The following is a 62364-nucleotide window of genomic DNA, read 5'->3' as shown; positions in this document are numbered from 1 at the left end:
ATATATATATATACATACATACGTATATATATATATATATATATATATATATATATATATATATATATATATATATATATATATATATATAAGCGGGTTAGAAAATGTATGTATGTATATATAAATATATATAAATATATATATATATTCCATATATATATAAAAACATTTAAAATCAATAAGTATGTTACAAGTGGTTCAGTACATGTATCAGAACAGTAAGGCAGTGGTGAGGTGTGCTGTAGTTGTGACAGAGGACTTTAATAGGCTTCAGATTATGATATAATATTTAATCATTAGTTTCACATTTCAATTGATGATTTCTACATTTAATGAATATATATATATATATATATATATATATATATATATATATATATATGTATGTATGTATGTACAGACTATATATATATATATATATATATATATATATATATATATATATATATATATATATATATATATAGTCTGTACATTAGTAGTAGGATATTGAGGCTGGAACCGCCAGAAAAGAGGCGAAGAGGAAGATCAAAGTGGATATTTATGAATGGAGTGAAAGAGGACATGAAGGTAGCTGGTGTGAGAGAAGATGCAGAAGATAGGGGTAGATGGAGACAGATGATTCACTGTGGCAGCTCCTGAAAGGGAAAAACTGAAAGAAGAACAAGAAGATATGACTGTTGATTTACCAACTTATTTTTTAATCAACACTATATAATAATGAAATAAAATAAATACATAAATACATTTGCCATTGGAATGTTAAATGAATAATTTTTTGTAAATTATTGAAACCTGTTTTCTTCCTGAAATCTGTTTTCTTCCACAACTCAACACATTTGATCCTCAGACCCGAAATCCTCCAATAAATAGTTAAAAAAATTGTTAATTTAAATAGGACTGTAAAATTTAAATACATTTAAAATCAACTGTAATTATCTCAGTATTTATATAACAATTTCATAATTGTTGTGTTACAGTCTATTGTGGCTTGTCAAATAGACACCTATCAGCATGTCTATAGCATTGTTAGTTGTGCCCATTGATTTTGATAAGGCTGACAGATAACATCAATTCATGACTTATTGCAACAAGGTAATAAAAAAAAAAAAATAATTATATAGGCTTTTACCATAACATTAAACTTTATGTTAAATAGATTTTTACACTTTTCTATTTGAGAAATACTTAAAACATTTATAAATGTGTTTATTTATTCATTCATTCGTTTGTTTCTTCATTTCATGAAGGTATTTCCTATTTATTTAAATGATCACAGTATTCATTTCCCTATTTCTTTATTTAATCTCTAATATTTTTGGAATAGAATAAAAGAACATTTTAAAAATAAAAAACCTGATAGACCATATATTGGAAATCACATTTTTTGAACATAACATTGGGGTATTTGATTTGAAGTTATACTGAGTTCTCTTTATCACAAAAATAGTGAGAATTTTTATTTGGTTTCCAGAAAGACTAAATGTATAACTCCTCCAAGTTTGAAAGTTTTTCTTAAGTCATGGAATATATTTTATATTGCTGGACTTAAATATCTCATCAAAACATTCAGAAAAAGTTGAAAATAATTCTCTCTGAATTGTAATTGTAATTGTAATGAATGCAATCTGGTGACAAGTACAGCCAACCAGATGCGACTATTTAAAGAAAAGCATTGCAAATAGCATTTAGTTTCAAAATCTCTTTTATAATTTCAGTATTTCACAATAATTCAAAGAAAATGAGAACTAACATAATCTTGATAAGACATCTGGGAAAGTCATTTTGACCAAAAACAAATTGCTGAGAAACATTTCTATAACCCCAACCTCTCGCCACCAGCACCGAAAAACAGGACGTAAAACTGTTTTCAAAACACTTTATTGGATTGTTCTCTTTTGAAGCCAGCTTCCTTAACCATATAGCAAAACCATTATATGCACATAATTTGTGCCATCTTTCACCAATTAAAATGTTTAGGTTAAATAAAACATAAGTCCAAAAGCAGCTGTAATATGCTGAATTGCATCTGGTATCCGGGTTGTTATAAAACCTTTCTCTCAGGGACATCCATTCAGTCACCATTTATATAATAAAAACAAAAAAATAAAATCTTTAACAGAATCCATATTCAAAACTTCATTCTGTGAACATTAAGGATCTATTCAACATATCACACATTGCACCAAAACCCAGTGAGAGAAGGTTTATTAAACAGGCTTCAAACTAATAAATCACATTAAACTGATCTTTATGTCATCTGTATGAGCTAATCCTGCAGGCACATTAATCCAGATGACATAAAAATAAATGTTGAATTTTTCAATGCAAACTAACACTGAAAAGACAGACATAAAATAAACTATGAAATACATTACCTTGATAATAAAATCTTTTTTTCCCTTTCTTCTTATTGCATAGACATGTGATCTTCATCGCTAATCAGTGCACACACCTGAGTTTGTTTTAAATATGTACCATGCTTTAACATTCACAGCTGTCCCTCAGTTCTCCTTAAAATAAATGTTCCCACAGTAAATACAACAATCTCCCCTTAACCAAGTGCATAAACCTAACTGATCTGATTCTAAATTAAACAAAATGCCAAAAAGAAAACAACACAACAATAAATCAACAGGCAATAAAAAAAATTATATGATTTTTTGATAACATGTCGATGATCTCATCACATGGGCAATTTTGGTGAAGATGATTGGTTTCTACCGAGGGCAAGACTCATCTGGAAGACAGAGATGAAAGGAAATTAAAGTTAATGTCTAATGGATATTGAATTTTTCGAATACAATTAGATTTAAAGTTCGAATCTCATTCCTTAACAATAACAATTGTGGCTTTGCAATGGACACAAATTCTACTGGTTCTATATATTTTTACTCTTCTTCTTTATAATGAGCTTGCCCACATTGCTCACCTGTTATTTACATAAAGGTAAAGTTGTTACCTTATTTATTTAAAAGATAAAATCTCATCATTCAACATTTTCTCCGTCAGAAACAAACAAACTCATAAAGGTATTATAAAACCTTTAAGAAGGTAATGAAACAGATGGCCATAAAACTCTGATGATAATTATCATGCTAGAGGAAGACTCACTTGATAACATGAGATAAGTAACAAAATCAAGTATACAGGAGCAACAAACGAAAATGAGATTAAAAAAGATGCTGAGAGCTCAGGTGCTATAGAATTTCTCTTAACGCTTTAGCAAACATATAGCTACAATGCTAATGACTGTGCTAAAGCAAAACTCAAGGATATATTTCATTCTACTTTAAAATGTAAATAAAATGAAAGTTATATAATATAAGGTTGATAAATAGTAATAACGACTGATTAAACTTAATAGCATTTATTTCATGGCTTTAGTAAAGACAGCTACAATGCTAAATAGCATGTCAAAGGTGGTCTCAGATGGTAATATGAGATGTTTTTATTCACTTCTAAATTATCTTGCTGAATATGTTAAAACTCTTAAGGGGAAGCCATATTGTAGGGAGAATAAGCATAAGAAATAAATCAAAGACATGGTGGGACCTTAAATAGCCAAAACAATCCCCCTAGAGCTTTAGCAAACAGATAGCCCTATGCTAACTATGTCCAATGAAGACTAACTTGGTAATGTGGGAAGACATTTTTATACTTTAAATGCTCTTACTGAATATTTTGAAACTCTCAAAAGGCATAACGCAAATAGCATTAAAAATAAAAAAATAAAATCTTGAGACCTTCGAGAGGTGCAGCATTTGCAAACCGATCGATGCAATGCTAACATGCAAGCTAAAGAAAACTTACTTGATAGCTTCAGGGGACATTTCTATCTTGTTTTAATACTCTTACTGATTAAATTAAAACTGTAAACAGTCGACCTACATAGGGGAAAATAAGCAGGATTAAAAAGAAAAATATTTTTAGGACTTTCTTTTTTCAGACAAATCTGTTGGCAATGCTTATTAGCATGCTAACAACTCACTAGAGTTTAACTTCTACCATTTTAATTGCTTTTATTGATTTAAAAAATTATAATAAAGGCGAATAAATGCCAATAGGAGAAAACAGCATTGACTCAAGTTATATAAAAAGGTTTGACACCGGAAGACACTGTAGCCATCATTTCAAGACATAATATGTACTTGGAAGTAGGAATTTTGGAATTCCAAGCTGGAAAAAATCAACACCCTCTGGTATTGGTACTCCAACTTGGAAAGTTGGAGGTTCCCTAACAAACCCAAGTTTAAATAAAAATATGCCTGTTGTTTGAATAAACTTTGCACATGTCGTATGAAACTGTTAATTTTCACTTATGATGGATTGTATCTTGTATCTTAAAGCAGTCTCACACATACTTTGATATAGTCCCTTTTAGAGAACATATTTCTACAGTGTCTGAAGGCCTCAAAAACACTAATATAATATATTGGTAACTGGTGCTATTTCCTGAAGCAAATTGTAGTAATTCAAAAAGAGTAGTTATTTTTTTTATTTAGCAGTATGGTTCATTGATGTGTAAATGGTACATGAATTGTATTTATGGAGCACCTTTCTAGTCATACTAACCACTCAAAGTGTTTTACACTAGAGCCACATCAACCAAATCAGCACACAACTGTGCACACATTCAGACACTGAAATGCAAATCAATAGGCAAGATGGGGTTTTAAATGCTTAGCTCAGTGGCGCATGGACATGTGACAGGAAGAAGCTGGAACCAAACCCACCACTTTCACATTGTAAGAATAATCAGCATATTTATTATAGGTCTACAGTAGAAATAAATGTACTATGGTGAGTATAGTTGTAAAACACACCTGGTTGTTGTTTTTTGTAAATGGGAGTCATAATTTCTTACAACATCTGGAGCTTTGCCAAAACAAACCACTTGAAAAATCTTGAATAAAATGTCAACTTTTTAAACCATATTAAATTAAACCATACAGAGGATTTTTCAGGACAGTGCAGACATCTGTAAGACATACTGAAAACATTTATTACACTTTATGTCTTCTGAGACGGGGGTGACACTGACCCACTCTTAGGCGAGGTCCTTTCGCAGTCCCTGTGCTCTTCATGCTCTTGAAGACAACTGCTCCTCCCTCACCTTCACCATCATCCTTGTGCACCTCCACACCGTGCAACTTTTCTTTCTTCTCAAGGTCATAAGGGAGGGGGCTTAACGTCAGCATGAAGGTCTCTGAAGGGTATTCACACACCTGCTCAAGCTGGTCTTCATCAAAACACACCTTCACCTGGAAAAAGTTAAGACAGATGGTTTTCTTTCATCATAGTTAATAAAAATATGTTATATCTTGTAAGAACATAGGTTGACTCTTTTTCTATAATGTAAGCACGTTGAGCGTTGTGTGACACAGCTCGAAGAAGAAGCGCAGCTGGGTGCCATAGTGTTCGTGAAGCTAATAACAGCTAGCGCGTCAGCTTTACTGAACGTTTTATGTTGCTCTAAACATCAACAACATCAAGTATTTAAAATAACCAAACAATGTCTAGCCTGGCGGGAGGGTGAGTAAAACATGGTGGCCCACCAGGCTTTTAATATGGTGGGAGAAACCTTGGCCTTGTGGGGAAATAGACTGTATCTTGTCCTTGATCAGAATTTAGATGGTTTTCTAAATTTGATTTGTTAGGGGTAACAGAATGAGGGCTTGCTCCGGGCGGCATTAGTTTGCACAATTATTTCAATACGTATTCATTGGAAAGTATTCAAGACCCAATAGCCAGATCAGGGCCATGTCACAACATCTGAATCAGATTTAAGTGGTAACTGACTCCAAAACCAACATTTTTGTCCTTTTATCCATTGAGGTGAAGACTTGTTGGTGTACTTTGGATCATTTTTCCGCTGCATAACCCAAGTGTCTATTGTTACAAATTCAAGGTAAGACATCCTCACTTTAAGATTATCAGCTATTCAAGAGAATTTAGTTTCATCAACTGCAACAAGTTAATTATATCCGGCGGGAAAGCAGTCCCAGTTCTTCATGCTATCACCTCTATGTTAAGCTCTGATGTCCTTTTTGTGAAAGGCTGTTAGTTTCACATTTGATATAATGGGACAGACACCTTACAAAAGGCTCCACTTTTGTCTCGCCAGTCTACAGAATATTTTAACTTTAAGTGTTGAACGCCATCAAGATGTTTTTTGACCAATTAAGACAAACCTTGATGTCTTTTTTTCACAGCAGTGGTTTTTCACCTTGAAACTCTTTGATAAGTGTCATATTGCCCAGTCTCTCTCATCATAAACACTACAGCTTCACAACTGAATTGCAACTATCACCCCAATATCAAAGCAGGCTGTATTGCAATCGCAAAGGATTGTTTGTGCTCGTTGCAATTATATTTCAATTGTCAGGCATCATGCTCTGCATATCAGAAATATATTTGGTGTGTTGGATGGACTCTTAGGGCCCTCAATGCTAGTGTCGGATGTATATTATTAGTGCCTGAGATGTTATTAATGTTCATGGAGATTGATAGGCGCATTGTGTAATAGTACAGAAATAGAATTGTAATGAAAATGTGGGTTAACTTTAGTCAATAATGTTATTGCTATATATTCAATACTAGTTTCACAAATAAATATTTTCCTGATATGATGCAGCTCTAAAGAACATTAATGGTTTGCTGGAGTTCCAAAGGCTTAGAAATGGCTCTGAGACTCTTTCCAGACTGATATATGTCAATGACTTTGTTTGTCATCTGCTATCGCATGTTTTCAGATAAGGGTATGGTGCAATTCTTTTTGAGATCTTGTAGCTTACTTCATGCTGTCATATAGGTTCTGTTTAAATAATTTCTTGATTATACAGGTCTGGCAGTAATCAGACCAGAGTGAAATTAAAATCAGATTTCCAAAAATAGCATCAACAATAATGACAGTGCATTCATGATTTAATAAGAGGGATAAAATATGTCTACAGGGTTTGGATAACTTTTTCCTTCAATATATGAAATAATCATTTAAAAACTGTATTTAAGTGTGGCAAAAAACAAACAAACAGAAGAAATGAAAAAGGAGGCAAATACTTTTTCACGGAAATGTCGGTAGTGAGCTTTGTCTTGAAATTATAAAACAACATACAAACATGACCTGTTATGAAAAAATGTCTCTAACCGAAAGCAAACAGTTTCAAACACAGCCTATTTCCTCTTAGATATGCTAACTTCAACTTGCAAAGACAGGGTGTAGGTGCTGGAAAATGTTTCAGTCTGTCTCTGAGAGGCGTTTGCAAACGCTATGACTGTAATGTCAACTGGCAGCGTGAGGCTTAGAACAGCAGCCATACTTTGAACCCTTCATGCCATCACTGAAATGGAGATTGGATCTTGCATATTAGGAAGCACAAGCAGAAATGGACTGCTAAGTTGTGGTTTTCTTAAAAAAGGAGAATAAGGCCCTGCGACGTTTGTTTACTAAGCAGCTGGTGTGGTGTAAGCAAGCAGCACGAGTCCTAGAGGAAGCAGAGGTACATCCAAAGACTTGTACTGACAGAAACTCAGCCCTGAAGCCAAGATGGGTTAGTAAGTATACTTTGAAGTGCAGACAACGTGTGCATTTAGCTGCTTCACCTTGAACTGTGGCCATCTGAAGGGCAAAGAACAGATGTGCTCAAATAAGGCTGGCAGGTGCTCAGTGACCTTGTGGTTCCTCTTATGCATATCTGTAGGTTTAGTAACTCATAGCACATCCACAAAGAATTGTAAGGCACCCTTTTCATAAAACCTCTTTTAGTTAAACAGCCTTTTCACTTTACCTGAGGATTTGAAACTAATTCCATACAGTCAGACAACCCTGTCCCTTTGTCTCATTGTCGGTCTGTTTTAAGTGATTTTAAGATGTTATGTATGATATTTGATCTTGCTATGCTGTTTTATTGTCTTATTTTGTTAAAGGAGCGTCTGGGGATGTGCATTTCAAATTAGCGAAGGATATGAATGCTTGTCACCATGCAAATAACCAATAAAGAAGCAATTATATTAAGGCACAGAAGGTTTAATCCTGCATCCCTGACCCTGATTAACCCAGGCTAACGCAGCAGGAGAGTAGAGCCAAAGAGTTTGGCGAAGGCTATAAAAAAAGAAGAAGAGGGAAGCTCATGTAGTTAAATTCAAAAGTTCAGCAATGCAAGGCTGAAACTAAACACAGAGAATAGCTTTGAGGTCACCTCCTGCTTCCTTTTTACAAAACATAGGTGCGATTTTTTTAAAGGTATAAAAGGTAGAATAGAGTCAAAAATATATGAGGGGAAAAAATTTTTTACCATAAAGTTTGGTTGCAGTAACCTAAATTTAGTTATATGTCATAGTATCTAGACGTACAAATCTCAAAGAAAGAATGAGTCAATTTAAGCCCAAGCACTTTAACCTCCTACTGTGATATGATAGTGTAATGGGGGGGAGGGGAGGAAGCCTGACGTCAAACCGTCTGAACGGCATCAACGTGAGAGCAACAGGTGGTCAGAAAATCACTCCGTGGTCATCTCTTACTGCAGCTAAGACAGTCAGAATTACATGACTGGTAACATAAAGCTCTGTCTAAAACAGAGCTGGGAAAGGGTATTTGTCATTTCTTCTGTTTCTTCTATTTCGCCACATTTGTATGTTTCTGATTATAAAAAGAAAACCTGTGTTAAACAAAAGGAAGCTTTTGAATTATTATTTGATTTATTAAAAAAAACAAAAACGCTATTCAAACAGACCTTGGCCAATGTGAAAAAGTCATCACCCATAAATCTTATAACTGGTTGTGCCAGCCATTGCAGCAACAATTACCATCAAATGTTTCAACTGACAATGAGTCTTTAATGTCACCATAGAGGATAGTTGGACTACAGTTTTTTGCAGAATTGTTTTAATTCAGCCATATTGGAGTGTTTTTTAAATGATCTGCTAAATAGAATGACACAGCATTATAATTAGATTTTGAATTCAGACTTTGACTAGGCGACTCCGAAACCTTCATTTTGCTTTTTTTTTTTTAAATCTTGCAGTAAATTTGGTGTGTTGGCCATTCCTGGCATGGTTCAACACTGCTCCATATTTTCTCAATCTGTGGATAATGGTTGTCACTGTCCTTTGGTGGAGTGCCAACGCCTTGGAAATTAAATGCATATCTGCGCATGAAGTGCTGCTTTATGAGAACCTTTCGCCAACTTCAAGTAATTTGGACTGCACATCACTTCCATTTAGTCAATCTTTTATTAGAGGAAGCTCAAACATCTGAAAGAGGAAGTGTGTAAAAATGCACAGCGTGACAGGGAGTTTCTGTGAGACCAAAGAAACAAAACTTTTTTTTTTCTCACTATTGCTGTCTACAAACTGCCTCTGGTCTTTACTTTTCCTCAATGCTGTCTGAGTCCCCTGAACTTCGTCAAATCTTACCCTCCAAATCATGCACATCCAGCTAAATCTACTTGCTATCTGCCATGCTCAGCGGACTGTCAACGTGTTAAAAGACAGTCTAACAACCCAAAGGCCAGGCTAGGACAGAGCCAAGAACACACAAAGACTGATTTGTGCGAGAGGCAGCATAAGGCTGACTCAACAGTTAGAGGAGAACTGGTGCAAGCGAAGAAGGAAGCAGACTGAGAGGGACATTTCAAGCAGCCTAACAAAGCTGAAATACAAAAACAGCAACTTGAGTCATCTAAAGACGCCTGCGAAAGTCCAAAAAGAACAAAATTCACTTCACCGGATGCTGAAAAAACTTTACTCTTTATCTCTCTCTTCAACTTTCCTACTGAAGAACTGAAGAAGTCACGAAATTCAAAAGAAGAAAGGCTGTTTAGTGAACTTTGTACAGGGAATTATTGGTGTGGGTTGAAGGTGCTGAGGCAGAAAAACTGTGAATAGCAATGTAGTCTTGCATGCATTCACACAACAAATCGTCAGATTCAAGCAGGTAGACTGAATGAAGCAAACTGAAGAAGAAATTCTGCCTCTCATTGTAGTTTCCTATGCAACTTTTCTGCGTCCACTGAAGCCTATAACCTCACTACTACCCATGTCTTTCTTAATAAGCTTCAGCATGATCTTGTCTCATGGTAGTTTGTTGTGTTTCTTTCTGAACATATAAAACACAAAAAGCAATAAAAGCTAAAAGTCAGGGGGAATTAGAGCACAGGTGCAAATGGAAAAAGGAGATCACTCCCGGGTTTTATGGCTCAGAATCAAGATGTCGTGCTTGATAAGGCTTTAACTAGCTAAGCTCCTTCTCCGTGATCGCACTTCTCAATCATAGGGGATGTTCTCCTAGTGAAAGGGGATTCTGCTTGACGAGAAGCGGAGAAGTCAGAAAGTGATAAACCTGATTTTCGCAAGACCTTAAATTCAAATGGATACACAGATTGTGTTATATATATATACTACATTATACTTTTGCATAGCTGGGAGCGAATGCTTTCCTCCGATTTTGACGTGTTTGCGCAGTGAAAGTTACCCCATTCCATATAAGTGCAAAAACCAAATCAACTTACCCTCTTTTGCGTCACTTTACTCTTGACCAGACAGGACCTCTCCAGATTCTGATATCCACCAATCACTTCAATTTCGTCCACTGATGGATACTTCTTCTTTGCAGGCTCGTCCACATCGGGGGTCGTCGGTTGCTGCGATGGGGTTTTTGGTGACCCTGCTGCTGCTGATCGTGCTGCGGATCCAGTAGCTCCTCCGCCGACAGTTTTTTTTGGAGTGATTGTGATGGTGGCGCCTCTCTTTACTTGGCCCCCAGAAGCACTTCTGATGGAGAAGAGCTTGGGAGACGGGCTGGGAGATGGGGAGATGCTGGGAGAGTTGGCAGGAGATGGTGAGCATGGGGAGGAGGCTGGAGTCGGGGCACAGTTTGTAGGTTTCAAAGAGTTGTCTGGTGATTGGTTCCTTAGAAACGAGGGGGTGATGGTGATAGTTTGCTTCAGCTGAGATGTTGGGGAACAAAAACGCTGTGGAGATTCTTTGGTTCTTTGGTTACTTTCAGGTGTTTCTTCAGCTTCCGCTTCTTTTACCTGCAGCTTTGTCTCTCTTTTGGGACTTTTGGGCAATTTTGTTTCTTTTTCCTTTCCAGAGGTATTTGCAGATGACTTTAGCACTTCCTGCTCTTTCAGCTGAAACTGCTCAATCTGTTGCTGTATCGTCTGAACCCCACGGATGTCGTCACCTGTCAGCGATTTGCTGTCCCCCTGGTGAGAGCTTGAAATAAATGGCTTCACTTTAACAAGGTGCACAGAAGATGGGATGTCTACTGTCCTATCCCTCAGATACAAGCCTGATCTTGAACCAACGGTGTCCAGGTTGTAGATCCGGCTCATGGCTGCCAGGGAGTTGGGATGAGGCGGTGAAGGAGAGAGAGAACCTATAGAGTCTGTAGACGTTGTGTACTTCTCCAACTCCTCCTCAGAGAACTCTCTGTCTTCCTCCTCCTCTTCTTCTTCTTCTTCTGTGCTCTCGTATTGGCCCCTGTGGTGCTCCAGGTGCAGCTCTACATGTTTCAGGGGGTCCGTTTCATCCTCGGAGATCTGGGAGCCTTCAGAGTGAACATCAGGGACGCCAGCCGAACACTCGTCTGCCACTTCCTCTCTGCTCTTGTCTTGTGAGCTGGGGACAGAAACAGGAAGCTGAGGGCTGGTTTTCAACATGCCGACTTCCCGTCTGACGTCACAGACACCCGTGGATGTCTGCTCTGCTGCGTCGCCCTCTTCGCTCTCCGGTACGTCCGGCCTCGCCTGCGTACAAGCCGCATCATCCCACTCTTTCATGATTTCACTTCCCCTCACCTCATACCTGTCCTCAGCTGCTGGAGCCTCACAGATGTCTGCAGCTTCACATCTTTCTCCCACCCGGGCCTCTCTTTGTCTTTGTTTATCCAGCTCTCTCTCTCTCATTTTCTCTCTGAGAGACTCAATCCGACTCAGAGGTTTTCCAATCGTCCAGCTATCCCTCCTTTCCACCCTATGGTCTCCTTCCCAGTCTTGTCCGTCACCGCTCCGACACTCGCTAACCTTTCTCTCCGACATCTCCTCGGCAACATAAAACACAGCCCTAGGAATTTGAACCTCAAGGCAACCTGGTGGGATCCCGGTGGATTCAATCCTCTTTGGAGATCTGGGAATCTCTCTCTCTGAACCAGTATGGCCTCCTGTCTGAGGTTCCTCGTCGCACCCTTCGTGTGCAGCGGTGTGAGGTATTTCTTCCCTCTCGCTTACGTAGATAGTTGTATCCCCCCTCTTGTCTGTTTTGCTTCTAAGATCCTCAGTTTGCTGGGATACATTGGAGTACAAGAGGTAAGGACCTTGTGGTCCTGAGCCGCTCCACTCTGGCCCTCTATGGGGGATCTGATCTTGGCCTGTAGAAAACAGACTGGAGCATTCTTTGAAAGCCGAATCATGTTTGCACTGATTCACAAAAGTCTCACTGGGAATGGGTGACACTTCCACTGTAGCACCAGGGTAATTAGTTTCAATTTGCACTCTTCTGTCCAGTCTGTCATCTCTCCGAACGTCACTAACTCCACCTGCCTCTGAATCTTTTTCAACACTTCTGTCCTTTGTCAGTATCCTAGCATCTTTATCAGCTCTTGCTCTAACATCCTGTCTGATTGGTACTCTTCTTGCAAACGATATGCCCTCTGTGTTTTTTACTGAAGCTACTGTGAACCCCTTGTCTGCATCTGCAACCCCTACTTTCTCTGCGGCTCTCTTATTGACAGGCTCTACTTTCTTCAGCTCACTCCTGTGTTTTTTCCAAATTTCTGCGTCCTTCGTCCTCTGCATCACTCCTCCCTTTTCATCCTCACTTTTTACATCTTTGTGCTTTCCAAAGCGCTCTTTCACGCTTGGTCTGAGTTTTGCTACCCCTGCTACATCTACCCAGGAATCAGTGTTTTTCTCTGGATATATGCTCTCTTGACCCCTTGCATCTCCTAATCCGTTCTCTACCACTCCGACGACTCGATCCGAGAAGCTGAAGGAGCGTTTTGGGGTGCTTCTCAGAAGCATGTTCTTTCCATTTGCCTTTCTCTCCTCAGACTGTCGATCTTCTTGATCTCCAGAGTATTTTCTTCTTCCTGGTTGGAGGAAATTATCTGAACTTTTGGACCGAGATGGAGGCATTGGATGCTCTCCGAACTTACTCAGCAGCTTGCTGACCCTCCCTCCCCTCTCAACAAAAACATTATCATCCCAGCTGTCTCCTCCACTGTCTTTATTAATAACTGTTGCCTGACCCCAGGGCTTATCCTTGTCGTTTTCTCTCAGCCAGGACATTTCTGATTTCATATCTCTGGTTAAATCCAAGTTGCTCTTCACTTCTCCTTCCTCTCTAGACTTTCCTCCTCCGCCTGTTTGCTCCTCGGAGCTGACAGACGGCTTGATGATCAAAACTTCAGAAGCTCGTATCTCTGTGACACTCCCTCCTCCTGCCAGGATCTCTCTGAGGTCCATCTTCATCCCTCTCTTCAGCTGATGGTCTTCTTCAGGGGTCTCCCTTTCCACCTCCCTCCATCTTGCCCTTCTTTCGTCGCTGCCCTTTCGGTCCTGTTCGATGATGATGATGTTGTCAGCTCGGATGGTTCGAAGACAGGGAAGAACGGGGGGAAACTGACCAGACGTCTGAGGGATATCTTTTTCCTCAGCCTCTTTTTTCACTTTAAAGAGTTCCTGCTCCTTCACTCCATCCCTAACTGACTCTTTCCCCTGTTTTATGTCCTTTTCACATCCTTCTTGGTTGTTCTCCTTTTCTTTTCCTAGACTCTTATCCCTGCTCTTCTCCTTTTCCCACCCTTCAGTCAAATCCCTAAACCTTTCTATTTTCAGCTCGATATCTCTTCCTCTGCTCGTCTCCACTTCTTGAGACCTGAGGCAGAGCTTTTCCTTCTCCTTAACCTCCACCTCATTTGCTGCCTCTGGATCTTTGCCTTTCCTCCACACACTCTGTGTGCGAATAAATGGGTTCTCGTGGACTGGAACGATGGTTTCCACTGACACCTGACTCCCCGGTTTGGGCTCTGCATCCAGCCACATCCCAGGATCTGGACTGAGTGACGTCTCACTTCCCTGATTGACCGTAATCGAGCTGTCAGTGTCACTAAGGCCATCAGAAGATGTTCTGGCGTCCACCTGGTGCAGGCAGATGTCTCTGTCTCTCTCCCTGTCACCCAAGCTCTCCTGCTTGGCCTTTCTCCGCTGAATGATCCCCCGCTTCCAGGCAGGCATGCTGGCCAGCTTCTCCTCCTCCTCCTTTTCTCTCCTCTCTCGCTGCTCCTCCTCTCTCCTCTTTCTCTCCAGAAGAAGTTGCTTCCATTCTGGCAGAGAAGAAACAGACATAACAAAAAAGATTTCGGACCCTTTGGTCAAAGTGGGCGAAACTTCTGTCCTGCGAGACTTCAGGAATTACCTGTAACAAAAAAAAGAAAAAGAAAAAAACAAAAAACAAATCGGATAAAATCTATTTTTGTCACACGAGCATTTCTAATAAAGCTAAAACATCGTAATGCGACTAGAAAATGTCCATGTAACCTGAATAAATTGATTAAGCCTTTAGATAGGTTTCATTTCTACTTTAGCAAGGAAAAAACTTACCAAACCCAAGTTTGCGCAAAGATTTATGGGATCCAACATTAGTCTAAGTCTGTGCGTAATGCGCTCCGTCTCGTCTCAGCGGGTAATCTCTCTCCAAAAGCGAAAAGATGAAATATAGAATCAACCCTTTTAAAAGTCCCGTTTAAAATGCACGCAGCCTTGCGAAGTCACCCCGAAAGCTGACTTTGCATCAAGGCGGAAAAAAATGGACGCTCTTTCCGTCTCCAGCTCCAGAACTGCAGAGCGCTAATCCGATAATTGCAGTCAATTCCGTCAGGAGAGTTTAGTGGCACACACCATATTGTGGGAACTAAGAAAAGGAGTTTAAAGACCAGAGCCGTCTGCCCGACTCCTGCCCCCCTCCCTCTGCCCATCTTTCCGCCCTGGAGGGCCGATTGGAGAAGAGGAGGAGGAAGAGGAAGAGGAGGAGGGAGAGCTGTAAAACAGACTACCAGATTTGCCAAAGCTGCGGGAAGATCGGCTTCACTGGCAGAGACGGCCCAAAGCTGTGTGAGGCTCTATGAGCAAAATTTAATTTGGGACCCTGTTTTAATTTACTTGTTTTATTTCAGGCGCTGTCCAGGTATTTCTTCTGTGCCCGAGAAAGATTCACAGTTACAGTTCTACAAAAAGTTGCAAAACAATAAACACAGTAGTGCCTAAACGTGCTAAAATTGAAGAGCACAAGTAGAAGTAAGTACATTTTAGCAACTTTCACAGAATAAAATTCACAAAATGCTTAACAATAAAACAACAATAATAACAACTCATAATAAAAACATATAAAAAAATATAAAGAGAGATAAAACAGCATGCATGCAACATCATTGCATAAAACTACGTAGTTAAAATCTGAACAAATGGGTCTTCAACTGCTTACCAGAATGAAGAGTCAAGACAACACAAAGATGGAGGCAATGCATTCCACAGCATGAGGAAGAAAGCAAACATAAAAATAACCTCAAATAAAATAATGTTAACAACATTATTGTTTGAAAATTGTTTGATTGTTGCATGTCAGGGCTGTCCAAAGTGTACCCGGCGGCCAACAATCATTTTGTGTGATTTGGCAGGTGATGCAATTGGCGACTTTATACATTTTTCAGGGTAAATTTTTAATGACAAAAAATTAAATCGTCTTAAAATTAAAAATATTAGGCACAATTCAAATTATTAATCTTTTATTAACCGTATTGTCGGTTTTCATTTTGATTTCATTGTAAAATTGGAACACAGATGTTGAATAACTTTTGCTCAACAGCAAACTCGCTGCAACACATCGTTTTCCCAGAAAGTGTGACCCATATCCTGTTTCTGTTGCTGAACAGATTATAGAGACAACAACAGAATAGACTGAAAGAATGTTGTAGACAAAATAAAATTGCAAATAGTGTCTTTCTTTAGCTAAGGCAATTTTGTCTTTTTTGTTTTTTTGTTTTACCGAGGCACCTGATTAATTAATATTTTATCTGGCTTGTAAAGCACTTTGGCATACCATTTTTAACGTGATAAGTAAATTTGGCCATGGCATGTTTTGGATCTTAAACGCATGACGTCTTTCTGCATGGAGTTTGCATGTTCTCCCTGTGCGTGCGTCAGAATCAGAATCAGAATCAAGTTTATTGCCAAGTAGATTTGCACTTACAAGGAATTTGACTTGGTGTTGATGGTGCAGACAAAACAAAATAGATATATATATACAGAATATCGGTTCTCTCCAGGTACTCCAACCTCCTCCCACAGTCCAAAAACATGACTTTTAGGTTATTTTGTTTCTCCAAATTGAACTTAGGTGTGAGTGTGTATGGACTTGGTTGTTTGTCCCTCATGTCTCCGTGTGGAAATAAGATAAGACATTTCTTTATTGTCCCACAATAGGGAAATTCAGGTACACAATTGTTCAGTTACACACAATTAATAGCAATGAAAACACAAGCTAATCTAATCTAAAGTTAGTTCTACGGCAACAGAGAATGACTTTATCAGAAACGCAACAAATAAACGTAAACATAAACATCAGAGTAAATATTATTATTGATAATACGACATACTCAGCTAAAAAAGATGAAATGTTCAAGTCAAACATTGGAAAATCTACAATCTACTTACAGAATTTGAGATAATATGCAATATGCATGATAGTATAGCAGCATCTCGATGTAGCTAAGGCGTGTGCAAGTGTACCTTAGTATCTGGGAGAGGGTGTAAACGATTCATGATCAAGTCAGGACCCGTGCGACCATAAGTATGTTTGTAAACAGTTATTAAGTCAGCTCTGAGCAGCAGAGATTATAAAGTCTACCAGCAGGTGGGAGGAACAATCTGTGGAAGCGCTCCTTATAGCATCCTGAATGCAACAGTCTGTCACTGAAAGAGTTCTCCAGCTCTTCAACTGCTCCATGCATGGGTGAGAGACATTGTCCATCAGTGATGTTACTTTTCTTACAGTGCTTTTGTCACCAACCACCTGCACTAAGTCCAGGGGGCATCCCAGGACAGGATAGGCTGCTGCTCCAACAGACTACACCATAGAAGATGGCTGATGCCACCACAGAGTCAAAGAAGGTCTTCAGAAGCCATGTGATCTACTGGCGACATGTCCAGGGTGTACCCCGCCTCTCACCCAACGACTGCTGGAGATAGCCACGATAGATAAGTGTGTATAGACAATAGATAATTGGTTGGATGGATCTTTTGATGCACAAATTAATTTTGTTTAAATCAGAGATCTGTGTACAAATTGTTAACTTGGAAGCCAATACATGTAGAGAATGCTGTAGGTATACAGCCATTGCTTGTCTTAATGTTGTTAACTTATCCCTGCCATTAATATTATTGAAGGAGATGCCATGATCCACAGGTGTTTGGATTTCTTTTATGTCACTGTTTTCATAATTTCCCTGTTGTTTATGTTCTCTAGGTGTTGCTTTATTAGTAAATTTCTTACATTTAGTTTATGACTTTATTCATGTGTTCTGTTCTTTATGTATTTGGATTTTCCCAGTTCCATCTTTTATCCTTTCCCCTTGGTTAGAAGTGTCTGTATCTAAGTTCCCTTTCCTCAGTCTCCCTCCACTTCTTCTGCCCCACCTGCTTCACATTATCTTGTAATTAACCTGCTTCCTATGTCATTCTCCACTTGCCCCTCAGTATATCTGCCCATTGTTGTCATCGTTCATTGCTGGCATCTTCTGTGATGCTGCCTTCTTCTGTTTTGATTTTGCCATTACCGTCTGCTCCTCTGTCCGTGCTCCATGTCTTGTTCTCCTCATGCAACTGTAAGTTTTCATTTTATTTTCATTAGTAAAGAACTTCACCTCAATCTCTGCATTTGGGTTCTTCACAACTGAAAACATGCCAGGAACAGGCTATGGTTGAAAAAAAAAAACCAAGACGCATTACTATCGTTTTCAGCAGGAGTCAACTAGCAAGTTGAAATGAACACGTGACAAGTGTTTGTGTGTTTATAAAATTCACGTCTTTAATAAACCCATTTAGTTCAACATTTGAAATAAGCACAATGTTTTTTTCCTGAGGAATTTCACATGCATTAGCAATTTTACCTGAATACAGTGTTAGTTGCCATCTGGTGGACACTTTTGACTCTGTTACCTTCATAACTTATTTATAAAGACATTATAATATAAAGGTTTCTATAAAAGATTAGCAAAAATTCTTTAAAAAAAAACTAAAATCAGCTATGATTAGAAGAAAAAAAACATCATAGGTTAATATATCTAATCAAACTGGTGTCCAAAATACTGCATATTATGAATGTGGCTGTCTAAATTAAACAATTACCGTACTGGAAGCTGCAAGTAGACTAAATGTTTGAGAAACACTCATCCCCCTGTTAAATAAAGTAACACTAACTTGCCTGAATTATCCAGAGATGACGTTTTAAGCCAGTTTACATAAAAATATAATTGTAGTGTCAGGGATGCAACCAGACTTTTTCTTCCTGCTTTATCTAATAGTAATAAACTGAAAATAGTCCCAGTGTGAAGTCTCATTAAGACACCATTTTTCAAGAATAACTCATGCAATGGTTTTAAAAACATAACATGTTGTAAACACAAAGATGCCAGTACAGCCGTGGTTACATCCAGCTTTGAAACATGTAAATATAAAGTTAGCTTCGGATCACAGGGGCAAAGCCACATTATCCCACCTTCTCCTTGTGGTTGCTGCCGTTCTGCTCGACACTGCCTCGCCGCGGCTCGGATAAGAACCACACCTTGCCTTTAAGCTGAGCACAGAGGTAGGCTAAATCCTGTTTGTCCAGGGAGTGTGCCAGGGCCACATAGGCAGACAGCGTCCCGGCCAGCAGGAGTCTGTCCAGGGATAAGGCCGGCAGCAACCACAGGATGACGACCAGCTCCAGGAACACGGGGTGGCGGAGGTGGGACAGGAGGCGCTGAGCGGGCAGTGGCTTCTGAGAAAAAGGGTCCCCCAAACCGAGGCACTCATAATACACCTAAGAGGAGGAAGGCAAGGATTGTTAGTGTTGTAATTTGTTTTAAAAGATCAAATTTAGAACATTTATTTCTGAACAACTGGTCTCGAGTTTCATTTGATTTTTTTTATATTTCCAGGTGAAGAAAGTTAACAAAACCATTTCTGTCTTTGTTGTTTGTGCTTTTGTTTATTGCTGGTGTGGTTTTTCTTAGGGTTCTCTTTTTTTTATTTTGCAGACAGAATTTAATTTTAAAAGTCATTTCTGCATGGGAAGGGTTATGAAAAATAAATTCCCTAGAACTTATTCTCAGAACCGTTTTAACATTTCTTTCCAGGCTTGTCTGGTCTGAGGCCAAAGTTAATATTTTAAGCAGGGCTATTTGATCACATACTTTGAAGCTAGAAATATTGACACTGTGGATCTAAAGTGGTAACAATCTGGAGACCTCAGTGAAAATGTTGAGTTGCTGGGTTTTTGTCCAAGATGTAGTTCATAATTCTTTTCCAAACTATGCTAAACTTCCCCATCCAAACTTAAAATCAATAAAAACAAACACCTTAACTATTCTAATAATGGAAAAACAACATTAAACACCAAATTTTGTTTTGTTTTATGATTATGAAGAGCTCAAAATGAAATGAATGCAGTTAACAATTGGGTTAAAAAAGGCTTTAACACTGCAAAGTCTCAAAAATGTGTGGGACCCTTTTTCTTTTCATCAATTCTTGTATTTCTGATTTCAGCTTAGTTAAAGAATCTTAGATTTCCTCATAATTAAAAACAAAAATATATTCCCGCTTAATTTTCCTACCTGTTTGATACCCAGTAGTTCTGGGTAATCAAAAATCATGAGGATGCTGCAGATGATGGCCCAACAGAGGAAGTGCAGCGCAAAGCAGAGGAGAGGGAACCAGATACTCCAGGGTGCATGGCGCACTGACCACAGGCAGGGGGCGCCAGTCACTGGCTGCCAGTAACTCGTCAGGAGCTGATATGGATAAAAAAAAAATAACAACGGAAGCATGAAAAAATATAAATTTGACCGCCAAAGGATTACTGGATTTAAAAGGAGCTTGAATAAATCCCCCCCCCAAACAGTTTAGAAAAAGACAAGACAAACTGTAATTGCTGTAATTGCTTAGTTACAGTTAAATTACTTAAATTGGTTAGAAAGTAAACATATGAAAAGCTGACAAAAGGGCAAGTCGTTCTGTTTCCAAATATGACAAAGACTCACAAAAAGAGATATGAAAATATCAAATAACTGTACAGAGAATAAAAATGATCAAAAGGAGCAAAAAGAGAAAGAAAAATAAAACACCAAAAGAGACAAATATTTACAAAAAAGGTAAATAAGCGCCAAGAAAGGCCAATCAGGAGAACAGCTTAAATAAAAAATATATGAAAACAACACTAAGAGAGGGGCCTTAAAATCAAGCATCACAATTTTAAGTCATCTGAAACAATAACAGCAAATTACATGCTTTTATTTAAAAGATTACAAATATTATTAAAAAAATACATATTTTTCTTAAATCTTTGCATCGCTACAAACATGATTTGTCTCATCTGATATATGCCCATTCATACATGAATAACCCAACAAAAGCTGGGAGTCAACTAGTTTTTAGATATTAATGAAATAACAGGAACATTTTTATCTGCTTTTAAAAAAGATTGTTGTTATGGTTATGAGTCATCCATGACTGCGTCACATGACCTGTGGTTTTCTGGGGAAAATGGATTAGGTTTTACCAACTTGGGGGAATGTGGCTGTACCTGAAGGGCGAGTGCAGTAGTGAAGCAGTACGCAGTCCTGTTCAGGGCTCCCAGCACCGACTGCAGGGCCTGTTTGACCGGGGACCAGGCCAGCAGGCTGTGTTGCACAGTGAAGAGCGCCAACAAGCACAGATCCACAACGAGAGACCACAGCACAGAACTGTCCTTTAAGGCCACAGACCACGGGATGGAGTCTTAGTAGGTACAAAAGAGCAAGAAGTCAAGAGACGGCCATTATAAAAAAAAAAATCACTATTTTAAATCTGATTGAACTGACGGTTAGCGACAATACAACAACTCCAATATTTAATCGAGGAACAGAAAATCACAAGAATGAATCATAATATTCAAAACAACAGACAATACAAGTGGCCTATCAGCCAGTATGATTATTATTATTATGCAAAGAATCTTACAAGAGGAAAAAGAGATGGCAAGTGCAAACTTTATTTGGATAAAATACTTTTAACATTAATGCAAATGGGTTTTGTGCATTGACAGATAACTAGTTGAGGAAGTGTAATTATTTTACTTGTTTAATAATGTTCCATAATGCTAGGGACCTGTGTGTTTAGTCTCAGTTATCAATAATTAGTTCTTTAAGTTTGTTTAGAAACAAATGCTATCTGAGAAACTGGATTGTAAAATTGAAACTGTTTCATGATAAATATCAAATCTGTTCAATAGAAAAATAAATATTTAGATATATAGTTGTCCATACTTCCCAATTCTAATTACAATACTGTGAAAATGGATTTTGCCCCTCCCAGAGTTGTTCTGTTTTTGCTTCTTTTTTTTTTTTTTTTTTTAAATCACAAAAAATGTAAAAACAAAGTCTGTTGTGTCTGTGTGTCAGGTATCCGTGTACATCGTAAGCCGGTGTACCGGGAAATTTCCCCATGGTAACAATAAAACATTCTTTACTCCCTTGATTCTCTTCATGTTTCAGCTCATCACAGAAATCTTAATGTCAGACAAAGGCATTCAGGGTTCCAGCAAACCATAATAAGAGCCTTTATGTGCAGAAGGGGGAAAAAAAAACACGGATCAGTGGTAAAACCAGAAGCGTTCTGCCTACCAAAATTACTGGAAGAGCTCAGCGACAACTCATCCAGGAGGTCACAGAGAACCCAGAACAACATTTAAGTCACTGCAGGCCTGACTTGCCTCAACACTAACAAACAGTCTGGGCAAAAATGGCATCAGTGGGAGAGTTCCAATGCAAAAAATAAAAGCTGATAAAAATTAAGCTACAAACCCGGATCTTGGAAAAATCTTGGAAGACGCCACAAAGACTTTTGGGAAAACGTTTTGAGACGCATTACTGTGTGAAACTAACACTAAATTTCAGAATAGTGGTAAAAGTGTGATAGTCTGGGGTACTCATTTTTACTTACTAGAAAAAAAAAAGGAGGAGCATCATTCTGCTTGCAATAAAGTGGCAGAAAACCAAGAAAAAAAACCCCAAACAAAAACACTTTTAGAATATGTGGGAACCCTGATTTAACCCTACATTTCTTGTAAATGTAGGGTTACATTGTTTACATTTCAATTGTTTACATAAATCGCTGCTGCATCTGGATACCGTGAATAGCACACTGTCTATTTCCCCTGCATTGTTTACATTGTTTTACATTGCTTACATTTCAATTGTTTACATAAACCGCTGCTGCATCTTTATCCTGAAAATTAGTGCAATTTACTGTGATTTTTCAAGCTGTATGCAAACGAAATTTTGTTCTGTACACACCTTGTGCATACAAAATGACAAATAAAGCTGTCTAAAGTCTAAGTCTCTCTAAAGTCTAAATCTTTAATTTTACAATTCAGTTTTACTAAACAGTATAGCAGCAATACCATTCAAAAATGTAAACACTTCATTTTCATACAAACGGAAAAGGTTAGGCATAAACATAATTCTTTTAATAAATATGTTTCTGTGTTTTAGTATGTGTTTTGCTTTTCCTGGAGCAAGGACCTGGATGGGATTCAAACACAGCTCTTAAAGGTGATGAGTTGAGAAAAGAAAAAAAAAGGTGAAAATTACATCGTTTAAAATATGTTGTTGGTACGAAAATGACTAGTGAGTTCTGAGACTATCAAAACACCCCCACCGGAAGCTGCTACAGAATTATAATTAAAAATAAAAATAAAAATGAAAAACATTGTCGCCCAACGTGGGGCTCGAACCCACGACCCTGAGATTAAGAGTCTCATGCTCTACCGACTGAGCTAGCCGGGCACTGATAGCGCCAGAAAGGCTGTCCCAACTAAGGTTGAATACCGGCGCTATGTATCGGTTTTTTACAATTTTATATAGTTTGTTGCTTTGGTATAGTCTAAAAACACCCGAATATCCATCACGACTGTACATATACACCCATAAAAACAGGAGACAGCACTTTCCGGCTGTCAGCTTACTTATACAAGCGTTTACCTTGACAAAGCGTCGTCTCCCCTGTGATGTTATGATAGATGGGTCGAAACGACACGAACCGAATGAAGTCCGCGCCGGAAATGAAGACAAACAGCAGGTTTAACAGAGAGGCCGTGCAGAGAGCCCAGTTACGGGCTGTGACTGACGCCATTTCAATCAGCGCTGCTCTTCATTTCATGTTCACAGTTCCGGGAGAAAACTTGTTGTCAGTGCGGATTATTACCACGCGATGGCGCTGTTGCAAGCATGAGCCCGGAGTATTTTTAACCCACATGTCAAATTTGTTTTAATTTCAGAACAAAACGGTGTAAACTTTACCAGGGGTGTTGAAAAGAAAATAACATATTATTGATAATGGACAGTAGCAGCTATTACAAATTAATTTTTGCTCTATTAAGCCTTCGGCATAAAAGGTATCCAAAAGTTAGACCTAAAAAAATATAAGTATTATTATAAATTCAGACCAGAGAAAAAAACAACAACTAAAACTTTGATGTGTGGACTTCTGTAAAGGGCTGTAAATGTACTTTTTATTTTATTTTATTTGTTCACACACTTTTCGGGGTTAGTAATTTACATGGACAATGTCAACAGTAGGTTTGCAGAGTGCACATATAAACTTTTAAGGTGTTCACAACTTTTTCTCCTCACTTAACATTGCCACATAATTTATTTTTATACAACTTTTAGCTAGGAAATCAAGTGCTAAAGACTGTAATACAGTCATATTCAATCAGTTAGAATATGCATTTCTAAGAGGCTTGTTTTTCAGATTAAAAGTACCTTGTAAAAAAACCCCAACAACTTTTATGTCACTTTTGAACATACTTTTCATTAAGCCCCCATTTCTGCATGAAAATGTTGCTTTTTTATTGGTCTAATGCAATATTCTAATCTTATATGCTGTGTTTTTATTAGCTGGAGGTAGGAAAAATAATCATAATGGTCTTTAAAACATCGTCAGTCTGTGTTAATCTATATAACGTGTTTCTATTAGTGAATTGAGTTTCTGAAATAAATTAATTTTTCAATATTATTCTCATTTATAATATGACTATATTCTAAAAAGAAGACATAAGAATCTTTGGGGGCTTATCAAAATACAACTAAGATCACATAGTATCCCTGGAAAAGAAGTGAAGAGATCCATAAAATAAACAAATCTTTTATTACAGTAGCAGTCTTGCAGAGACAAAAAAACAACAACAACATAATAAAGTTGAGTTAAATTTCAAAAGAACAAAAGAAAAGATGTAAATGTAAATTTAATTATATGCAGATTTGGGGGTCTTAACAAATAATGTGACTTTAATTTTTTTAATCTTGTTTCACTTAATAAACCTAGCAGTTACTGCAGACGGAAATACAGGTCTTTCTTGTAATCAGGAACTTGTGTTTCGGTGGGACTACTTGTATAAATAAAGGTTTAGTAACTGACATTAGTCATTGTGGCTAAATCAGATAGTTTTACATGTTAGAACGAAACTCCTATGATAAATAATGTGCACTGCTGTTTTTAAAAACAAATTAGAATAGTTTTAAAGGTGCTATTCACAAAAATGTAAAACAAATAAGTTTCAAATGAAGGCTAAGTGGTTGTTAACTTACCTGCAAAGGTCTAACCTCTGCTTTCAAGACTAAGGCTGAGGCTGAATCTTTAGAATTACGGTAACAATTTGGGACACTTTGTATTGTATTTAAAAATAGATAAATAAATGAAAAATAAAATAAATAAATATTAAAAATGGACACCACGAAATCCAGAAATGTTTAAAAAACGTATGATTACTCAACCAAAATAACTTCTTGGTGTTAAACTAAAAATCATCATAATCAACAACTTGTAAGTTACTAAATTCAGCCACTGTTGCACAGTAGTTGTATGATGAATAATTAGGCCTGGGCAACGATTAAAATATTTAATCGCGATTAATCGCCCTGATTAATCGCGATTAATCGCGATTAATCGCATTGTATTTACAAACTCCAAGAATGAATTCAAAAGTAGTGTAAAGAGCACTTTTATTTTAATGTTCTGCTGCCATATGAACAAAAGTGTTGTAACATTTGTAGCACTTATTTTATACTGGATATTTTCAACCCATCTATTGAATTTAGTGCACTAGCTGATCTTTTCCTCATAAGAGAACAGCAAGCACTGCAGCCAAAATATGGCCTTTTTTGACCTGCTGTATATTAGCCAGTCCCTAAGCTTGATGTATCATGAAACTGTTGACCTTTTGGGTTTTGTGGTTTTTATTTTATTATTACAATTAAATAATAATAATAATAATAATAATAATAATAATAATAATAATGTTATGTTCAGTGTTTTTTCGCTAATCCACCTCTTATATATTTCAATCCTTATGTAATTTTGTCTGTTGTGTGCACCTGCCTGTTGCTTTAATCCTATAAATTTCCCCGTCGTGGGATAAAAATAAGATAGCTAATGTTATCTTATCTTAAATAACACTTTTTAATATATGTACTGGGTTCTTTCAAGGTCTTAATTACATGTTATGTGTGGGCTCCAGTAACATCCATCCATGCATCCATCCATCCACTGATCTACCTGGATGTTCCCTGGAGGACTGAAACGCCTCAGTCAGAGACGTCTGTCGGGGCAGTGAGAGAAGTTTCGTCTCCTCTCTCCGTTTCTGGGGCTCGACGTTTTCATGTTTTTTCACGTGCTTAGATAAATTTGTTGTGTTTCCACTGAAATGAACCGGCTTTTTACAAAACATACAGCTTGATTTCATTTACGGTATTAAAATAAAGCCAAACGGTGCTACTTCCCCTGTTCATGTTTTTTCGCTGCTGTGGTCTCTTTCAGCTGTTTGTTTGTTAAGTTTGTGTAAGAGCTGAGTGGGCGGGCCAGGCTGAGCCTGTGTGCTGATTGGCTGGCGCCGCTGAGCCATGTACGAGAGGGGAGGGGGAGCGGGAGAGCGCGCCTGCTGACTGACACTGACTGAAAGCATGTGAGCAACATGCGTTAATGCGCGATAAAATAAATATCGCCGTTAATAGTCTAATGAATTAACGCGAAATTAACGCGTTAACTTGCCCAGCCCTATGAATAATAAAAGATTTTTTGGAGAGTTATTAAAATATCTGAAGAATAATCAAAACGTTTTAAGTTTCCAGAAGTTTTAATTAAAATACAAAGCAAGGTCTGAAATTTTTACATCATGACAATGGAACAAGTTATTAGTAATATTACAGGTAAGTGATTTTGGTATAAAAGCAAGATAAATTGGCTTCATTTAGACGTATTGTGATATAAATGAGATTCCTAGGATGAAAACTCAAAATGCAGGGGTGGATATTTTTATGTTTGACAAACAATATAGTGTTGAACTGGCTTCAACTCAATTCTTTTTAAAACACAATAATAGAAGATCAAGCCCAAGACCAGGAATAATTGGTCTCCAGACCGTCTCGAGCCCTCCGTCCCTCATTAAGGGGGGGTAGTTCGCTGATATGGCTATGGATAAGTTCTATTTGTGTTAATGGAGTCATCAAAAGGTATGAGTTTAAGTTTGTCCTTCTGTTTCCAGTCAGGAATCAATGATAAGGACAGCTGGAAAATGAGGAAACTAAAGATTTATTTGCATAGCACATTGTGTAAAATGTCACAGTGATAAACCTATCTGCTTTAAATAAGGTCAACCTCTCCACTGTAACACTCGACATGATAATACTTGTTACATGATGCCACTCGAATTGACTCTGCAGATCCCTGAAACAGTTGGGAAAGGGAAATAATTAAAGGGTGAAAAAAGTGTCAAAGTTTGAATTCAGGTTGTTAAATGAAGCCGGAGCTCACCTCTGTCGGTAGTATCGGCATCATGCAGGCGCCACAAAGGGGAGACCGGACCCTGAAACCATGAGAAAGTCTCAGTGAAACTGAAAATCACTTTGTTCAGGGGTTTTTGCCTTTCTCATGACAGCCTGAAGGCCCGGCCTATTGTTGTGGTAATTTCACCTGTGATAGTCGGTGACACAGTAAACCCTGCAGTCTGAGTCCACAGCGAAGGGCTGACCCTGCAGCTCCTGGCGGCAGACCACACAGCGAAAACAGGTTGGGTGGTACGATTTTCCCCGAGCCTGCAGTACCTGATTGAGTAGAGTTTGTTCTTTTGCTCAGATTCGAAGTTCAAAGAGATGCACTCATGCGAAGTAAATAATGAAATGCTTGCCAAATCTGGGATTGGACTCCCACAGCTGTGACACACTTCTTCAGACGGATGAACTCCAGCGAACTGCAATAAAAAAAAAAACATTAAAATCTGGATAAAACGCACAACTACGCAATACAGTAAAAGCAACAACCAAACTGATACTTACCAAAAAATCATCTTCACAGTAGATGTGACCCGACACTGTGAAAAATGGCTGTCCTTTGAGCTGTTTGTCTGACATGAATAATATAATAAAATAGGTTAATATGCAGCAAGTTAGTCAGAATCAGTTTTAATCACCAAGTGATTAAATTCACACATTCCTTCAGGTCACATTCCTTCATGCAAGGAATGTGACCTCGGTTCCACTTTGCTTTCAATGAAGACATCTTAATTAAAATATACAATAAAGATAAACAACATAACATTTCTCATAATATACATTATCACTGAAAACTTCATAACAATAAACCTAACAATAACACATTTTAGCAACCAGCGAACACCAGCCTAATAGCTTCATCTACTTCATTTCCCAGTGATGTGCTTTTGGTAAGAAACCATGGTCATTAAAACTAAAAATGTGTCTCTGCATGTAGTCCATTTATAGTTTGTTTATCTAGACCTATTCTGAGCATTACATTCCTCCAGGTTCAGGGGACTGTTTGTAATCTTCATCTCATTACACACACAAGTTTATCACAGTTGGGCTCCAGAAATGTGAACTTCCATGAAGTGTTTACACATAACACTATGTTTACAGACAATTTAGTGCTGGAGTTTAAAACATATACAATACTGTATAAATAAATTAAGTCATCCCTCATGTCTTTATATTTTTCTTCCAGGCCAGACTATCTTGTAATCTTGATCTGTAGTTCTTCGGGATTTCTATAATTTAGGGAATTATAGAAGTTTTTGACAGGGGCGACATACACCCAGGGCGCTATTTTGTCAGGGGGCGGCACAGGGTTAATAAAAGAACAAGCTCTTCCAGGTGAAACCAAATGAATTTTATTTAGCCTAATTGTATGTCCGATCAACTGGGATTGTGTTTTCCTCTCCACTGTACACAATGCAAGCACACAATGTTTTAACAATCAAAATTAATAAATAAAAACGTGCCCAGGACAATGCTATGACACCCTACACTGTAGTAGCTGGTGTTACGCCCTCTGGTTGAACTTCAGTGAAATACAGGTGGCCTTCCCCCAGATGTCTCTGACATCTTTCTGGGGAAAGTTTCCTTCACTCATCCTTCCATCCCGAAAGTAGTCAATACATTATATATTCAGAAAAAGGAGGTTAAGAAATCGATCTATGTGAGAGCTGCAGGCCTGTAAAAACTCAAATTAGGCTACGTTCACACTGCAGGTCTTAATGCTCAATTCCGATTTTTTTTGTGAAATCGTATTTTTTTTGCGTGGTCTTTCACATTTCCAAATATATGCGACTTGATCTCCTTTGTGAACTGAATGTGTTCAATCTAAGTATCCCACATGCGCACTCGAGGACGCAATGACATCACACGTAGCAAGCGTCTTCAATGTTTGCGGAAGTAAACTTGGATATAATGCTGGCGCGCATTTTGCGGTCATTAATTTATTTTCTAACCGGAGCTTTCCCTCCATTGACTGCCCTCATCATTGTAGTCCGTTATGGGTGTCGTCTTTCTTTCCGCTTCTGCATAGCAGGACGCAGAATAGTGACGTTTGTCGAGTATCGGTGACGTACAGGTCGGATAAATGTGACGTGGCCGTACAGACACAGGTCGCATTTGAAAAGATCAGATACGTATCGGATTCAGGACCACATATCCAAGCGACCTGGGTCGCATTTGAAAAAATCCGATCTGTGTCGTTCAGACTGTCATAAAAAGATCAGATCCAGGTCGCATATGGGCAGAAAAATCGGAATTGGGTCACTTCAGGCTGCAGTGTGAACGTAGCCTTAATCTCTCCACTTCACACTGAAGGGCAGGGATTTGTCAGAGTTTTGTTCCTGCTCTCACCCCCTCTGTCCCTCAAGTTCCTGGGATATCGCCTTATCTATTGGTTGTCCCACATGCCAATCATTCTCATGCGTTCCTTGTTACAGTAGTTTCCGTTTGCTAGCTGTGCATGCGCACTTCTAGTGTTTATGTATCCGGTTAGCTTAATGGTTAGCTTCAGTGTTAGCCATTCATTGTAGCTCCACTGCTCACGCCAAGGTAGAAGTCCTGGTGGATAAAATTATGGTGAACTGACCAGTCCTACTGCAGCCAAGCAACCCCAAACCATAGCACTTCTAGCTTCAAAGTTAGCGTGAAGTTCTTTTCCTGGACTGCTGTATTTGGTTTACACCAAACATGTCCTCCTTCTGGCTGTCCAAAAAATATTTTAAACTCATCTATTCCAAGAATATTAGTTCAAGTTCTCTCTATTGAACCTCAGCTTGGCATTCATGTTTTTCATAGGGATTAAATGTGCCTTTCTTTCACATTTCCCATCAAAGTTAAACTTGTGTCACCTCCTTATGCAATTGCATATCAGTAGCACTAGAAGCCCACTGTGGATCCTGGTTTGGACGCTTCTTCTGGCATCTTGCTTGCAGGGTAAACTTGCTTATATGGCCAAACCTGAGCATGTTGGCAGTTCCTTTGAATGTCCTTGACTTGTGGAGTATTTGCCGTAGAGCAGAAATACGTTCACTCTTGCCACAACATTCAGGAGCAGACCAGCCAAAATGTCTGCAGTTTAACAGGGCAAACCTCCTTCCTTATCACATGCTCCTGACATGACACTTCTTTGTGTGACTTGGTCCATTTTAATTGGAAACTTTAAAGTATATTTTACAGAAAGCATTGCAACAGCTTTGCTTAGTTTAAATGTTAAATGTTAAACACCTTTAATCTCTTGGTATTAAAACGGACACTAAACTTCCCTGTGTCCAAATATGTTAGAAAACACACAAGCTTTCACCCGGTGCCCTAATATTTGTGACTACAGCTAAAACTCAGACGACCATTTACATTTTTCAGTTTTATTTTATTTCAATCTTTGGCAGAAGCACATTCTTAGAGTTTTACAATTGGTTCCCAAGGTACATCTTTAAAAAGTCTCCAATAAGGGGATTACCAGAGATCTGTTAGCTGAAATTTTTGTATGACGCCGATCACCTAAACCACCTCTCTGTACTTTTTCTCCGTTTCTTTCTGCCATGATCCAAGTTGGTTGTTTGTTTATTTTTACCTTGTGGGTTTAGTTAAGGGTTTTCTGTTAGTTCTTTTTTGTATAATTTTTAGTATTATTGTCCATTAGATTTCTTCCTGTGTTCCTTTTTTCTGCCCTGTCATTATTTTCTTACTTTCCCTCAGCTCCCCTGCCTTCATTGCTCTCACCTGTCACTCAGTTTATTGCTTTCACCTGAGCTCCTGCTTTTTCTCTTGTTTCATCCTCTCAATATAAGCTGCCCGGTCATTTTCTCCATTTGTCAGATCCTGTGTTAAGCAACCCCTGTCATATTCTCTGTTCCTTTCTCCTTGTAATTTCTTTATTTTTTTGCAATAAATTTGTTAGTATCATGATATCTCTGGACTCCTGTTTACTTCTAGGACCTGACACAACTTCTCAGAACATGACACTTTCTTGTTTCTTAAAGACACAGATACTGCACATCTGCTGCAGAGTGTTTTGTTTGTCCTGAAACTCCTTTTTATCCCTTTCTTGTCCACTATCCCTGTTTTTTAGCACCACTGTGATCTGGTATGAGGGCTAGCTGAAAAATCTGCCCAGTAAAAAACACTTTAAAGGACAGAATAACATAAAGCCTTGATGCTTAGAAGGGAAATATAAGGAAATTAGGCATTTTTGGAACAATATTATGTTTTTCATGTGTTCTATTGACTCTTCCTTAGTTAAGGCTACTCATAGTTACCATAACATTTGTAAACCAAGACACTCACTACAAGTGCTGCAGGTGAAGCATTTGTTGTGGAATAACTGTCCCATCGCCTTGCAGGCTCCTCCAACGGCGTACACTGCTTCACCGCATCTAGCACAGCTTCCTAAATGCACATGATATACAACCAAAGTTAAGATAAATAACAACATACAGAACAATACAGTTAAGGCCTCTAAAAAAGTGCTAACAGGCAGCCACGTCCATCCTTACCAAAGCAACGGCCGGGACTGTGTCTGGGCTCCATGTCTCCTCCGGTTTGTCCCCAGTTGTCTGGTTCCCACTCTGACAAGAGCTCAGAGAGTCTAAATTTACAGACAGCTGAAAGGAGAGCTGACCTCTGGGTTTACTGCTGTTGCTTCTTAGAGGGCAACCAGTCTGCAGACGCTCTGACTCCTCGACGGTGGCTGCTTTGCGCTTAAAAACGGACAGGGCCAACTGGTATGCAGTGAGAACATGGTTTATATACTGCTGGGGATCTTCACTCCAAATGGCAGCGGTGGGTCTTTGAAAAACAATTCCTCAAAGCCAGAAAACGTATTTTATTAATACATGTTAAAATGTATCATCACTACTATTAATCAGGTTGTATTTATGAATATTTAATCTGGAGTGGTCAGTTATTATCACCTTACACAGCACTGTTTCATAACTGTTGTCCAAATTTAAATTACTTGATAGATTCTCAGTCAAGCCTGTTTTTTTTTTTTTTGGGCTCTAGTGGCTTGCTTTTCATTATAGTAGGCTGACAGGAAGGGGGGTGGAAAAGGGGGAGAGACATTCGGCAAAGGACCACGGGTCAGATTCGAACCTGGGTCAACCGCATCGAGGACTAAGGCCTCCGTACATAGGTCACGCTACCTGCTGTGCCACAAGCGCGCCCAAGCCTGTTTTTGACTGATAAAAAAACACTTGTATTAAAGTAACAAAGTTCATTATGGGGGAAAAGTCACAGTTACAGTTGTTTATTTTCTTCAACAAAAGAGTATGACTTAAACAAATGCAAAAAAAAAAAAATCAAATACAGAATGTTTTGACACCTTATACTTTTTTATCCTCAGTAAGTAAAATTAAGTGAGTAAATTGTATTTGTATAGCACCTTGTGCACACAATAAAATCACAAAGTGCTTCACAAGAAAAACAAAATTAATCCATGTACATCCAAGTTAAAACCTTTTTTATATAGAAATCTCTTCAATTGTTCCTTAAAAGAAGGTGTGGGGTGGCATTTCTTTGGGGGGTCGCACAGCCCTCCATGAGCCCGCCAGAGGTAGTCTGACTGCCATTAGGTACAGAGATGAGATCCTCAGACCTGTCATGTGACCATATGCTGGTGTGGTTGGCCCTGGGTTCATCCTAATGCAACACAATGCTAGACCTCATGTGGCTGGAGTGTGTCAGCAGTTCCTGTAAGACTAAGGCATTGACGCTATGGACCGGTCCGCCTGTTCTCCAGACCTGAATCCAATGGAGAACATCTGGGACACCATGTCTCACTCCATCCACAAACAACACGTTGCACCACAGGCTGTCCAGGAGTTGGCGGATGTGTTAGTCCAGGTCTGGGAGAAGAGGTGATCATCCACCACCTCATCAGGAGCATGCGCAGGCGTTGTAGGGAGGTCATACAGGCATGTGGAGACCACACACAGTCAGTTCCTTAGAACAAGTCAAAATGACTTGTTCTAAGGACATTACATCAAAGTTGGATCCGCCTGTAGTGTGTTTTTTCACTTTAATTTAGAGCGTGGCTCTAAGTCCAGATCTTCATGGGTTAATAAATTTGATTTCCATTGATAATATTTGTGTGATTTTATTGTCAGCACATTCAACTATGTAAAGAACAAAGTATTTGATAAGAATATTTCATTAATTCAGATCTAGGATGTGTTATTTTAGTGCTCCCTTTATTTTGGGATATTACATCTGATCTGAACCACACCTGGTCTCTTGTGAAGCTCCCCTAGATGATATTTGTGTGAATTGACACCACAGTGAATTGGAATAAAAACTGCTGCTACTATTTAATATGTAGTGACAAACATAAAATGCCTTTTGTGTTCTTCTGCAGCTGGTCTGCACATGTGAAATGTTGAAGAGGAACTCCAGGAAACAGTTAATGTGTTACTGCCTCCATGTGGACGGTTTAGGCCAGGGGTCTGAAACCTTTACAATCCTCAGAGCCCCTCAGGTTCTCCTAAGTCCAGCTAAATAAAACATTTACAGCTGCAAATGTTACATTACTTTAAAAAATAAAAAGGCAATTTATACTTGTTGGCAAATGTCTTCTACAAAAACATGAAACGAGTCTCATTTGAGAGATAAAATGTTACTTTTTAATATAACATCCTATAAGCAGGTATTAAACATATTTTCATTAAACTACATAAACATTTTTTTTATTGATCTGATGTAATGTAATGTAACATTTCCAATGTTTTCATATGCTGTGTGCAGAAAAATCATCATAATTAACACAAATAAACTCTTGAAAACACCAGTCTGTGTGTAAGTAATCTATATCATATGTTTCACTTGTGAATTGAGTTGCTAAAATAAATCATCTTTTTGCTAATATTCTAAGTCATTGAATATGATTGTATAGGGAATCTGTTGTCATTCTGATTAACTACCATTTTATTTCTATTTTAAGGTAAAAAAAAAAAATTGCACAAAGAGGATGGATGCGTTTACTTCTTATGTTTATATGTAAAAACACACAAACACACATAATTTCCCATGTAATGACAAGATAAATAGATATGAAACACATTACTGGTACTTTTAGCGACTTCATTGCAATCATTCCACAACAAAACTGCTAAAACCGGCATTTATCATTATGTCTATGTTGGAAAGATCTTTGTAGGTTATTAATCATTTAAACAGCTACTGTGGGAAGTCCAAAGAGCCTCTGCAGACCCCTGGTCCAGGCTCGTCATCTTACCCGAAACCAGCTTTCTTTAAATAATACAAGCTGCTGCCGTAGATGTGTTTCTAATGTTAACCTTAACGGTCCATCCATCAATTTTCCAACACGCTTTATCCCTTATGGGGTCGCGAGGGGTGCTGGTCCCTATCTCCAGCTGTCAATGGGCAAGAGGCAGGGTACACCCTAGACGGGTCACCAGGCTATCCGCAGACCTTAACGGTCCAACATTTTACAAATATTGCTTATATCAATTGGTTATTACAACAGACAATATATTTAAATTTCTCTGTTTATTTGAGCAGTTTGCAACACTTCCTGGAGCTTCGCGGTCAGTGTTAATGATTCTCCATACAGTGGACGATCCAGGAAACAAAACGTGGCCCTGAAACCCCCAGAAGCAGCAGCAGCACATGTGTGGCTGTCCAGGATCTACAGTTTCATGGGACGGGAGGGGATATTTGACAGCTGCTGAATCTTCTCTGAGGGCTTGTTGTTTGGAGGAGAGACAGCAGTGCTACACTCACTGTGCATGCTGTTAGTTTGGTTTGGCAAAAAAAGTCCCACATGAGCTGCTTCACTCAAACCACAACCCTTTGTCAAAACGTTAGTGGGACAAAACTTTTACTCTTCTTTTGCTCTTTGACAATGGATTAAGAAGGGTAAAGAGGCTTGAACTGATCCGGATTGTTAAATTTCCGTCTGCATTTGAAGTACGGGGGAAAGTAAGGGTTGGGAGGATAAAAAATGTAACCCCATCGTGCGTTTATGAGTGGTCCAGCCCTCAGGTATGTTTCTGAACAGGAATGTCTGCGTGTTGGGAGGCATGTGGTGACAAGAGCAAACCTCTGCAGCTCTGGGAGTGTTCCTGACAGTGTCAGGCCTTCCAATGAAATCACACATGCTGTTGCTCCACTGTGGGAAAAAGAAAATGTCCCTGACTGAGCTCAAATCTAGTTTTGCATTTTTTTTTTTTTTTTTTGCTCATTTGCCTGTCACAGCAGACACTACTTCCTTTCCAAAGTTCTGCAGCACAGTTTGGATTTAGGGTTATTTTCCCCGCTGTGTTTTTGTAATATCCTTTGAATTGTATCCCACTGGAGGATAAATCATCTTATAAAAGAAATGCACTCTTGAAATAAATAACTTCAATTATTCCCGAGTCTCACAGGCTGCTTCCACACCCATCACACGCCTCATGTTGGGGATCCACACACAGCCCCATGCCAGCCATCTGTGGCATGCTTGTCCGCTTATAAATAGGGCGCCCATTGTGTCACACTGCACACGACTGTAACCCCGACCCACGCGCAATTCCGGTAAGGTATTTGTGCGTGTTTTTTGTTCAACGGCCCAGCCAGTGGCCGGACAGGATCTTCATCTCAAGTTAGAACAGGTAACCGCCCGTGGGGCCACGCCCTCCTCTGCGCGCAGGTAATCTGGAGCAGGAAGTAGCTGTCACCGTCTTTGCTGTGGCTGGAAAGTAACTGAAAATGCATTCGCTTGCCTGAACAACGACTCTGGATTTTAACTTTTAGGTTTTTTTTTTATATTGTATTTTTTTTTTTTAGTCAGAAGGATCCCTATATTGCAAAACATGCGTCTTTGCGGGGCATGTGCTCTCATGGCGCTTTTGTTTGTGTCATCTTTGGACTCATCAGGTGAGGAAAATAACATTTGCCAGCTGGAAATATGTGTTTGTTGTAGTCTTGTGTTCGTGTTAACACGTATAGTTTGATATGTCAGTTGGCTAAAATGTAATAAACAAAGCAAAACGCCCTTATTTGAAGACCAAGCTTTATTCATGACGTATGCATGAAGTTCGTGTTTGATTCGTACCTTCTGTTTCGACACTTGATTAAAGGGCCATTACACTATATTTAACATCCTTAGACTGTCTTTATTAAAATACTTGAATGTTCAAACTATAAACAGGCTATCCTATCCCTGTTAAATATTATTTTAAATGCAGTTTGGGAACCGTTATTCAGGTAACAAAAATCTCAAAAGGGCAATTTGAGTTTTTTTTTCTTTTTAAGGGGGACCTCAAATTGCTCTACATTATATCCAGGTAGAATATCCTCGACACAGGACCATTATAGTCATAGAAATCCTAATCACAGAAAAATATATTTGAAATATCTTTTTAAAGTTTGTGAAATCTGAAAAGTGATTTTCTTTTTTCTTTTTTTTTTTTTTTTTTACATTTTCAGTTTTTACCTCAGACCATTTTGCATTAGATCTAGTTTAAAACGAACCCGCCTTAACAGACACAACCTTTGCACTATTTTTATTCACTACTGACAGATTGTAGGTAACATAGATTGTAAATTTTTGCACATGTATACAATTTCTGCAGATAAAAAAAAAAGTTAGGCTTTTTCTGGCATGATAGTACTTTACTTGGTCTATCTTGGAAAAAATAAACTACCCATCAGCATTCAGTAAGAGCAAATTATATAAAATTTAGTTTATGTTTTGTGAAACTTTTATCTAAGTTTTGAAAACTCAAAACAGACTGTATGTCTTGACAATGCTTCAGAAGTGGTCCATTTTTTTAAGTTGCACCACTTAGTCAGGCCAAACCTTTAGTTATTTCACAGTAATGATGGCTGATATGAAGTTTGTGATATGTGGTACCTTTTTATTTAGTTCTTAAAAAGTCAATAAATGTAGATTTCAAGGCTTTGTTCTGCCCAAGACCACCTTCCATGAGGTCCATATTGAAATTTAGAACACCTAGACAAGTCAAATGTGGACAGAACTGTCCTACATTGATGGTAGATCTTAGTAAACACACACTGGCATATAAGTGAAAGTGTTATTCTATTTATTTTCAGAAAATGAATAAAGGTTTTACAAAATCAAAGTATTTTATATCCCCTGTCAATAATGTAAAACTATTTCTGTAAGGATTTGACCTGTGTCATAGTTTTTAAACCAGAACACATCTAATGTTGTCAAAACCTTAAAATAACAGTTTTTATAAATCAAAACAAATGTTTCCCAGTCTGTAAATTGTGTTTTCTATAACCTGTCATTAGTGTAGACTAATTCTGTCTAGGCTTGACCTTTTGTAAGTTTTGCAGATTTCTAGAAGGACCCCTTGACATGTGCTTTTAGTCTAAAGGAAGTCTAAAAATCACACAAAAAAAAATCTTGCTATCTAGCTAATGCTAGCTAATAACAGCTAGCATGAGCTTATATTGTCTGGTAGGTTTACTACTGAACTGTCACAGATACGGGAGCTTTACTGGCTTTTTTTGTGTTACTCTCAAACATCGAGGACTATATACCACTATATACCAGCTTTGGTATCACTGTTACTGGAGTATAAAAAAACTATTTGAAATAAGTAAACTGAGGACGCTTAGCTTGGCAAGGGTTCAAGTGAAGCCTGGAGACACGGCAGACTTATAATACAGTGGGGGAACCCCTGCAATCCAGTCTATGCTAGGTAGTGTAAATTTTAACTAGTGTGGATCAAAGCTTACCCAAATTTGTTTAATGGAGTAAAATAGCCTTTGGTATAGTACAAATCGGACTTCACCAAAGTGCTTTGTCTCACCTTTTTGGGTCACATAAAATGGATCATTCAGCTGAACTTGAATGATCCCTTCCTTTGTGGTTGCACTTTTGAGGCTAATAAAGGGCATTAGTGCTTCCTGATTTATGACAGGGATAGCTAGAAAGATGGAAAATAAAAGATAATGTCAATGTGAGCTGAATTATCTCTCAACTCTTCCATTTAGCTTGCTGTTTTCAAATGGTTTATGAAGCGTTAATGGAGCGTCCTTCCTGGAGGCATGAATTCATCCCAGGTTCATTAATGATTGATCAACAATCTGCTGCAGAAATATGAATCTCCTGTGTTTGTGTGTGTGTTTTATTACGTTCAGGGTTAAAATTTAATTGAGTGTTGTCTTTCTAAGAACTGCTGTTGGTTCTGTTTAGGATTTTTATAACTTTGATTGATATTTTAAAAAAATTCTAATGGGGGGCTTCCATGTTTTTTTTTTTTTTTTTTTAATAACTCCTCAGATATTCATTATTTACTGGCACACAAAAGGCCCTGAGACCGGCATTGCCATAAAAAACTGTTTATGATACCGTCCAATTCAGCCCAGCCCAGGTCATTTAGGCTCAAGTTTTCTGTTTTGTTTTCTAATGGACAAGCTTTTAATAAAGCTTGTAAAATGACTGGAATGAAAGTTTCCATGGTCGCATGTGAACCTTCACTTTCTTTGGCGTTAAAATCCACTTTGGATCCTCCTCTAAAACCTTTTGAAGACATTTGAGCGTAAAAAAGAATGACTCCAACCTGCTTGAAATAAATACTTAATGGTTGTGCCAGCGGTGTAACTTGGCACAGTTTTCAGCCTGTAAAACTAACAAACCATCTTGGTTTCAACACTACATTATCAGAGTCTTGCTGCCACAGCTCCGGTACGAAATGCAAACAGGCAAGACAATGGTGACCTCCCCAAACCAGTTCAGGAAACCTCCTCACTCTTGAAACCTGGTGGCTGCCTCAGGGATGTGGAAGAACAGGCGATGGTTGTCTAGCCAACAAGTCTTTTTGTATGATGCAATGCAGTCATGTTAACACAAAGCCAAATTAAGAGGAATGCTATTGACTTCCAGTGGAATATGCCCAGCAGAGTGAGGCCTTTTGAGGAGTAGAGGGATGCTTCACAATCTGCAGTGCTCCTTTAGAAACCAGAATATTGCTTAACTAAAACATGCACTAAGTAAAGCATAAAACCAGAGCAGTGTTGTAGCTTTAAATTGATGTGGTCTCATAAAAGAAGCGAGTTTCTTACTAGAACAAAGTGCATTTTGTATGGAAGAGTTACTCTCTTTACTCACTATGACTCATGATTTGTTGGACTCTGGTTAATTCGTTCTGGTTCATCGTTACAGTCGGTAGGAAAGGCGTGCCTGGCAACAGTGTTTGCTCATTCATCACCAGCAATCTCTCTGAGCCACTCTTGGCAGCGATAACTTGAAGCAGTCATTTTCTGTATTACTTTAGAAGTCTCTCTTGTTGTTGAGGGTTAATCTTGGTCAACTCCATTTTTGTATTTTTTTTTTAGTTTTGTCAGTTCGTCTAACTCTCAAATAATGGTTCTCAACCCAAAAGCTATGGAGTCTGGGTTTGCCTCAAGGGGCAGAGTTTAGGTATCTTGGTGTCTAGTTCATGAGTGATTGTAGGATGAAGCAGGTGATGAATAGATGGGTTGGTGCTTTGTCTGCAGTGACGCGGGCATTGCTCCAGTCTGCCTTGGTGTAAAATGAGCGGAGCCAAAAAGCAAAATTCTTGATTTACTGTGCCCTCTATGCTGTCACCCCATAGTTATGAGATAAGGGTGATAAAACAAGATCCGGGATACAAGCAGCTGAAATGAACCTCCTGCTTAAAGCTGGGGTGAGGAGCTCCACCATCCAAGGAAAGCTTAAAGTAGAGCTACTACTCTTCTGTATCATTTGAGATGGTTTAGACATCTGATCAGGATGTTTCCTTGACTCCTCCATTTGGAGGTTTCTGGGCACGTGCCACTGGGAGGAGACCCCGGAAAAAAGGCAGAACTCACTGCAGGGACTTTTTATTGCTTCTGGCCCGGGAACCTTTTGGGATCCAAAAATATGATGCTGAGTGTTGCTGGGTAGAAGAATAAATGGGTTTTCCTCCCGGACCTGCTGCCTCCCCCACAAACTGATCTTGGGTAACAAGATGACCATGAATGGATGGACTTCTTCTTTTCACAATATTGTTTAATTGTTTGCATGACCCAGTTTTACCAGGCTTCAGTTGTCCTACAGATGGCCAAACATTAGATCCCAGAGCATTTTATTGCACAGAGGAGTTCATGGTTTTCCATGTGTTCTGGCTGCATAACTGTTCTTCACAGTTGCAACACTATGTTGATACATGCTTGGTTTTCACCCACCATAGCGCTGTGTATTGTTATTGATCTTTATTGGATGTACTGTTTCGTAAATACTGAATGGTTGATCCACTAAATCCCGTCGTTTGTCATCCATCCAGCCATCCATCCATCTTCTAACACGTCTGTCCCTTGTGGGATTTGCGAGGGGTGCTGGTGCCTATATCCAGCTGTCAATGGGCGAGAGGCGTCTTGTGTCATAATAATAATAAATGTATGATGGTCTAAAATATAGATCAGGACTGAAAATTAATTTTCGCTATTGCAAGTAAAGGCTCAGTTGATCTAAATTAATTTACTAACTCAAAATTCCAAAAGAAATAAGATAGCAGAGAATGAATGAAACAATAATAAATGTATATACATGAACAATGTATGGATACATGCATGGATATTATTAGAAAGGAAATTGAATAAAAAAAAAATGAAACTTATCTAAAATGAATAGACTTTGGTTTGAGAATTGAGTTATTGAGATTATGATTAGACACATCTCAAATGAAATACAAGGGATCAATTGATATACATTATATTACCAAAGGTATTTGCTCAACTGCCTTGGAGTCTCATATAAGTGGCACCCCATTATTAATCCAGTTAGGGTTCAATATGAAGATTGTTGCTTCACTAAAGTCAATGCTGATGTCTGTCCTGCCTGTTACTCTGTAAACACACGGCTGTATGCTCCAAGCCTGCAAACAGCCAAACCATCCAACTATTTGTATGAATTATTCTGTATTAGTATAGAACCAAAAAAATACTTGTTTGTTTATTTTACCATCACAGTTTTTTTTCATTTTTCCAAAGAAATTGCATCAGCTTTTGATCATGATTTAGGTGACCGAGTACTCCACTCACACCAAGCAATAACTTCTAACGACCCCGGACAGTGACTGGGAATTGATTTGCATCTGATTTAGAAAGCGCCTAGCAGGATAGACCTCAATGTCCTTTACCAACTGCAGGTTGCTCAAGTGTGAGCCACCAGAATTGACAAAGACTCCTGGATAGGTGTCGAAACGTGTTGAGAAAAATTAAGTGAAAGTCCTGTTGCCTCCAATTTAAGCTTATCTACTGTTACGATGACCTGAATAACTGAGAATTTGCTAGGGCTGTGCATAAAAATCGATATAAAGATTAATATCGATATTTTTAAAAACGATTTAATATCGATATTCTGGCTTTCAATATCGATATACCTCCCAACCTCTAGGGGGCGTTTTTTTTTTTTTTTTTTTTTTTTTCCCAGTGTCCTGTCTAGCAATATGGCAATAGGAATTGATATCTCAATGCCAGATAGAGCTCGACAGATTTTGCTTTTACAAGTGGAGCAAACGGCTTTCGCCATAGTGCTCCACTTGATTTATGCTTGTAAATAGCTTTATTATGATTCCTGCAAGGAGAATTTCAAATTATATGGACATGACAATGGGAGGGTAAAGGAAGAACAAAAAGTGAAAGAAGAAAAAAAAGAGTAGAGGTGAAAGAAAGAGGAGATAAAAGGGAGAGAATGATAAAACCTTCTTTGTCTGCTCCATCACCTGGAAAGAGACACAAAAAGAACAGCACAACCAACAGACATAAAGCAACAGATACACTCGAATAACACCTAGATGCCATTGCTAAATCATATATATTATTATGTAAGCTGACATGTGTAATGTGATATTTGAAAAAAGAAAGTGAAAGAACATAAATAAATAAATAAATAAATTACAAGATTACTGTATATAAGTGAACACTTAATACCTGGGACCCAGCACCTGTGGGAGATGTGAAAGTGCACTAGTTTAGGTGAACATTATCCAGAAATAGCTTGATAGTGATTGTGGAGAACCGAAGACCCTAGGGGGCGTTATTACAGCGCAACCATTACACTTCACAGCGAAGGAGAGCGAGTGAGACGAATTTGTGGAACGGCCGACAGGATTTTAGAAGCTCCTTTGACCCTAAAATCAGATGTTTGGGCACATTTTTGGTTTCTGTGACACGTTAAATGCATTGAAGCAAATGCACTTTATTTTCCTGTTAATATGTCTGTGATCAATAAATAGAACATAAACATAATATTTGGCTGATTTTGGTGATTGAATCACTGAGCATTAATTCAAAGTAATAAATATCGATATTGGAATCAAATCAAGCTGAGCTATGTATCGAGAATCGTATCGTATCGTGAGCTGTGTATCGAGAATCGTATCGAATCGGCTCATCCTAGATGATACCCAGCCCTAGAATTTGCAAAGGCATTTTTCATTGTTTTCACTAAATAGTTGCAATGTCAAATCTCTTGTTTTTCTTTTTATTCATGGCTAACTGTTTTTTTTTTAAATGTAATTTTTAAAATCAGTTTCTGTAATGTTTGTTCTTTTTCCTCAGAGTCCTACAAGACCAAGGTGCTGCCAGAAAAAGGTTTAAGCGTTACAGTGTCCAGCAAGCAGCCCGGCTGTGTCGTATGCACTATCAGTGGTGTTAATGACACCCAGACGTCCTGTCAACCTTCTCTTAATTTAGTGCCTGAAAAGGAAGTTAAACTGCTGTTTAACTGCTCCCAGCCTATCGAACAGTCGTACAATGTGGCAATTAGCAGATTAATTGGTGAGTTTAAACGCCTTGTTCTCCTTCAACTGTATGCTTTTTTTTCTTCTCTTTTCAGTGAACTAAATTCTAGCCTTATTTAGGGCTTTTTTCTTTAAGAATTTTCTTAAAGCTTTAAGCAAACTGACTTTTGTAAAGAAAAAAGTACAAGACCTATTGTGAAATTTCTGTGAGGGCTTTGTCACGTTAACAGGAAGTGGAGAACATTTGTTTCTTCTGTTCCTTTTCTGAAATAAAACAAATATTTAGTTTTCTCTTAGTGGTGTCTTGCAAACATATTCACACTCTTTGAACTTCTTCACATTTTGTCATGTTTCAATCATAAAATCCACTGTACTCATTTAAATAGGATTTATTCATAGATAAACATAAAGTAGTGTAGGATTGTTTGGTTAAATCGGCCTGCTATCTTAATCTCTGATTAATTTCTATTTTCCGGTCTGTATTTAGGTTGCCAGTGATGTTAGGTTTGCAGTTGCATTATACTGTTCATTTCACATGATGGATAGTGGTCCTTGAAAATTAGTGCAATTTACTGTGATTTTTTTTCAAGCTGTATGCAAACGAAATTTCGTTCTGTACGCACTTTGTGCATACAAAATGACAAATAAAGCTGTCTAAAGTCTAAAAAGAATTACCAAATGTGAATTATTGTAAGAAATCTAATATAATTTCCACACTCATCTCTAAACGCATCATTAGTCATTGTGTGTAATAGCACTTCATACACACAGGATTAGTTAACTGAGGATCAATAAATGTTATGTCTGTTCTATTACTTTCTAGTACCAAGCAGAACAATTTAATTAGTTCAACTAAATATATCCTTAACTTTTGACACATTACAGAATGTACGGAGAAGATGTGCGAGCCCACGATGGTGGAAGTGCAGTCGTCCATTCTGTCAGAGTTTACCAGAACTTTCACCTGGAAGCTGAAAGCGCCTGAAAAGACACTCGTGAGTCTGGACGTGCTTGGGAATGGACTGACTAAGACTTCACAGCCTTGCTCTGATGGAAAGCAGTACTCAGTGGACACATCTGAAACAAAAAAGGGGGAACCAGTTCAGTACTGTCGTGGCGGTTCCGAGACGCGACTTGTCCTGTTCAATGAAGGCGTCGTGTCCCTTGAAACTAAACCAAACATAAAGGTGGAATCTTCCCTGTTTCAGACCTCGCCCGGACCAATGAGTAAGAAATAACTTAGCCCATTCTAACTCTTCTCTAAAGATGTTTAATTACAATTTGGGCCATTTTCCTGACTTTAAGTTTTAGAATTCTGATATCCTTATACAAATCGATCCCGGTAATATGTCCTGTCCCATTTTCTTTTTGCCCCATGCTGTTAAGCATTTTCCCTACATTTTTTATTTTTTTTTATTTTATTTATTTATTTTCAGATTAATGCTAGAAGATTTGCAACTTCCCTTTTTGTTTCACGGGACACATAGTGATTTAAAATATGTCCCTTCAAACTGAGATTTTTCAGTATCATACTTTACAAGTCTGTCAAGTTACAAATGATTTATAGAATGATTAGCATGTAGCTAACTTCAACAAATATTGTTTTGTTGATTATTGTAGCTCAATACTTGTCAATACTGTTTATTTTTCTGTCATGAACTAATTGTCCCAGTTAGTTGAAAGAAGAAACAACCACCGGGGATATATTAAAAATCTGGCAAAAACAAACAAAAATAGTTGCATGGGCTTGCATTGGATAAACTGTTGGTAACATCAACATATGCTTGTAAATTAGATTTAGATTTCAATCATCATATTGGGCTTGACGAAATGATAGAATAGAGGGAAATGCATTAAGGATCTATTTTACAGAGACTCTTTAGAACGTTTTAAGCAATGCATTCTCTATGATATTTAATATTTGTTTTGAATTTTTGTTTACAAGAAAAAGCAATGACTGTAACCATTGGGCCCACTTCTACTGTGGTCCTGAGCCGGGATCTTGGCCAGTCAGAATGCGAAGTGTGCGTTCCTGGGGGCGCCAGTCCTGATTGCAGCTCAACTGTAAAGACACTAAAAAGTGCCGAAAAGCTCCCTTTGGAGTTTAGTTGTATGAAACCTCAAGATGTGTTCAGTATGACGATGGCAACAAAACTGGGTAAGAATACCATCTCTTTATGAAACCGTTTACTTTGATTCACCTGGGTGGAACAACAGCTGCAGCTGCAGTAACTTTTTCATTTCTATTTTCTCTCAGAGTGCACAAAGAGTTCCTGTACCCCCGCTGGGGCCGAAGTAGATCCAGAGCTGTTCAGGGACTTCAAAAAAACCATGACATGGGACATTAGTGTTCCAGAGATGACTACTTTAACTTTAGACTTTCCTAAGGATGGACTAAAGGAAATTTCTGCATCAGAGAATTGTGACGATGATTTTCTGTACACAGTCAAACATGCGACGAGTGATGGACAGATGAAAACTAGCAGTTATTGCAAAGGTGGGACAGTGTCTAAGCTTGACCTGTTCGGAGCGACGACTGTGACTGTTGAAGTGCCCAAAGAAGGAGAACTGGACCGGACTGTATTCAGTTTAAAAACGGCACCGATACGTGAGAACGCGTTTTAAAACTGTTTCATGAAAGAACAAAACATGTTATGTAGGACAAACTAAACGCTATGCAGTCAAAAAAAATATATCCATGAAACTGCTTCATCGTGCTTTAAAAAGTTTCTCGTCTCTGTTTTTTTTAGGTGTACGATCAGTTTCTGTGACCTCTGACCCCAACACGCACATTATCATCAGTAGGAAGGCCAAAGAACCAGACTGTGCAATCTGTGTAACTGAGGTCTCCAAAAAGTCCTGCAACTCACAAACGCAGAGACTGAAAGATCCTCGCAACACTTCGGTGAACTTTACATGTCCACGTCCGCAGGATATCTTCAGTGTGGAGATTAACAGAGAAATTGGTATGAACATTAAAACTGCCTCAGATTAGAGTTGTCGTATTGCAGAGGTATATCTCAATTAAAGGTATACTATGCAACCGGGGTTGATTTTCCCAGCGAGGCTCGCCCCAGAGGGCGAAAGTAAAAGTGCACTGTCGTAAAGATGCTCAGCTGTTCTGGTTTCTCCGTCAAGCCAGGCGCGGTTGTTTTGAGCTTAGCAGACAGGCGAACGCAACGAAAAGTGGAAAAAAATGGCAGTAAAAACAATGACTAACACAGTGAAAGTATGAACATGCAGAGAGAGAGAGAGAGAGAAACCATTCCAATGTTACTTACAATCGCATCAGCAGAAACGTGAGGTCCGCGTCAGCCTTGCAGCCTTCTTTCTCTTTTAGCTCTCGCCATTTGGAAAAAGCTTGCCCGATGTTCACCCGTGTACGACTCCTCTCTCTGTCCAGAGCCCTTTTCCTCTTTCTTGCCTGCTCCGACATGGGCCTTTGCTGTTTTCTCACTGGTTCCGCCATGATAACTGCACAAATATCGCCACTGCGCTAGCAACAAGCATGCCTTTCACTGCGGGCGTGTAGCAGTTCTCGCCTTAAAGCAAGACCGACTCTCGCGATGCACCAGACTTCTGAGCCTGTGTGTGCGGGCCGAGGGCTCCTGCAATTGCAAATACGGTATTTCCCCTATAGACCACCAGGGCGGCTGAGAAAACCTTTGTTCGACCTGAAATGACTCATTTAATCATCCAAAACGGTATGGAACACATTAATTAACTGAAAAATGTTGCATAGTATGCCTTTAACCTGGCCAGTCAGATTAATACTCTAGTTCTGCACATTATCAATCTGGGACTGCTAATTTTGAATCCGTTTTGGGAAAGGAGTGAATTTCAGCAGGATTCTCTATCAAAGGTTGGTTTTAGCCAATATCGGTATCGACTTAAACAGCAAGCTTTAGCCAATAGCAGGTAAGCAAGTCACGGCACTTCTAGCTGTTCTACTTTCAAAGAAGAAACCGTAGATTCTTACAAAACAGATGTGATAGCAGCAGTTACGCGTGCGTCCTCCTGCGCTGCCATGTTTGTGTTGATTTGGCTGGTTGACTTAGCAACTCATGCTTTCGTCGCACCGGTATGTCCCGCCTTAAACCTCCATACTGCAACGTGATTGGCCCAAACCGTTTTTGGTTCAGACACAAACGGTTGAAGCCGGAGTGGTTAAAGATGGATTCTCTCGTGTCTGTCAACGAACAAATACCGTGAGGATTCATTTTGCAGGCAACATTTTAACTTTCTGAAAACCTGAAATTGGGGTTTTTCTTAAGTTTAAGCCATAATAATTGTAGTGAGTTTGTACAGTAAGTAGACCAGATAAGGGGGAAGAAGGATATTTTATATATTTTTGCTTTATCCTCAGACTGCACAGAGACAAACTGTACTGGTGATACCATCCACGCCGAGACTAATTTTTTCCCCGACTTCAACCGGAGCTTCACCTGGGACATTAAGGTTGTCTCCACACGAGTTTTCCAGCTGGACTTTGCAGAAACAGGTTTGCGGCAAATTCCCAGTGAAGACACCTGTCCAGATGACCACACGTACTCTGTTATCATCTATCTGCGCACCGGCCCAGCGAACATCGGCACTTTTTGTAAAGGCGGCCCCGTGACCACAATACAGGCTCGTCACAAGGGCCGTGTAACCCTGACGGTGCCCGGGGATGCAAAGGTTGACCCTGTGGATTTCAAACTTAATGTTGGACCTGTGACAGAAGGTAAGACTTTTACAATGTGGCTTGCTTTGTGTTGCAGCAGAACACCAATTTAATTTATTAATCCAATTCAGGTTAGTTATGCAGTGACAATACAATCAAATGTCATCTCAAGGCACTTTGTAAAAATATCCAATTTATATACATTATTTTCAGTCATTTCAACTGATTCACGGTTAATTTCCTACATTCCAATTTAATTCTGGCTGTCAAACAATGCAGTCAAGATCCGTTTATTATTCCAATTAATAAAAGTTTGTTTCTATTTAAGGAAGCCCATAGATCGGATCAAGTCACTGACATTTGTGTGGTGTCAACTTTGCAGCAATTCCTCATACTGAACATGAATGCAACAGCAATGGAAAGGAGAAAACACTCCTTTAACAGAAATAGCTCTTTAGTATAACCTGACTCTGTTAGCAGCTATCTGCCGCAACTGAGTGCGAGCCTAAGAAGAAAAAGCATACACAAAAAAATGCAGGTGCTCTGGTCTAGGAGTACTTTCTGTATTAAAGAAAAAGTAATATATATTTAAGGAATGACGGGGGTGGGGGGGCACACCCCTTGTCGAATGGTAGGGTGTGTGTGTGTGTGTGTATATATATATATATATATATATATATATATATATATATATATATATATATATATATATATATATATATATATATATATATATATAATATATATATATATATATATATATATAATGAAATGAAATGGAGGAGAGCTGTGTTTTTGGCCCCATGTCACGTTCAACAGGTGGCATGCTCCGTGCTGTTGAAGATTCTCAGTCATCCAGGTGATTGTCATTCCAAAAAAGTTTAAAAAGCAAAACAACTGGACTTTTTTCCAAAGTTTGAAGATGTTTTGCTTCCCATCCAGAAAGCTTTCTCAATTCAAAAAGTCTGGAGTAGTGTGGCGCTCCAAGCTTTATGGTACTGTGCTTGTTTGTTCTCGGTGAACACCGGGCCTGAGGTCGGAGTGGTCCTGACTTTCCACTGAGCGGACCAGATCGCTCTAACACATGACAGGAACATATATAAGATTGTTGGTGCCTGTCGGGATGGGAAGATTGTGGCAAAATTGGTCTAATTATCCCGCCACGCGAACCAGCATTAAGAGACCGACTTTTCAACTTGTTAGTTTGTTTTTGCCATTACGTACGTGTGGTCATTTTTGGCGTTCATAACCATAACCATGGGCCCAGGGTAGCCACACCTTCTGCCCCCCCACACACACACACCTCCTCTGCCTCCACTACAGAATGTGATGTTTCCAAAGCTCATCTTGTTTAAGCCGTTCCAAATCTGACTTTTCATGTTTTTGACCGCTAACCTGCTTGTTTTTCTCTAGTGGCGGCCATAATTACAGTCAATCTACCACGAGGCGTATCAGACATAGACCTACTCACACCCAACTATCCTCGAGACTTCCCGGATCAACAGCAGATGCAGTGGGAGTTCACCATCCCCAGCAAGCACAACTACACCGTTAACTTCCTTAAACACTCGGCCCCAGAGTGTCTTAGTGGTGATGTGGTGGTTGAGTATCAGAAGGAGGACACGAAGGTCACCAAACTGACTCTGACGGATCCCCAGCCTCGGGAAGAGCAGGGCAGCTTTAAATTGGTGTTAAAAAACTGTGAAACAAACACAACGCTAACAGGACTGAGCCTGAGCTACAGAGTTTCTCTGAAGAGAAGCGGCATTCCAGGTAAGAGCTGGGGAAACTTACAATCGTATTTAGTGGAAACAAGTTTCCTCTAGTACTCGGAAATCTATTAACTGCGTTTTGTTTCTCTAAGTTCTCTGCACGGTGGATCTAACCAAACACAAAGCGGTGTCCATAGAGATTGAGAAGGTGGTCTCTGACCCTTTTTGTGAGATGAGCATGAACAATGAAGTGAAAGAGAAGATAATTGTGGCTAAAGGCACCACGGCCAAACTCTCCTTCCTCGACTGCCCAGATGATGGTTTTAACCTGACAGCGAGACAAGATATTGGTAAAAATAAATAAATCTTTTTTTAAATGTTTTTTGTAGAGGTTTCTGGTCACTAGTGAGTGTTAAAGGCTGTCAAATGTTAAGATTGATTCAACTTTTGTGTCTCTTTCATTAGGCTGCCAGTTGCAATTAGCTTATAGAAATAGTGGTAGCAGTTATTGTGTGAATTATTTCTACAGATAAACCAAATTTATCACATTACGTGCCCCGCCATCATTGTTTTATATGTTTAAACCCTTTTATTTTCCCTATTATTCAGACATTAATTGCATTTATCCCTTTAGCACTACCTTTATATTGTATTGCCTGTGAATTTAAAAGTGAATTTGCGCTTGAATTGCTCCTTTTGTTTAATGCATAAACACCTTTTTAAACACAATTTTGACTGTACTGACAGGAATCACGCTAGGATTCTTTGAAGCGTCCTTGCCCCATTCTGTCTCTCATTGTATCCAAATGCAACACTTGAACAGATTTTCAATGAATGACTAGCAAAAACTAGCTAGAGTTGTCTTCTTTGGTTATTGTCGCAACCTTCATAGACCTTCATTGCTGTACAATTGCTTTCTATTATGAATGTAGAAATTCTAATTAAAACTCATAATTAGTAGCATCTTGAGAGCGGCTGGAAACTTAATAGTTCTTGCTGTGCACAACTCCCCCCACCCCCATCCCATTATAAAAGGTTTAAATTGGGGACATTTTCAGGGACAGGCAGTCAAAAACAGGGGAAGTCTGCAGTAATTGGGCACGTCTCGTCACCCTATTCAAGACATCTAAAATCACACTACTGGTGAACTTATGGTTGGCCAGTTTGTTATAGTTACTGAAACAAAACACATTCACAAACATTGCATGAATCTTAGCAGGCAACAGCGCAATACTTCAAGCACACAGCGATGGTTTAGGAAGGTCCTACTTCTAAAACTTACTTTATACTGCCCACGCTTAGAAAAATAGCAAAATAAAACAAATTTACTGTTTCCTAAAACTGTGGTATACAGTAGATGATCAAATGAAGGATATCAGGATATCAGCTCTTTGTTGGATTTTTTTTCCCCCATATAAAAAACAAAACATGACCTATAAATACTTGCTATCTTTTCTCGGGCCATCCTTTTATTCTTTTTCTTTCATGAACAGGTAGTGGACAAAAAACCATGTTTGAACAAAGCTGCCAAACTCCAATGAATAACAAAACCTTTTGAAAACCTGAAGAACTAATGATCAATAACGCTTTAAAAGATTTAAAGGAGGTCCGACTCTCTGGAGGCTAAAGATACAGAAATATAGAGGGTGATTTAAAGATTCACACAGAACAAAGAGTATTTGATCTCACATTCTTAAGTCCTTAATACTCTTTGGATTATTAATACGTTTGTTGAAACATAGTCACATTTTATTAGATATCATTTCTTTTAGAGCCAGTAATAATGGCATTCTCGTTATTTTTCCTGATACACAATAAATAAATTTATAACTTATTCTCTTATTCCCATTTTGTTGCTGTTTTCATTGCAGAGTGTGAAAACGTAACGTCGTGCCCTTCAACTTCCCTCTCTGTTCCCACTCTGGATTCCTGTCTGCTGATGCCCCTCCAGAGCGTCACGTGGAAAGTCATCATCCCCACCGAAGCCAAACTGGACCTGGTGTCTCCCACCGGGAGTCTCCGACAGTCCCTGCCAGGGCTGGAGTGCGATCAGTCGTCATCGCTGCACCTCGCCAGTGATGAGGGCTTTTCCATTGGAGACTTTTGCTCTGACGGCGTGATCCAGAGTATTCAGGTGCCCACCGGTGTCTCCGTCACAGCTACGGAGCGAGACTTCAGCAAGTCTAGTATGCCTTTGCTGAATTTCACAGTCAGTCCAAAGAGCACAGGTAAAACAATAATTTATGTTGTTAAACTGCAAAGACAGATTTTTCTTCCCCCCTTCAATTTATGTGTAAATCTATTGATCTCACCTTGGAAGCATCTTGACAGGAGATAAAAAGCCCTAAAATACATGAATATGTTTGTGACGGCTGTAAAATGTCACTCTAAGAAATTTAGAGAAGTTTATATCCCCGTATTTAATTTTATTTATTGGGAGGAAATATATATATATAAAAAAATGGTAGGAACTTTTAACAGACTAAATACTTTGTGTCCAGGATTGTGAGGTCTGCAGAGAATCTTGATGATTCTCACTGCAGACCTGAGTTCTCGTAGCAGTATGACCTGTCCTGTTTGGTGGATGAGCCAAACCACACAGTGATGAAAGACCACAGGACAAGCTGTATAATAGCCATGTAGAAGATGACCAGCTGCTCCTGTGGAAGGTTATACTTCTTGAGGTGCTGCAGGAAGTAAAATCTCTAGGGCTGAACATTTAATCGCATTTTCAATATAATCGCAATTTAAAAAAACGCAATTTCCAAATCGCAGAGGTCAGCAATTTTTGGCTATGTCCTTTAGGTTTAAAGTAGGTTTGCCTCCACATGGAAGGGAAGACAGTTGCAGCATTGAGATACTCTAATTTTATTACTTGTTTTATAGTTTATATAATCATACAAAGCATTAAGTACAGGTCAATCAGTTTAATACATAGACGTGCTTGTTGGTTGGACCTTATGTTCAACAAGGACTGATCAATTAAACGCTGTTCTCTTGAATAATATTCTGATCAATAGAAATATTAAAAGTTCTTGTTTTAAATAGTCCTTGTTTACAAACATCTTTATTTAGAGGCCATTTTTGTTGCTTGTGGTTAATGCAGAGAAAAGTCAAAATTGCAATTTTGGTTGAAATATATCGTAGGCAGAACGCAATCATTTCTGCTCCGAGTTTAGATGCTGTAGGTCTTTTAGCACCTAATCCACACGGCAAATTGATTTGTTGTTTGTATATATTTGAAAAGACGTGATAAATTAAACTGGGGAAAAAATCGCATTAAATCGCAATATTATGAAAAAAAAAATCGCAATTAGATTATTTTCCAAAATCTCTACTGGACCTTCTTCCAAACAGTGTCTGTGTGTGTGGGCCAGCTCAGGTCCCGAGAAAGGGGGTTCCTAGGAACCAGAAGTGATCCTTGGTGTTGTTAAGGGTGGCAAGACATCTCCACAGTCTTGAGCAGGTTAAACTTCAGGTGGTTCTGATTCCACAATTGGACCGGCCTTCTGTCTGCTTGTGGACTTGTCATTGTCCTGAATCAGACTTCAGGAGGTTCACTGACAGGTCCACTGAGGTCATTTGTGTATGTTTCTTGGGGACCAGCATGAAGGTGATTTAAGAGCTAAAGTACTGAACAAAGTGTACTTTCTAAGAGACATAAAAAAAAAAACAGTACATAGTTCTTGGCAACAATTTCTCAAAAAATTGCCTCATCCAGGATAGAGACTGGACACAGTATTCCTCAACCAAGTGTACTTTTATTAGGAAGAAAAACAGAAACAACCCGAAGTTAGTGGCAGCATTAGGTGTAAATAATACATAAATTATATTATAAGTTATGACAGAGCTAGTTCATTCAGAGATGTAGGTGTATGATTTTTTTTTTTTGAAAGCTAGCTTTAGAAAGTGTGTTCATGGTGGTCTAATTGTGTATCAGTTAAGTAAAAACAAGCACATTGTTAATAAATGGGAAAAATTTAATTATGAATGATCATTATCAATCTTGTTTCTAAGTTCTTGATCTGCCATCATGAGTCACTTCTTTTCTTAAAATTAAAATCTAGTTTCAAGATTTGGAGAAGTGAAAGTAGACTCCCAATAGACTTGAATAAAATGTATATTTAGGGCAAGCTGCCTTCTGTTGACGTCAAGCTATCTTTACAACTTGCATGTGTCAGTTAAAGCTGCTTCAGCAGGGATGGAAAAATTAAGGTTGTTTTCACTCTTTGTTATCTGTGCTGGAGCAACTTTTCCTGTCAGGTTTTCAACACCTGAATGAAACAAGTTAAAACTTGGTATCTGGCTGCTTTTAGTCTGAGCCAAAAAAAAAAGCACTAAAGATGTGATGTAGAAGCAATGATCCATCAGCAGAACAGGTTGTTCTACTCTATATTTAAGGCAGTGGTGGCTGGTGAAAAAAAATCTTGGTGGGGCTGGCCATTAGATTTCCCTGCCTAACCCAGTACATGCCATCAAATTAAAAGTTGGAAAATTACTACGATTCCACAATAAGCATTTAATTCCATTCTCAGAATCAGCAGCTTACAGATGCATTCAACCATTTACAGCTATATTAGGTCTTATTTTGGAAAGGAACAGTATTAAATACAACACTGAAATTCACTATTTGTCACCAAAGTAGGCATACACCATACTGTGCTGTCATTACCTTCAGCCAAACAGTTTCACAATGACACAATGGGTTTCACAACACAACAGAAACACAACAGAATTTCAAAATATGAAAAAAAAATTATCAGCTGACAAAATTATGTACCTGATACAATGTTCACAGCACCTTCCAAAAACGGCTTGCCATATACCTATATCACTGTGCAGCAAGGGCTATGATTCCAGTAGCCCCCAAAGACATTCATGTTGGCGATGCTGATTGGCCAAATATTTATACAATTTCCCTAGCAACATTATACGATTGGTTATTTTGCTACACTTGTGCTCCTTGAGTGACAGCCCTACGGGAGAAATGCTATGTTCTAAATGGTAGAGTCAATTAGTAGAAGTGTTTTAATGTTTTAATTAAAAACTGACATTAATAATACTTTTGAAATCTAAATATATTTTGACTTTTTCCCTCCACATCTAGGGAGGGCAGTGCCCGAGCGCCCCCTATGGGCCAGCCGCCACTGATTTAAGGTGTTGCTGAAATAGATCTTTTTTTTTAAACTGATAATGATATAAAGGTATTCATTATTCAAGAAAAAAAATCTGTTAAACAGTGAAAATAAAGACGTTGCCGCTTTTTGTTTTCGCATTCCTTCCAACCTCCACATGAGGGCAGTATTGTCTAATATTTTAGAGAAGCTCCTTCAGAGGACAGCTCTGAATCCTAACATGTCTTCTTCAGAAACCATGATCTACAGGATCAGACCCAACATGATGTCCCCCACCATACTGGTCACTCCAGGCTGGCCTGAGGGGATGGAGTCCTTATCCATCGTCTCCTGGATCGTTGATCTTCCAAGTCAGTACAAAGCGTACCTCCAGTTCCCGAACGTCACCCAGCCCGATTGCGCCGCCAGTCAAACACTCGTCGACGCGAAGTTGCTGGGCGGGAAGGAGGAGATCATGAGCCGCAAGGACACTGAAAAGTTGGAGAGCTTGTGGGTCAGGCAGAGCTTCTACCTGAACATGTCCAACTGTAAGCCAGGGAGTGGAATGTTTAAAGTTAAAACCACAATTACTCTTCAGAAAACGACCAGTAAGGAATCACTCTGAGCGCTGATACAAAATATTCTCACGTTCAAAAACTTGGATGTACTACTTTTCTTCTGTTTTTGTTTCTCCACAGACCTGTTGGCCATCATTCTTGGTTTGTGTGGGGCTTTGCTGCTTCTGGTCCTGTTACTGGTTGTCGTGTGTATTGTAGTGAGGTGAGTGGCATTTATTTTTCCATTAAGGTATGGTTCTTTGTTAATTAGGGCTGCAGCTATCGATTATTTGAGTAATTGATTAATCTATCAATACTTTTTTGGATTAATCGATTCATTTAAAAAGAGACCATGTGAATAAATTGACAAAATGCAATAACGAAGTTAATTTAAACAAGGTAAAGCTAAAACTATATTGGAGTTTTGGATAGAGCATAAGCCAAAGAAGGGTTATTTGTTTTTTTTATACAGTTTTGGTTTACTGCTGTAATTAGTGGGCTGTTCTTTCAGTAGGTAGCATTTTATAGTCTGTACAGTGCAGTTCAAGATTTATTTACTAAATTAGTTGACAGTCCGATTCATTGTTTCAGCGCCGTTTTTTACTTTTTGTTTACATTAAAAATTCAGAAATATTGCTTTTGGCTTTTGATCAGCACTACCAACTCCTCTGAATCCTATGTTCTTGTGTTGCACCTAATGCATTTGCATCCGCGTACCTTAGTGTCGATATACACATGAATATGGTGGGTCTATCTCAGAAAACAAGATGGAATGTTACAGTAATTCAATTTCAAAGCAGTTCTGCATTTTATTTCCGTCAATTTTGATGAATATGGCATACAGATAACAATAACAATAGTGTCAAGAAGAAAAATAGCCCAGACGATCACGCTGCCACCACCATGTTTGACTTTTTTTCATGATGCTCTTTTTCTGAAGTGCTGTTTTACACCGAATATAACAGAACACAAGCAGCTTCTATTTAACAATAAAACCCCTAAGGGTCGTCAATGTGTTTTTGGGGAAATGTGAAGCCAGCTTTGTGTTATTGTTGTTCAGTGGTGGTTCTGTTCTTGAAACTTTCTCATTAATGCCCGTTTATGCCCAGTTCTTATTGTTGAGTCATAAATACCTACTTTAACTTAGTCCGCTCGTAAGTCCGTCATCAGATCCAAATGCGATTACAGACTTTTACCAAATACTGTGGTTCAAGTTCAACAGGTTGAGTATATTTTGACATGGGATATTTTAGTTTGGATGGCTTTTTCCCTTAATTAACAAACATAATTTTTTGTTTTTACTCAGATTATCTTTGTTTGATATTAAATGTTCTTAATGAGCTAAAAAATATTAAGTAATAAAAAGGAAAAACAAACGAGCAATCCATTTTTGGACGCCTTTTTATTTCTAAAACTCAGTTGAACAAATGAGATTATAAAGGAAGACATTCAAATGATTTGATTAAAGATGATATATTTATTAGCAAGGTGACGAGATCAAAAAAATAAACACAAGTTTACTCAGTGTTTTATTTTCATTTTTTTGGACTTGAATTGTGTCTTCATCTGTTCCTGCAGGAAAAAGAAATCAAAAATACGGAGCCAAGCCTCCATCTACATGGGCCAAGGAAATATCTTCCGTCCAAATGACCAGCACTTCACCAAAGTCCGGTCCGACAACGATTCCCACGTCTATGACTCCATAGACGAGACCATGGTCTACGGCCACCTCCTAACTAACTCCATCTACAACGACAGCATGCAATCCCCAAAAACGAACCACGAAGAGTCCTATAAAACTTTTGTGGGTCACATTGATCGAACTGTGCCGGTTATTAACGAACCTGATCCCGAGGAGGGGAAGGGGCATTACACCTTGCTGGACCCCTCTGACGCTTTATTCCAGCCCCGTCCACGCACTCCCGTCCTGCGGCAGGAGAGTCTGGGCTTCGAGGACCGCAGGATGCAGGATAATGAACTCCACACATTCAAAAGCAAAGGGGACATAAACACGATCCGTCTTTCTGCCATCGATCTGGAGCCGGAGCCGGAGCCGCCGGTACTAGAGGAGAACTTTTAGCGTGGAAGGAGTTTCTATCCATGAGATTGATCCGTTTTACCGAATTCTTGTCGCATCACAATGAATCCGTGGACCGAGGTCACCATGACACTCAGGGAATCTGAGCTCTTTTTTAAAGCACCCATGACTTCTCCAAACGGCTCGAGGAATTAAAATTTAAGAGCCTCGTCTCTGCTGGAACAGTTTTTGGGAATCGGATGCGCTCTTTTTAGGAGTCGAGGCCAGAGGCTTAACGCTGCTGACTCGGAAGCAGAGTTAAAAGCTGAAAACGCAAATCTGTGACCGCTTGGGCTATTTTTTAGCTTTTATAATTGTTCTTTTTTTTTTTTTGCTTATTTTGAAGGGAACCAACAAAATCATTCTAAAAGCTTTGTAAAATATTTTCTACACTTGTTAGTTTTGTTTTTGACCCTTTTAAAAAATAATAAAAAGAAATTGTACATATGAATGAGGGATAAAAACAAATGTATTATTGACTTCCAGGGCAAAGTTGTGACAACCTTGAACTAAAATTAAAATAAAAGATAGAATGTGTAGTTAACCAGAATTTCTGAACATCACTTCAAACATTTTCTTTTTTTTTGCCAAAAGACCTCTTTGCTCACCTTGTGCTGCTTCTAGTTTTTTTAGACACCAGACTGTTTCCACATGCTAATTTCAGATGGCAAAAACAACTCATAGAAGTTTTCTGTATGTCTTTTGTAAAATTAGGAACATTTAAAAAAAAAAAAAAAAAAAAAAACTTTGAGGAATTGTGTACAAAATGCTCATTCAAGTCTTAAAACCCCTTAACCTCATTGTTGTTGTTTTTTTTATTTTAAATGAAATAAATTGCTACAAAATATACTCTCTGATAGTAAGCTTCATACATGTTGGATGGATTTTCTTTTCATGACGGCCTTATCACCACATGTCCAGTTTTTGATGTAGTGTGCACATTTTTATTCTACAGATTGTTTAAAATTATTGTTCAGCGTTTTTTTTTCAAGAACAAAAGCTTTACCAGGATTTTAAACAATCTTTTAATCCCTAATATAATTAAAAAAAAGTGTCATCAGTACGTCATCAGTAATGGAAACTGCTGAACACGCTCAATACACTAATAGCAATCTAAAGAAAATTTTCCCAATAATCCAAAGCACGTAATTAGCAATTCTACAAGTGGTTATTTCTGGAAAAAAATTACTTAGGGTGATTCAATTTTGCATCCTGTTTATCTTCTATGTCAGAACCAGGATCTATTAACTGTGCTCCACCTCCAGACCCATTTACTTAACCATCAGCCCTTTTCCCTCTTGGTAGACACGTTTTTTTATGTTACCTGGAGATAAGTAATCATAAAACTGTTCAAAATCCAACATTTATTCAAATGTAGATTCCTTTCCTGAATAATTTATATTACACCTAATTTAACTGTGATCCTTGTGTTTTTAAGATGGATTTAATTTTCCTTTAAAAAAAAAAAAAATCTGTTTGAGCTTTAACTGCAAATCCCACTGTTTTCCCCTCCCTAATAAATTCAGCGTATTGTTCAGAGAGGGATGAACTTTGCATGTTACAGTGAAAGCTTCTGCCATAAACCGATGACGTTTGGTTCTATATTGAAACCTTTTTTATTCTGGATTTTTGGAAATGTTTCAAGCACAGAAGCTTGGGGCCATGGAAAAAGCCATGGAAGGAGGGTGTGGAGGAACAGCAGCCAGACAGGAGAAAAAAATGGAAAAAACAGCTGAAGAAGCCAGATTTTTTCCCCCCCCCCCCCCCCCCCCCCCCCCGTCTAAATCCCACCTCTGAAACTGCAGAGACGCTCCTATTTTTATAAACCGGTCTGGTTTTCAGCTGCTCCTTTACTTCCTAGTCAGTGAGCTTATAGCAATAAATGCAGAAATTGACAATGAACGTTTATTGAAGGAAACATTACAGAGTTTAGTACAAGGAAGTAATGCAAGTGTAATGTGAAAATTGCAGTTTTACTCAGTTTTTTTTTTGTGTTTTTATTGGAATGCAGCAAAGTTTAGACCAGTAGTTTTCAAACTGAGACATGAACCTGCTTTAGTGTTTAGATATGGAAATAAATGCAATGTTTTGCCAATACTTGAGTTCAGGAAAGGTGCCAGCACCTTCATCTTTTTCTTTTTTTTTAGGGCCACCGGTGTTCTGGTCAGAGATTATTGAATACAGTTTTAATTTTATTTTGTTAAACACAGAAAATGAACTACATTTAGTTAGTATAGAGTGGACTGTCTCACTCCTGGTTTTATTGTAACCACAAGGGACGCTGCAAATGATATACCAGCACATCACTTTTGTCAAAAACCTGGTTTATGTAACTATAGCTGTGACTTCTACATCTGATTTCGGTCCAGATGCAGCAGTAAATCACTGGTTTAAACCGCTCTTTAAAGTAGCAGGCAGCAGGAGAGTGCACACAGAAAGCAGCTGTTACAAAGTATAGAGTCCATGATGAGATAAGTGGGATCACACTATGCTGAACTGGCAGACTGAGGGCTTCTCCTCACGACAGTTCTCATCAAGCCATTTCCCGCTGGAAGGCGACAGGACAGCGCAGTTCTGGGACTTGCCGCCATCCGGCTGGGGAGATCCGAAGTTGGATGCGTCCCAGTTTTTGTAGGTGATGCTAAAGCCGGTTTGGTCCAACCACTGGCCCTCGACGGCCATGTCGCTGAATCCGAGCCAGACCTGCTCGTCCAGGCCGATGCTCTGTCGGATGTAGTCCCTCAGCTGGTCGTTCTCTTCGCTGGAGGTGGGCTCACCGAGGACGCCACCCAGGGCGTTGCAGTCCTCAGAGGCAGTGTGATAACGTTTCTTCAGAGGGTCAACCAAGAAACACTTTCTGTGGACCTTCAAACCTTTTAAACACACTGTGGGGGAAAAAAAAGAGATCAGTCAGTACAGCTCTGCTGATATCCTCACTAATGAACTATGAGAGCCCTGTTGGTTGTGGGTGTCATATGAGGCTTCATAGTTTGCTGTTGCCTCAGGCCGGCTCAGCTGGAGGAAATTCCACCATTCAATAGTTTTTTTTTTTTTTAAAGCTGAAATGATTGCATAACATTTTCTGAACCTAGGGAACAGCTAGACATCCTTTGTGTTATGAGCAACAGATGACATGTGTGATCCAGGTGTTTCCCAGATGAAGGTTTCTGGCTGTTTCTTATATTTTGGATAAGCGTTCCTCAGACTATTGGCTCCAGGCCGATTACACGCCGTGTGCTTTGAATGGTGATCCACCTCAGGCAGCGAGCAGGAAAATGTACTTACTACTTAACCTTTAAACCTTCAAGAAATGTAAAAAGGAAAAAAAAAGCATCATTTCAGGTTTTCTACACACTTTTACTGGTCGATGTCAACTTTATGTCAGTGCTTATCTTGTGTTAATGTTCCGATTCCGGCTTTGAAACTAACATTTTTCTCCAATAAAGGAGCAAAGAAGGCAAAGTTTAAACATAAATATGATTTATTACTATTTTGAGAGTTTTTAGTTGGAAAAATAGAAGAGCTGACATTGTGTGGTTATCTTAATAGGATCAATTTATGTTGCACAAACAAACAGTGTCTCTTCATTTAAATGTCCAAATTTAAAAAAGTCCTTGTATAATAATGGCATCTTAAAATATATGTTTCATACCTGCTTAGATTCTGAACTGTTATTGAGAAATATTATTGTGGGAGAATAACTTTACCCCTGTATTGACTTAAAGCAACTATAGTTGTCATGTATAGAGTTTTTAATATAACCTAAATTGTTTTAGTTATCAGTAAAACTTTTAAGTTGTTAGTTACTAAGAATTACACCGTTATTTTACTTTAAGTATTTTAATCCTGTATGCCTATTTTGAATGATAGGGGGACTAGAATAATAAATCTGATTTGACTATCCACAAAACAGCTTTTTAAAAAGGTCACGCTGCATTAGATTGTACAGTATGTGTATGTAAAACATGATCAGCCTCAAACTAAGTAAAATTATGGCAAAATCTATTTGAGATGATAAAGTCAGGGACTTCTTGGTTTGGAAAACCTTTCAGAAAGCAATATTTCTTCTATCTGATTGTTCCCAGTAAAGTCGCTGTTTTTGGCTCAAGTTCACCTGTTTGCAGAGCCTGATGCTCCTTCAGCACGTTGAGCTCCTGAACAATGTCGTCAATCTGTTTCTGCATCTCCGCCAAGGCAGCATCCCTTGATGCATCTGATTTAGGACACAAAGCACAGTCCACATTAAATGTAACAACCCCTGTGCACATGGGATGATCAACAGACGATTAAAGCGATAAAACCATCTGGCCTCCACCGTACAGGTAAGGCTATCTCCATCTACCTTTCTTCACCGGCTTCTTCCTTGACGCAGTCTGCTGGAGAGAACAGTGGATGAGCAGCAGGACTCCCAGCAGAACGGAAACTCCTCTGAACTCCATCCTGAAGCTTGTTGGATGTGGCTGCTCCAACGTGGACGCTCACACATTTATCCATCGCCCTCCCGCCCTCCCCTTCCATCCCCCGTCACAAAGGAAAAGTACTGGAGACGCTGTTTGTGGGGAACCACAGTCCAACCTCAGGAGCCTGGAGGGATGGCGTGCTGAGGCGTCCCATCTGGCTCCGCTCTCTTCACGTGGAGGCAGCGTGCTGAGCAGAGCCAGGCCCGTGAGGCAGGTGCAGACAGGGCGGGACAGCGCAGGGCAGCTATTACATAATCCTTCAGAAGCTTTCATAAAGGGGGGATGGAGAAGACAAAAACACTGACTCTTCTGTTGCATAAACTCTTTATGTATTAGGCTAAAAAAAGCCTTTTTTTAGTCTTCATGTTTTCAAAATCTGTATCCTGAAAAATATAATTGATAATCTTATTTTGGAAAACTGCAGGCTTTATTGACCCTGGCATTGAAGATTGTGACAATTTTATCTTTCTAGAATTGTGCTACATGTACCACACTCGACAAAAGTTTTAAAACTATCCCGATTTCTCGGTATTGTGCTTCTGAGGATCTCGATTTTATTTATTTTTTTCAAGTAGGTTGATAAATTGTTTTCAAACCACAGATTATTTTACAAAGTTTAGGACCACTTAGGTTATTACTTGTTTATTTTTCAAATAAAACATGGAGAATAATGTAGCAAAGCTTCATTTGCTCATGAACTGTTATGAATAAATATCATTATGTAAATATTGTGTTTGACAAAACTGTTGTCTTTGAAATTTTTCATATATTTGAAGAAACATTGGAACAGATTGTGTCTTTGTAGCAAAGTGGTGAAAGATCCTATTTTTAACATTGTTTCAATGACTTCTCTTACAAAATAGTCAAACTCTGTACGTTTTTGGTTTGTTTTGGACCTTTCTTCTCTCAGCCTTTGAACACACCCTGCAAATGAAGGA

General features: G+C 38.7%; 5 protein-coding genes and 1 non-coding gene across 7 annotated transcripts; 1 reads left to right on the top strand and 5 right to left on the bottom strand.

Annotated features, from left to right (window-relative positions):
* Positions 1 to 1864: 1864 nt before the first annotated feature.
* On the bottom strand, positions 1865 to 14968 carry ppp1r18 (protein phosphatase 1, regulatory subunit 18). 2 transcript variants are annotated; one of them, XM_036145346.1, is made up of 4 exons: positions 14607 to 14968; positions 10512 to 14421; positions 5045 to 5264; positions 1865 to 2740 (listed from the first exon to the last, which is right to left on the bottom strand). In XM_036145346.1, the coding sequence occupies exons 2-4, from the start codon at positions 14349 to 14351 to the stop codon at positions 2721 to 2723; spliced, it is 4080 nt and encodes a 1359-aa protein (XP_036001239.1). In that variant the 5' UTR covers positions 14352 to 14421; positions 14607 to 14968; the 3' UTR covers positions 1865 to 2720. The 2 variants fall into 2 exon arrangements, with proteins under 2 accessions (XP_036001239.1, XP_036001240.1); XM_036145347.1 differs by having other exon boundaries at positions 10512 to 14329; positions 14607 to 14967.
* A 3093-nt stretch (positions 14969 to 18061) lies between these two features.
* Positions 18062 to 23485, bottom strand: nrm (nurim). The gene is made up of 4 exons (XM_012870377.3): positions 23282 to 23485; positions 20845 to 21038; positions 19877 to 20053; positions 18062 to 19083 (listed from the first exon to the last, which is right to left on the bottom strand). Exons 1-4 carry the CDS (start codon positions 23430 to 23432, stop codon positions 18769 to 18771), a joined length of 837 nt encoding a protein of 278 aa, XP_012725831.2. The 5' UTR covers positions 23433 to 23485; the 3' UTR covers positions 18062 to 18768.
* Positions 23014 to 23086, bottom strand: trnak-cuu. Its single transcript has one exon. It is a non-coding gene; the product is annotated as a tRNA-Lys (tRNA).
* A 3384-nt stretch (positions 23486 to 26869) lies between the features above and the next one.
* Positions 26870 to 31789, bottom strand: LOC110369004 (LIM domain-containing protein 1-like). The gene is made up of 7 exons (XM_021320414.2): positions 31618 to 31789; positions 31409 to 31510; positions 27632 to 27699; positions 27484 to 27546; positions 27270 to 27400; positions 27111 to 27162; positions 26870 to 27023 (listed from the first exon to the last, which is right to left on the bottom strand). The coding sequence occupies exons 1-7, from the start codon at positions 31649 to 31651 to the stop codon at positions 26940 to 26942; spliced, it is 534 nt and encodes a 177-aa protein (XP_021176089.2). The 5' UTR covers positions 31652 to 31789; the 3' UTR covers positions 26870 to 26939.
* A 3960-nt stretch (positions 31790 to 35749) lies between these two features.
* cdcp1b (CUB domain containing protein 1b) lies at positions 35750 to 57815 on the top strand. Its single transcript, XM_036145345.1, has 14 exons — positions 35750 to 35768; positions 35906 to 35995; positions 42662 to 42880; positions 43729 to 44070; positions 44789 to 45001; positions 45101 to 45451; positions 45594 to 45809; positions 47210 to 47566; positions 48920 to 49279; positions 49371 to 49568; positions 51090 to 51446; positions 54587 to 54940; positions 55031 to 55112; positions 56468 to 57815. Exons 2-14 carry the CDS (start codon positions 35932 to 35934, stop codon positions 56967 to 56969), a joined length of 3615 nt encoding a protein of 1204 aa, XP_036001238.1. The 5' UTR covers positions 35750 to 35768; positions 35906 to 35931; the 3' UTR covers positions 56970 to 57815.
* Positions 57816 to 58849: 1034 nt separating this feature from the next.
* clec3bb (C-type lectin domain family 3, member Bb) lies at positions 58850 to 61529 on the bottom strand. The gene is made up of 3 exons (XM_012870457.3): positions 61309 to 61529; positions 61081 to 61179; positions 58850 to 59851 (listed from the first exon to the last, which is right to left on the bottom strand). Exons 1-3 carry the CDS (start codon positions 61403 to 61405, stop codon positions 59448 to 59450), a joined length of 600 nt encoding a protein of 199 aa, XP_012725911.2. The 5' UTR covers positions 61406 to 61529; the 3' UTR covers positions 58850 to 59447.
* Positions 61530 to 62364: the final 835 nt, after the last annotated feature.

The sequence above is a fragment of the Fundulus heteroclitus genome, chromosome 13 (genome assembly GCF_011125445.2).
Source record: "Fundulus heteroclitus isolate FHET01 chromosome 13, MU-UCD_Fhet_4.1, whole genome shotgun sequence".
In the NCBI taxonomy this organism is placed as follows: domain Eukaryota; kingdom Metazoa; phylum Chordata; class Actinopteri; order Cyprinodontiformes; family Fundulidae; genus Fundulus; species Fundulus heteroclitus.
This window is presented reverse-complemented; position numbering and strand designations above follow the sequence as displayed.

Excerpts from the sequence above, each read along its gene's own strand:
- LOC110369004 (XM_021320414.2), bottom strand. The coding sequence starts at position 31,651 with ATGGAGCCCAGACACAGTCCCGGCCGTTGCTTTG. Across the intron at positions 27,163-27,269 it reads TGTGTCACCGACTATCACAG|GGTCCGGTCTCCCCTTTGTG; the intron begins GTGAAATTACCA and ends TCATGGTTTCAG. Across the intron at positions 27,024-27,110 it reads TGCCGATACTACCGACAGAG|GGATCTGCAGAGTCAATTCG; the intron begins GTGAGCTCCGGC and ends CAACTGTTTCAG.
- ppp1r18 (XM_036145346.1), bottom strand. The coding sequence starts at position 14,351 with ATGTCTGTTTCTTCTCTGCCAGAATGGAAGCAACTTCTTCTGGAGAGA. Across the intron at positions 5,265-10,511 it reads GTAAAGTGACGCAAAAGAGG|GTGAAGGTGTGTTTTGATGA; the intron begins GTAAGTTGATTT and ends AACTTTTTCCAG. Across the intron at positions 2,741-5,044 it reads AGGACCTCGCCTAAGAGTGG|ATGAGTCTTGCCCTCGGTAG; the intron begins GTCAGTGTCACC and ends TCTGTCTTCCAG.
- cdcp1b (XM_036145345.1), top strand. The coding sequence starts at position 35,932 with ATGCGTCTTTGCGGGGCATGTGCTCTCATGGCGCTTTTGTTTGTGTCA. Across the intron at positions 49,280-49,370 it reads GAAGAGAAGCGGCATTCCAG|TTCTCTGCACGGTGGATCTA; the intron begins GTAAGAGCTGGG and ends TGTTTCTCTAAG. Across the intron at positions 49,569-51,089 it reads GACAGCGAGACAAGATATTG|AGTGTGAAAACGTAACGTCG; the intron begins GTAAAAATAAAT and ends TTTTCATTGCAG.
- clec3bb (XM_012870457.3), bottom strand. The coding sequence starts at position 61,405 with ATGGAGTTCAGAGGAGTTTCCGTTCTGCTGGGAGTCCTGCTGCTCATC. Across the intron at positions 61,180-61,308 it reads GAAGAAGCCGGTGAAGAAAG|ATGCATCAAGGGATGCTGCC; the intron begins GTAGATGGAGAT and ends GTCCTAAATCAG. Across the intron at positions 59,852-61,080 it reads GCATCAGGCTCTGCAAACAG|TGTGTTTAAAAGGTTTGAAG; the intron begins GTGAACTTGAGC and ends TTTCCCCCACAG.
- nrm (XM_012870377.3), bottom strand. The coding sequence starts at position 23,432 with ATGGCGTCAGTCACAGCCCGTAACTGGGCTCTCTGCACGGCCTCTCTG. Across the intron at positions 21,039-23,281 it reads GGAGACGACGCTTTGTCAAG|ACTCCATCCCGTGGTCTGTG; the intron begins GTAAACGCTTGT and ends GTACCTACTAAG. Across the intron at positions 19,084-19,876 it reads AACTACTGGGTATCAAACAG|GTGTATTATGAGTGCCTCGG; the intron begins GTAGGAAAATTA and ends TCCTCCTCTTAG.